Source organism: Lepus europaeus, chromosome 17 (genome assembly GCF_033115175.1).
Source record: "Lepus europaeus isolate LE1 chromosome 17, mLepTim1.pri, whole genome shotgun sequence".
In the NCBI taxonomy this organism is placed as follows: domain Eukaryota; kingdom Metazoa; phylum Chordata; class Mammalia; order Lagomorpha; family Leporidae; genus Lepus; species Lepus europaeus.
In genome coordinates this window covers 74,702,446-74,774,534 of record NC_084843.1, presented here as the reverse complement: position 1 = coordinate 74,774,534, position 72,089 = coordinate 74,702,446, and the positions used below count along the sequence as shown (strand labels likewise).

The 72,089-nt window shown below is 43.7% G+C and overlaps 1 protein-coding gene across 1 annotated transcript; it reads left to right on the top strand.

The window, feature by feature from the left end:
• The first annotated feature begins 40,096 nt into the window (after positions 1-40,096).
• Positions 40,097-66,419, top strand: LOC133775822 (probable E3 ubiquitin-protein ligase DTX2). Its single transcript, XM_062214307.1, is given in 4 exon segments — positions 40,097-40,235; positions 41,984-42,130; positions 45,208-45,359; positions 65,364-66,419. Coding segments are annotated over 4 exon segments (1,494 nt in total).
• The last annotated feature ends 5,670 nt before the right edge of the window (positions 66,420-72,089 follow it).

Below are 72,089 nucleotides of genomic sequence, written 5' to 3'. Positions count from 1 at the left end.
TTTGTTAGCACTTTGTTAAATCCATTTTTTAAAATAATGACATTTTTCTATTCCTTGCTGCTAGCATATAGAGGTAGCATTTGGGGCCTAATGCACACATTAGCCTAATGGTTAAGACACCAGTTAAGATGCCTGCATCCCTTATCAGAGTCCCTGGGCTTATGTCTGGTTCCATTCCTGATTCCAGCTTCCTGCTAATGTGACCATGAGAAGCAGCAAGTGATGGCTCAAGTAGCCGAGTCCCTGACACCCACATGGTTTCTGGCTCCTAGCTTCAGTCTGGCCCAGCCCCAGCTGTTGGGGACATTTGGTGAGCTCTCTCACTTTCTCTCTCTCTGCCTCTTTTTTTAATTATTTATTTGACAGGCAGAGTTAGACAGTGAGAGAGAGACAGAGAGAGAGGTCTTCCCTCCGTTGGTTCACCCCCCAAGTGGCCGCTATGGCCAGAGCTACACTGGTTCAAAGCCAGGAGCCAGATGCCTCCTCCTGGTCTCCCATGCAGGTGTAGGGCCTAAGCACCTGGGCCATCCTCCACTGCCTTCCCGGGCCACAGCAGAGAACTGGACTGGAAGAGGAGCAACTGGGACTAGAACCCAGTGCCCATAGGGGATGCTGGCACCACAGGCGGAAGATTAACCAAATGAGCCACAGTGCCAGCCCCTCTGTGCCTCTTAAATACTAAAAGTAAAGTACAATTTATTTTCAGATCTAGAATTTGTGTAGCAGAGTTTGAATTCATTCTTATTTATAAGTATCTGCTTATGGAATATTAGGGTAGGCTATCTAGGGGTCTCCAAAGATTTCATGGAAACATGAAAAAAAAAAAAACTACATGGATTTCAAAAATTTTTTGCACCAAAATAAACTTATGTTTTAACTCCATTTTTCCATGAACTTTTTGGAGTTTCCACATACTTGCGTTTATATCACATGTGAATAACGACAGTGTTTTTCTCCCTCCATAAATTCTGCTTGTCTTGCCTGGCTACACTGCACAGGACCTCCCCATGAAGAACACTGCTGCTTACCTGGTTTCTGAGCCTAAAGAGACTGGTTCAAGGTTTCCACCACTGAACAGGCCACATGCGGTTACTTGTTGACAGGTGCCCTTTACCAGATTCAGAAGTTTCCTGCCAGTACCAATCTTCTCAGTTTTTACTACTGACCACCTGTAAGTACCCTGGACAGAACCTCTGCATCTATGGACATGCTTTCATCCAAGTCCTCTAAACATGGTGAAACCTAGCAAGAGGCGTTCTACTGTGAATGCACCCATGTGTTCCTGGGGTAACTCCTATCAGACATGACACACGACCATTTTCATAGAATATGAACCCATTTGACAGATACCTTAAGATTTCTACATTATGTTCATGAGTGAGACTGGCCTGTAATTTTATTGCTCTTGCAGTTTTCATGTAGATTTGTTATTATTCTTATAAAATAAGGTTTTCTTCTCTGGTAGAATTTGTACACGCTTATCCTATGACAATTGTCTATTACTTGAACTTTTGATAGAATTCAAATGCAGAATTATCTTGACTTTTTGTTGATGTTTTTTTTTTCATTTTTATGTAAATGGGAGGTTTTTTTGGCCATTGGTTTAACTTTGTTGATTTTTGTTTCTTTTTGGCTCAGTTTTGATAAGCCATATTTTTGATAATCTTGAATTTCAAATTCATAGGCAAGTACCATTTATATATTATTGTATTAGTTTTTAATTTCTGTTGTATATTTATGTATGTCCTCTTTATTCTTATTATCTCTTCTCTAATCATTATTCAATCTTTCTGAATAGTTTTCAAATGATATTTTTTAAAAAAACAACTCTGCATTATATTTCTTTGCAGTTCTTTTTGTCTTTAGTTCGACATTCACTTTCAAATTACCTAAATTAGATTCTCGGTTTACAGATTTTCCCATTTTCTTTATCCTTTCCACTTAAAGTTCCCTTGAATTACCACTTCTCTGCATCCCACAAATTTGAATAGTGGTTTTATTATTTTTCCCTAAACACTTTCTAATATTCATTATGGCTTCATCTTTGACCTATAAATTATTTAGTAGTGTGTTTTTAGATTTCTGAACATGTGGGGCATTTTAAGTAAAAAGTGTTCTGTTGAAACCTAATATTGTTAGAAAATATAATCTGTGTATAAACCATTCTGTTATATTTTGGAAGCTTAATTAAATCCTACTACATGGACAATTTTGATAATTACCACTTATGTGTTCTAAAAAATGTGTATTTTCCAATTATGGAGTGTTCCATTAGACTCAGCTTGTTAATTGAATTGTCAGAATCTTTTGTATTCTTACAATCTTTGCTCATTTTTTGCCTGACCTCCTATCACCATGTTACACAAATCCAGGGGAATTATTTGTCAGCTGTAGGAATACACACAGCAGTATATCACTCATAAATTGTGTGTAAAAAATTGCAGATTCCTGTCCCACCTCCATTCTGATTCAGCATCTCTGGGGTAAGGCCCATGAATCTTGTATCTTTAAAAGGCCCATGTGATTATGATCAATCACAGTCAAATAACACTGGTTTACTATTTGTTGGATTTCATCCTACTAATGTGTTACAAAGTACATTTGCCAATACATTAAGGGGCAGCCCTCTGTGCAACGGGAAAGAGATCATGAAGAAGTCCAAGACAATTGTTCACAACTGGGATTCATGAGCCCTTGTGCAGCTTCCTAAGCATGTCAGCCAAAGAAAATCTAGTCAAGAACAACAACAGTGGACAACACCCAGGCCTGGGTCCTCCAAAGATGAGCAGATTCTCTCCACCTAGGATGCCGTATTGCTCTCGTTAGATATCTACAGGGAAACACAGGATACTGGGGCTATCAGAAAGATATCCTCCACAAGTATTTAGGAGAGGAGCTGAGCCTAAGTGACCTGAGCAAGGCATGAGGCCCAGCAGCACTGAAATCACCCGAGAGCTTACAAGATATGCAAAATCTCTGGTTCAGAAGCCTAGGGTGGGGTCTAGGTTTTTAATAAGATTCCCACATAATGTGTGTGTTTATTCAAATTTGAGATTCACTTTAGAAACACGTACAAATTTGTATTTCTTTCCTTTTTTTTTTTTTTTTTTGGCAGGCAGAGTTAGAGAGAGACAGAGAGAAAGTCTTCCTTTTCCATTGGTTCACCACCCAAATGGCTGCCACAGCCAGCACACTGCACCCATCTGAAGCCAGGAGCCAGGTGCTTCCTCCCAGTCTCTTATGCGGGTGCAGAGCCCAAGCACTTGGGCCATCCTCAACTGCCTTCCCGGGCCACAGCAGAGAACTGGACTGGAAGAGGAGCAACTGGGACAGAATCCAGTGCCCCAACCAGGACTAGAACGCTGGGTGCTAGTGCTGCAGGCAGAGGATTAGCCTAGTGAGCCACGGTGCTGGCCACAAGTTTGTATTTCTAACAAACTGCCCAATGATGCCACTACTGCTAGTACAGGAACACACCTTGTATAGTCAGGGAAAGGAAACAGAGGAAGGAAACCTTTAAAAATATTTCAGGATGCCCATTGCCTGCTACTGAAACCAAGGCTTAGGAGTTTTTGAAACAAAGAGAACACCCCTCCCTCTCCACATGCACATTTAACACGAAATGGAAGGGGACTAAAAAGTCTTTGTCACCCAATACAAGGATTCAAATACCCAAGGGAAGGCAGCTGGAGACAATCAGAACTTCTACCTTCCCTGTTTCCTCTGTGCAAGATAGTCTGCCCCTGCCAGTATGACTCAAACTTAAATTCTCTACACATTTCCATGGGCAGGCTGCAGCCTCCAGCCCCTTTCTGCTTCACATTGCTGTTGCTGGGTTGTCTCTGACCTTAGGCAACCACAGCTGGGGAAGGAACACATGGAGAAAGTATAACCTATTGAAATAAATGGTCTCTTTTCCATTTCTTTATCAAGACTGAGAAGTGGGGCCAGCACTGTAGCATAGTAGGTTAAGTATCCACATGCCCTATTTCTGATCCAGCTCCCTGTTGATGGCCTGGGAAAGCAATGGAAGATGGCCCAAGTGCTTGGGCCCCTGCACCTGACTGGGAAACCCAGAAGAAGCTCCTGGCTTTGGGTCAGCTCAGCTCAGCTCCAGCCATTGTGGCCATTTGGGGAATGAACCAGTGGATGGAAGACCTCTCTGCCTCTCCCTCTCTGTCTGTAACTCTGCCTCTGAAGTAAATAAATCTTAAAAATTAAATTAAATTAAATTAAATTAAAAAAAGGATTGAGAAGTTCACCCTCAGCCAACAATGACCTAGAAAACATTTCTGCCTGGCTGATCGTAGGTCAGCCCACTGAGGCCATGTTTCTGGACGTGAGGCTGGGATGGAGGCCAGGCAGCACTCGGCTTGGCCCTTCCTGGGGCAGGGGAAGAGCACACATGATTCATGGCAATTATCTTCCCCGGCCTTTGCCAAAGGTGCTTCACCACTCCTGATGCAGGCAAAGCTCTTGTTCTTGTTCTGCAGACTGCTGGAAAGCAATCAGACACCAACCTGACTCTCTCTTTTCTTTGCTGCCTGCATGGTCTTCTAGGCCTGTGCACCCAGATGACACTATTTTTCTCCAATTTTAACATCTAAAAGTTTCACCAGGATATATCTCAAAGTTTAAATCAAGATATTCTTTAGTATCTGCAAGTGCTTGTTTAGTAGTACTTGACTCCTGCTGGAGTGTTTGTGTTATGGCTCTTGGTTTTCACTGTAGAGAAATGTTATTAGCCTGACATTGATTCCCACTTTCTATTTACCATTTGTACTTGTTTGGGGTGAATTCTACATTTCATTGTATTTTATTTTAAAAATGTCTCCTACTGGGCCAGCTCTGTGGCATAGTAAGCCTCCACCTGCAGCACAGACATCCCACGTGAGCACTGGTTTGTGTCCTGGCTGCTCCTCTTCTGATCCAGCTCTGTGCTGTGGCCTGGGAAAGCAGTAGAAGATGGCCCATGTGCTTGGGCCCCTGCACCCACGTGGGAGACCCAGAAGAAGATCCTGGCTCCTGGTTTCAGATTGGCCCAGCTTTGGCCACTGCAGCAATTTGGGGAGTGAACCAGTGGATAGATCTTTCTGTCTGTCTCTCTGTCTGTCTGTATCTCTACCTCTCAAATAAATAAAATTAAAAAAAGTCTTCTACTTTTCCAGATGAGCCACTGATCCTCTTCTACATCTGGACAGTCCGTGAGCTTCCACAGTTCCAGAGCATCCTTGTCTCTCAATACACAGTAAGATTTCTCTCTTCTAATTCAGCCATCCTGGAGTCTGTGCAGCACTGTTAACTTCCTCCACCTGCCGCCTTCTCACCACTAACCCACCCAGAATCACCGTGCCCTTCCCTTCCACAGAAACAAGGCCTTCTCACAACAGGCTCTCCGGTCCTGACACTTTCAAATGTGTCCATTTAAATTCTTCAGTAAGCAATGTTCCAGCTTATGAGGACTCCAGACCCAATTCTGTATTTTTCCTGCAGGGTGAAACCTTGTCTCTAGAGGTCATCTTACTGGCATCCACCACTCCTGGGCCCTCAGTACCCTGCTCTCTCTCACCAGTTTCTACCCAATTGTCCAGATCGATATGGACTCCCAGAGCAAGCTCCAACCTGGGTATTTATTTGCTCATTTTCATTTAGTTCTTTCTGTAAATTGTGCTTTTTAAATGACTCATGAATCAAACAAGAAATCAAAATGGGATATTATCATTTTGAACTGAACAACAATGAAAACAAAGTATTTCAAATTATAACTATTACAGGAAACACTATGGTGGTGTCTAAAGACATTAAAAATAAAACTGCTAAAAAAAATGCTGGGTTCTAGTCCTGGTTGCTCCTCTTCCAGTCCAGCTCTCTTCTGTGGCCTGGGAGGGCAGTGGAGGATGGCCCAAGTGCTTGGGCCCCTGTACCCACAAGGGAGACCAGGAAGAAGCACTTGGCTCCTGGCTTCGAACCAGCATAGCTCCGGCCGTAGCGGCCATTTGGGGAGTAAACCATTGGAAGGAAGACCTTTCTCTCTGTCTCTCTCACTGTCTATCACTCTACCTGTCAAATAAATAAAAAAATAACTGCCCTATGACCAGTAATCCCTCCTCTTGGTATAGACTCAAAGGAACAAAAGTCACTTCATAAAGATATCTATACTCCCATGTTCAGTACTGCACTGTTCACAATAGCCAAGGTGCAAAGACAACCTATGTGTCATCAGCAGACAAAAGGACAAAGAAACACACACACACACACACATACACAAACATACCATTCAGCTACAGAAAAGAAGATACAAGATAAGTGAGTTTAAAGGACACATGCTAAGTGAAATGAGCTAGGCACAGTAAGGACCGCAGGATCTCAGTTAAAGACACATGCAATATAAATAACTACGCAAATTCAAGTATACAGAAATAGGAAGCAAAACAATGGTCAGCAAGGGGAAGGGTTACCAAGTGGAGAGATGAAGGTCAGAAGACACAAAGCAGCAAACCCAGGATGGACAATTCTAGAGAGCTAATGCACAGCACTAGGACATACCAGTCACCTTCGCATTATGACAAGGAAATACCTGACAGACCACATGATAATGAGGTGATGGAGGTGCAGGGTCGAAGGGTCATTTAGTGATGCCTTCCTGCAGTCAGCCCCAAGGCCACCTGGGGAAGCATGGGGCAAGAAACAGGGAACACGTAGCTCTGTGTCCGACCTCCTCTCCAGGTAAAGCCACTGGGACTGCATCCCGGGTGCCCTGCCCCAATGAGCTCCACTAATCCAACAATCTCCTCGAGGCCTCACCACCAGACACCACAGTCACGTTGAGTTCCCACCCTTCTAATACTGTACAGTGGGACTGAATTTCAATGCGTGAAGCCTTGGAGACACTCAAACTACATCCAAATCCTAGCCAGGACTACAGGTAACACAAATATCCTATATTGAGGATCCATGTTAAATGAATGGATTTTAACTGCTCTTGCCAGTAAAACAAAAACCACAGGTAACTACGACACAGAATGGATATTTTAATCTGCTTCATCAGAGCAACTTTTTCATTATCAACTGCATCCCATATCATGTTGTATACCTTAAAAATACACAATAGCATTGATTTTTATAAAAAAATTGTGGGTTCAGTTAAAGCAGTATTGAGGGGTAGTTTATCATTAAATGCTGACTTTTTTTAGAAATAGAAAGTTCTTAATTCAATGACAACAAATTCTGTGTTAAAAAAAAAAACCAGAAAAAGAAAAAGAAATAAATGATGAAACCTAGGGTGAAATCAATGAATATTGAAGAACAATAGAGGAAAAACCCACAAGTGTCCCTAAGAAAGTCAATAAAATTGATAATCCTCTGGTGATACTGACCTGGGAATATAAAGGGGAAGGAGACACAAATCACCAATTTCAGAATAGGAAATGGTGACATCACTCAAACCCTGCACACTCCTACATTAAAGGGATAATAACAGAATAGTTTAACATGCTAATGTCAAGGAAACCAATGACTTAGGCAGATGAGAGAAAGTCCTTGAAAGACACAACTACCAAAGCTCACAAAAGAAATATGTATTATGAAAAACCATATATTTATTAAAGAAGTTCAATGTATAGGAAAATTAAAAATCCTTCACACTCAAAAAAATTCCAAGAACTGATGATTCCATGAATTTTATCAGAACCTCAAAGAAGAAATTATAACAGTTTTACATAACCTATTCCAAAAAATTAAAGGAAATACTGCCTATCATTTTCTACAAGGTCAGCATTACTTTGACATCAAAACCACATAGAGATATTAAAAGGAAAACAAAAGCTGCAGACCAATAGCCTTAATAAATGCATATTCAAAATTATTAACAAAAATTAAAGCAAAGTACATACAATGATAGGCAAAAAGGGCTGTGCTGTGGCACAGTGGGTTAAAGCCACTGCTTGAAGTGCCAGCATTTCAATTCTATTTTGAGTCCAAGCTGCTCCATTTCCAATCCATCCTCCTACTTATGCACTTTGGAAGACATCAAAAAAGGATCCAAGAACTAGGAATCCTGCCGCTCATATGTGAGACACAGAGTTCCTAGCTCCTGGCTTCAGCGTGGCACAGCCCTGGCTATTGTGGCCACTGAGGGAGTAAACCAGTGGATGGAAGATTGTCTCTCTCTCTCTCTTCTCTCACTCTCTGGTGCATTCCTTGCCTTCCACATTAATGAATTCTTTTAAATGTCATACAAGAAAACATGTTATGACCAAATGAAGTTTATCCCAAGAATACAAGATCTAAATATATGATATCACTGCTATTCATGATATAACAGACTTTTAAAAATCACTCAATACATACAGAAAAAGCATTTGACAAGAATCAGCATTTAGGGGCCAGCACTGTGGCATAGTAGGCTAAACTTCTGTCTGCAGCACCAGCATCCTGTCCTGGCTGCTCCTCTTCTGATCTGGCTCCTGCTAATGGTCTGGGAAAGCACTAGAGGATGGCCCAAGTGCTTGGGCCCCTGCCACCCACGTGGGAGACCCAGAAGAAGCTCTTGGCTCCTGGGTTCAGATCAGCCCAACTCTGGCCCTTGCAACCATTTGGGGAGTGAACTAGCAGATGGAAGACCTTTCTTTCTATCTCTCACTCTCTCTGTAACTCTACATCTCAAATAAATTTAAATAAAATTAAAAATAAAAAAGAATCAGCATTCAACCCTAATAAAACTCTCAGCAAAGTAGAATAGAAATGTTTTCAATATGAGCAGGAAATATACTAAAACTTGCAGGAACTATCATTTTTGTTGTTGAAAGATAAAGAACTGTGTCTAAAATCAGGAGCAAAGTAAGGATGTCCACTTTCCCCATAGTGCTAAAATTTCTAGCTGATGCAATAGGCAATTAAGGAAATGAAAAGCAACCAAAGCAGAAGAGAACAACTATTTTCAGATCATGTCCCAGTATACAGGAGGCTCTAGGTAGTTCAGTAGATCAAGAAAATGACATTAACAACATCTTGAGGTAGATTCTGTCTTTATTAGCCAGAGATGTTATGGTTCATGTAGGAAATTCTACAGAATCCACACAGAAGCAACTGTAACCAATAAGTAAGTTAAATAGCACTGCAGGATAAAAAGTTAGTTTACAAAAATCAACAGCATTATTATGTCTTAGCAACAATCAACTGGAAACTGAAATTAAGATACAATATACAATACCATAAAAAATGAAATTTTTGGAGAAATTTAGCAGGATACCTATAAAATCTGTGCACTGAAAACTAAAAAAAAAAAATTAAAATCAAAGTAACTGAGAGATAATACTATGCCTTGGAATGGAATATTCCATATTCTTCAAATGTCAATTAGTGCTAAGTGAATTTATAGATTCAATATACTTCCAATCAAAATCCCAGCAAGCTATTTAAAAATAGAAATTGACAAACTGTTCTAAAATTCATATGGAAATAGAAAGGACACAGATTACCCTCCCAAAAAACTAAACTATAAGAGAACAAAATTAGACAAATAAGTCAGCTGAACATAATAATGAGTCTAGAAATAGACCTATACATATATAATTAACTGATTTTTGACAAAGATGAAGAACAATTGGAACATTTGAATGTGTGTGTGGAAAATGAGAACAAAAGAGATTAAACCCAAACCTCCCACCTTATACTAAAATTAACTCAAAATTTATCCAACCAAAATGTAGAACCAAAACTGCAAAAATTCTAAACAAAAATATGCAGAAAAAGTTTGTGACCTTGAGTTAGGCAAAGATTTCTTAGATACAAACAAAAACTACAATATAAATAAAAATATAAATAGAATATAAACATAAATAAAATATAAATAAATATAAATAAAAATGATAAATTAGGTATCTTTAAAATTAGGAATTTCTACTTTTCAAAGGACATTAATATAATTAAAAGACAAACCAAATAGGGAAAAAATAGTTGCAAAGTATATATCTGATAAAGAACTTATAAACAAAACACATAAAGAACTCTAAAATAATTAAGAGAAAATAATACAGACAATGTAAATAGGCCAGATAGTTGAACAAGTATTTTACCAAATAGATTTATGGATCATAAGTAAGTGCATATCCATTAGAGATCACCCATTAACTCAACATAAATAATCATTAGGGAATGGAAAATCAAAACCCCAGTAAGATTCCACTGTATAACCTATTAGAAGCTCTAAAAGTAAAAGATTGTTGTCAAGGAGGCAGGACAACTAGAAATATCAATGGTACAAATATTCTGTAAAATAAGTGGCCAGTTTCATAAAAAATTAACTACACACCTACCATTCCACTTTAAGGCATTCACCCAAGAGAAATAAAAGTTTATGTCCACACAAAGACTTGTGTGTTAATATGAATAGTAGCTTTGTTTGCGGTAGACAACAGCTGAAGTAACACAAATGTGCAATAGGATAAAGAAATTGCTATCTGTCCACATGATGGGATGGTACTCAAGAAATGGAGAAAATCCTACTGATCAGAGTGAGTGAATGAAACCATACCAGGGGCCGGTGCTGTGGTGCAGTAGGCTAATCCTCCGCCTGCAGTGCCCGCATCCCATATGGGTGCTGGTTCGAGTCTTGGCTGCTCCACTTCTGATCCAGCTCTCTGCTATGACCTGAGTTAGCAGTAGAATATGGCCCAAGTCCTTGGGCCCCTGCAACTGTGTGGGAGACCTGGAGGAAGCTCCTGGATCCTGGCTTCAGATCAGTGCAGCTCCAGCCATTGAGGCCATTTGGAGAGTGAACTAGCGGACAGAAGATGTTTCTGTCTCTCCTTTTCACTGTATGTAACTCTAACTTTCAAATAAATAAATAGCCGGTGCCACGCTCACTAGGCTAATCCTCTGCCTGTGGTGCCGGCACTCCGGATTCTAGTCCGAGTCAGGGTGTGGGATTCTGTCCCGGTTGCTCCTCTTCCAGTTCAGCTCTCTGCTGTGGCCCGGGAAGGCGGTGGAGGATGGCTCAAGTCCTCAGGCCCTGCACCCGCATAGGAGACCAGGAAGAAGCACCTGGCTCCTGGCTTCAGATCAGTGCAGCGCTAGCCATGACAGCCATTTGGGGGGAGTGGGGGTGATCCAACGGAAGGAAGACCTTTCTCTCTCTCTCTCTTTCACTGTCTAACTATACCTGTCAATAAATAAATAAATAATCTTAAAAAAAAAAGAAATAAAGGAAACCATACCAAAAATTGTGTAGACTTCCTGATTCCGCTGATGTTAAATTCCAAAAGCTGGAAACAAATTTACAACAACAGAAAGCAGATCCTTAGAGGGTCAGAGATGTGGTAGGCAGTTACAAGCAAGCACAAGGGAAGCTCTGGGACTGATGGACATGATTTTGACTGTGAAATGCTTCCTGGATGGCTTCCTGGGTGACACATATATGCCACATATTAACTTGTCCACTTCACAGGTGTGCAGGTGATTGAACATTGAGAATGCCTCAGTAAAGATGATAAGCTTAAAGATGTAATATGCCTCAGCAGGATGTTGTGAACATGAATAAGACATAATAGGACAACGGCACTGCAGGAGCATCTGTACCCATAGTGAGTCAGCAGGAGCATAAAAAATAAAATATGACTGGATAACACAAGGATGGACATTGGAAATTCAGCCTTATTGAACTAAGCACTCCATCCACTCCCAGTCCTTGATGTATGATTATATCTTATGAAATGGCACTGTGAGTAGCCACCACACATTCACACCCCCACTTGCCTGTAAAAAGTCCTAATTTTGTTGGCAAAGGATACAGACCTCAAAAGCAGCATGGCAGTGCCCCCAGACATAACTGTCAGAGCCTTTCTCCATGGGCTCTTCCCTTGTTCTTGGGGCCCACCCTTCCCACCCAGTCAAAGTATAAGGAAGCCAATTCTGGCTATTACCACTTTTTGGCTGATGTATTGATATCGCCAATCTGTGCAAACACACACTGAGAAAATGTTCCTTGTACCTGAACCCAATTATGCAAGGCTTTGGATGTCCAAGGCTCAACCTCATCAACAGGCAGAGAGAAGAGGGAGAGGCCCTCAGCACCGGCCTTCCTCTCCAGCCCTCACCCCACTTCTGGGATTCTCAGGGACCCAGAGTAGCCATCCTGGGCTGTAAGAAAACCTCATGGCTTAGTAGCACAGTCATCAGTGCTACAGGGTCGGGTTCTTTTTCAGAGAAGCCATAACGTCTTCTCTGGAAAAATAATAATCATTCTAGTCTTCCAAAATTAATCCATAGCCTGTAAAAAGAAAAAGAGGCATTTTGAAAAGTGTGTGCAATATGAAGGAAAAGATGATTCACTGACATACTTCAAAAGGCTAGTAAAAATTAGAAAAAAAAAGATCTTGGTGCAAAAGAATTTTTTAAATCCTTGTGTTTTTTCACAATATGAACTTTCCATAAACTTTCTGAAGACCCCTTATATTCATGGATTTCAAAATTTTGTGCACCCAAATAAACTTACCTTTTGTTTTCCACATTTTAAAGTACCCTCATATAAACAATATTGTTTGTTGATACTACTCTTGAAATCAACACAGAATTCAATGATAAATATGCCTAGAGATAATCAGAACAGACTTTTGGCAAATTTTGCACAGCAAATAACTCCCCATAATATCCCTGGCTTGTGTGACAGCAGCAATGCCTCTCACTCTGTTGGAAGAACCTGCTGGCTCACAGAGGATGAACTGGTTCTTGGCACAGCTGTGCACTATTTCTAATGGAGAAATGCTTGACAAATATTTGTGTTCTATTAAAAGAGACAGTTGTTTTAGCAAATGATTCTTTCATGAGACAAAATATGGATAGAAAATGTGTATAGAGTTTAGCACCATGGAGCTCAAAAGTACATGGCTTTTATTTCCTTAAGAAAATTACAATATATAGGCCAGTGCCATGGTTCAATAGGCTAATCCTCCCCCTGCGGTGCCAGCACACTGGGTTCTAGTCCCGGTTGGGGCACCGGATTCTGTCCCGGTTGCTCCTCTTCCAGTCCAGCTCTCTGCTGTGGCCAGGAGTGCAGTGGAGGATGTCCCAAGTCCTTGGGCCTTGCACCCACATGGGAGACCAGGAGAAGCACCTGGTTCCTGGCTTCAGATCAGCGTGGTGCACCGGCCACAGCAGCCATTGGGGGTTAACCAATGGAAAAGGAAGACCTTTCTCTCTGTCTCTCTCTCTCTCACTGTCTATTCTGCCTGTCAAAAAAAAAAAGGAAAGAAAATTACAATATATAATAATAAAATTGCCTCTCTTTGATCAAGAAATATATGAGGAAAAAATAGTGAACTTCCCTTTCAAGCAGAGAATTAGCTTCTCTAATAGGAGAAATATAGAGTCTGAAGTACTTTGTTTGCTCAGGCCCTATGTAGTAAATTGCTTTTTCTTTGCTGATAAGAAAAGCTGAGAATTTAGAATATTCATGACCCAGGAAGCTACACAAAAACCTGTCCATAAACTCATCAAGTTGAGACAAACATGATACAACAGAATCACTTTTTAGTCTTACATAACTGACAAATTCCCTAAGTTGTGTTTTTCTGTCATTCAGTATGAAGAGATAAGTATTTTCTTGTCAATTTCACTAATTAAGACTGTTCCATCTACAATACAATCTTTGTCTCCCTGTCTTGAGAGGATTGCTAGGAACCACAAAAACATTTTTATGGGAAAACCAGAGTGAGAGTACAGGAAGGGCTTGTTCTTTTATTCTTTTTATTTTATTTACATTGCAAAGCCATCAGCAATGTATTTTCCTGTCTTTCGTTACTCCCAGAAGATACAAAGAGCTAAAGCGGATCCAGTTTAGGGGATAGCTATCAAAACCGATTGTCCTCCTGTTGCCAAAGAGTTAAAAATAATTAAAGGCATCTGGACAGTGCCAAAACATGAATGAATCTGAAAGGACTTCCTGTTTCAAAGTACCCTCCCCCCCCACACACACACACATACGGAGTGCCCCCTAAGTGTGCTGCAACATGCAAGGATTTATTCACTTTGCTTTAGGCTCAGAGAGAAGAAGGGTGGGGTTCATGTTATCTCTTGATCTTGACTCACTGTTGAAGAAAACAGAGATCTGATCATTTTGGCCTCCCCCACCTCACCCCTGCCCAGTGCACACCTTTTCACTACTCTCCAGGAAGAAATGGACAAGATGCATGATTTCACGTTCCCAGGAGAGGATGCTCACACAAGTCTCCGACAGGAAAGCAGCTTTCTCGCGGCACTGATAATGCCAGGGAGATGACTGCTGTGGCATCAGGCGGCACTCAGCTGACATATCTCAGTGACAGAGTCAGCTATCTCAAACAGACTGAACCAGCACGTCAGGCTGCCACTGCTTGTTTCATGTGGACAATGAGACACCCAGGAATTCCTAAGAGGGCCAGAGTGTGGTGCAAGTTATCGGTCAAGAAGCTGGCTGTCCCCAAATTTGGAAGCACTTCTTTTTTTCTACAGTGTTGGGGGAGTTTGTGGGGGACCAGCAGAGTCATTTTTTCAATCTTATCTAAATTCTACAGAATATAACAAAACACACCCCAGAGTTTTCCGGCAAAACCAGCAAGTAGTTTATGACTCCATTGGCTACTCCTTCTCAGATTAAAGAGTCAGAATCTCCCAGTACCTGGGACCAATACACATAGAGAGAAGGTGTAGAACTGCTGGGTTCATTCATTCAACAAATGTACTGAGGGCATCCCATCTTCTAGACTCCGCTTAGATACAGATGTGTTTGGGATACAACAGGGAACAAATATAATAAAATTCCTAGTCACATGGGCGTTACATTCTAGTTGGCCACTGGTGTGTGTGGGGAGGTTATTTACTACCATAATTCTAGTAAGTAAGTGAAAAAAATAGCCACTGGAAAGGGGCATTTTCTGTGCTTAGAAAGAAAATGTTGAGCAAGATAGGAGGGAACCAGGAATGCCTGCAGAAGGAGGATGGGGGAAGGGTGCAGAGGAAATTTAAAGTACAGTGGTCTGAGCAGGCCACCTTTTGGAGGCAGCCACTGAGTGAGCACTAGCAGGAAGCAATGACACAGAGTGTACAGATAACTGGACGCAGGAAAACCATCAGGGAAAGTTATTACCAACATTTTTTTTTTTTTGGACAGGCAGAATGGACAGTAGAGGGAGCCAGAGAGAAAGATCTTCCTTTTTGCTGTTGGTTCACCCTCCAATGGCCGCTGCGGTAGGCGCGCTGAGGCAGGCGCGCTGAGGCAGGCGCACCACGCTGTTCCGATGGCAGGAGCCAGGTGCTTATCCTGGTCTCCCATGGGGTGCAGGGCCCAAGAACTTGGGCCATCCTCCACTGCACTCCCTGGCCACATCAGAGAGCTGGCCTGGAAGAGGGGCAACCGGGACAGGATCGGTGCCGACCGGGATTAGAACCCGGTGTGCCGGCGCCGCAAGGCGGAGGATTAGCCTGTTAAGCCACGGCGCCGGCCCAAATTACCAACATTTAATATTCAAGAGATTTAACATAACCGAAAAGAAGAGGAGCCGGCGCTATGGTGTAGTATGTTAAGCATCCACATTCGGTGTCAGTGTACCATGTGGGTGCCAGTTCCAGTCCCAGCTGCTCCACTTCCAATCCAGCTCCCTGCTGATGGCCTGAGAAAGCAGTAGAAGCTGGATGGCCCAAGTGTTTGGGCTCCTGTACCCTCATGGGAGACCCAGAGGAAGCACCTGACTCCTGGCTCAGCCCAGCTCTGGCCATCTGGCGAGTGAATCAGCAGGTGGAAGAGCTCTCTGAGTCTCCCTATCTCTGTCTTTAACTCTATCTCTCAAGTAAATAAATGAATCTTTAAAAATTAAAAAAAAGAGAGAGAGACCACGTGATACAGAATGCCCATATTCAAAGACAGCGGCCACATGAACTGCACAGATGCTGCCAGACTTGGGCCTGAATCACAAATTCCTTAGCATCCTCAGCCCACTATAATTCCTACCTCTCCCACCTCTACACTTTACTCACCTTGTTTCCTGCCTCTGGGCACGATGACGTCAGGTCTGAGAGGTCACCACGGCTGGACTATGTAGGTGCTCATTAGTTGAGGCCTTTTGCTGTAAATGAAATTGTGTCTTTTCATGGCTTTTAAAGAGTGGCATGATCTGGCTTAGGTATGACATAAATTATTTTGATTATAGTGTCACAAATTAAACAGGAGAAGCAGGGCAAGAAGCAGTGAGGAAGAAAGCATGAGTACTGATGTAGTCCAGGCTAGAGATGGTAATGGCACATCCCAGAGTGATATCAGGGAGGTGGCAGAAGTATTAACTTGGTATGTTTGGAAGCCAGAAACAGCATCATTCCCTGACAGAAAGGATACCTTGTGTGAAGGAAAGACTGGAAGCAACATGGCTCCAAGGGTATCTCATTTTATTTGAGAGAAAGGGAGAGCTCCCATCTGCTGGTTCACTCCCTAACTGCTTGCAATGGCCAGGGCTGAACTTGCCAGGCCAAAACCTGGAGCCAGAACTCAAGCTAGGTCTCCCATGTGGTTGACAGGGATTTGACTTGAGCCATCACCTGCACTAACTGGAGTCAGGATCCATAGGCAGGACTTGAGCCCAGACCTCCTGAAGAGAGCCATGGATATCTGTTACTGCTAGGCTAAATGCTCTTTCCACAAACTTTCTGAAGTTCCCTTTTATAAGGGAATTGTACTGGAGCAGCTTTTGTGCAGTAGAAGTCACCTGCTTAGAGAGGAAAATCCCCCAGCTGGTCATTTCCCTAGTCTCAGCCCTGACTACCTTCCCCACCCTCCAACCCTGTCACTATGTCACAGCATGTCCCTCATCAAATCCACTCAACTAAGCCAGCACATGCACAGGAACTGTCTCACCTCTATTCCTCTCACCATTCCTAGTGCTACAAACTGTCAGTGAGTGCTTTGTCAAATTAAACAGAAGAACAGGGCCTTTGATTATATGACTGCATTGGGAGAGGGAAATCTGCATTCCTTAAATAACCATGAATGGATAAAGTACAGTTTGCTAGGCTGGATAACATTACTGAGGGGCCCCACAGAAGCAAGCAATGTAGGGCACCAATGCTCCTGAAGCAGCCACTTCTCCAAGAGTTCCTTCAGCATCACCAGCTCCATGGTAGCATGGAGTGTTGATTTCACCTGAGAATCTAATGACATGCAGCCCCAGACCTGGGAATGATGACTTCCACATGCCTGAACCAAGCTTCTGCTGAGTCAATATGCAGGAGTCATGACAGAGCCATGTTGCTTCAGGCTTAAAGCCTGACTCATTCTCCACACCATCCAAAGTCTCACTTTAACTTTGATAAACACAGCCCAAAACACCAGGAGTACTGCATGGACAGTTACCTGATAACCAAGTTACCAGCCTCAATAACCAAAGAGGAGCATCACTGGTCTCCGAAGAGACAGAGAGACAGGTTGTAAAAATCATTTATATGGAGCAGAAGGAACTGCCTTTACTCCAACCCTAGTGAAATCCAATGAAAATTGTTAAGCGAATGGCTGAATTCTGATTTAGTGAAAGGTATATAATGCCTGAGTTCTAACAAAGGCAAAGAGGAGACAAGGCCACAGTAAAGAAAAATATCACTTGGGTTTCTCCCAACTAATATGATTATATAAAAATGAAATGGAGAATAAAAACACCGTGATATTGATGGATTATGATGAGAAATGAGTTGAAGAAAATAAGTGCTTTAAGTCCTCCAATTCTCTAAATAACACTGGAAGCCAGGGAGTCGCACGTGCTCAAGCTTATCTGCAACAAATCTGGGAAATGCTGGTGAGATTACTAACAGCAATTTTACAATGACATGATGGGGCCCAAAAAGCAATTCTGAAGACAGCTGGTCTCCCTGTAGAAATAGCAGACTCAGACACAATCCAGGACCCTTCAAAGTGTCCACTCGGGGTTAGAGCCACAAGGAGCTTGTCATTGTGGTAATTTCACCTTCTGCTGCAGAGGGCCTCAAATCAGATGAGGCACAGCCCAGAGAACAGCAATTTCTCTACAAAATTATAATCATTAATAGAGCTCACAGGGAAGGTGACCAAGGCTGTGTTCTTTTCAAGGTTCTAATTTTGTATAAAGTAGTATATTACAAAACATAAGAGACAAGATATTCTCATTTGCCAGATTTACAACTTTACAATCCTATAAACACCACTGAGACCACCATCAGGTCATTGTCATCTCCACTTCTCATGCAGGAAAGTGTAGGGGAGCATGCCGGTGAAGTGCACTTCCTGGGTGACCCTTGCTGTTGGCTCTAGAGAGAGATTGCTTACCTTTAAATAGTTTTCATATATTTATTAGAGAGAGAGAGAGGGATGGATCCTGTCTGCTGGTTCACTCCCCAGATGCCCACAATGAATAGGACTGGTGTTAGTGGACACAAGAGGTCTATTCACTTGCAGTGTCACCAAATAATCAGCCTCAAGTGGGAGTTGCTCAGTGGAAAGCTTTACTTACCTGTGACAAGGAGACAGTGGCAAAGTATAGCTCTCTACAGAAAAGAAGCTGCCTTCCCAAGAAGCAGTTTGCCAGGACTTTTATAGCAGGATGTAGAAAAAGGGGAACCAGAGAACTACTCCTGCTCAAACAACACACATCTTCATACACTGCATTCAAATCTCTGACACCTGGAGTGCCTGGGTGCCTGTGCCGGCTCTGCTTCCAATTCCAGATACCTGCTAATGCACGCCCTGGGAGGCAGCAGGTGGGGGCTCAAGTAGCTGGATCCCTGCCGCCCCCATGGGAGACCTGGATTGAGTGCTGGGCTCTTGGTTTCAGCCTTTCCCAGCCCTTGGCTGTAGCAGACATTCGGGCAATACATTAGTAGATGGTCAGTGTCTGTCTGTCTGTCTCTCTCCCCTCTTTTGAATAAATGAATGAGTAAAAAATAAGTTTTTAAACAACTTGACTCACGCTGGTTTCTTGAAGCTTCCTTGTCTGTGGAGGTCTGGCTCCCATGAGCAAATGTTGCAAAAGAAGCTTTTTAGGAACATCCTCTGGGAAACAGGCTCAGGAGACCATGTACTTGCAAACTACTTCAGATCCTCTGCCCTGTATCCGTGTACCCCTCTTGCCTGTATCCTGCAACACTTTTGGTTACTCTGGGCCAGGGACAAGGCCCAGAACTGGTATCTCAATCTAGGTCTCCCACATGGCAGCAGAAGTCCAGTCACTTAAACCATCACCACTTTATCCCAGAGTGCAAGAAAGCTGGAGGCAGGAGTTAGACCCAGTAGTTGAACCCAGGCACTCTGATGTGGGACACAGCATCTCAAAGGCTGTTTTAGATGTTTAGACTCTTGCTGACACTGCAAAAGTAAGGCAACTGTTCTAGTCTTCTGGAGCCCTCAGGATTGCGCTGGGAGTTGAGGGCTGGGAAGTTGTAACACAATTCTTGCTGACCAGGGAATTGTGCCTTTCCTGCCCATCAAGGAGAGAGATATTTGCACAGCCCCTACAGGCCACATAACAGACTATGTTCCTGTAGAAACAAACAGAAACCTTGTGTTCACTCAGTTTGGCTTTCTTATAACATATGAGGAGGGAAAACTGCTTCAGTGATTTTTGTCAGGAACAGTAGCAATTAGTGTAAAGCCCATGTGAAGCCTTAAATTCCGACCACTGTGCTACACTTCTTGCTTTAATACACTTGATGTGTGCAATGATTCTGCCAGCCCCCCATCTGCAGTACATGTGATATTGGAGCAAAGAGCTGTGTAGGGACAGATCTCTGACTCGGCTTGCTCTTTCCTGTTTTTATTGTGCTAATTACCACAATCCCAGTACATATACCAAGATGTTTCCTAAAATAATCTTTGTCCAGGGCCACATGTTATACATACTTAGGGATCTGTGTAATTACCGCCCCCCAATTCAATCAGGGAAGCCAAGTAATATCTGTGCCTTTCTCTATCAATACTGTTAGCTTCTCTGCCGCAAGCAGAGATATGATAATTACTAGATGCAATCAGATCCACACCATAAAATGCAATTTTCAAATATTGCTGAAAACCAAGTGTAGTAAAGTTTGCTGTATTTTCATGAACCATGCTTAACAGAAATAATGACACGCTAGTTTCTGTTGACCTACTTAGGATTTGACATTTAAAAGCAAAGTAAAAAGAATAGGCTGCCCTGAACTAAGAAGTCAAAGAGACATGGTCTTTGGTTCTCAGCTAGGGAAGCTGGATTTTCAGTTGTCATTTGGCTGTGTAAAGGGTTAGACAAAGACAAACTTGATGAAATATGCTCTTTCACCTCTTGGCACATGCCTGACCTTACCAATCCCCAGACTCCTCTAAAAAAGCCTTCCCATCTTATGGTCAGTTGTGTCCATGGTAAGAGGTCCAAGTGCTTCTTCTGCAAATTCGAACTCAAAAATGGCACGTTTGTGTAAAAACAAACAAATCCATACACATATACCTACTCCATTGTATTAGTCTGTAGTGTCTACAAATACAGAATGAATAGGATAGGTATGTGGGTATATGAAGGATGTCTGTTAGGTTCACATGGTTATGGCAACCAAGAAGTCCCATGACAGATCATCTGCAGGCTGGAGACCCTGGGATGCCAGTTGCATGGCTCATTCCAGTCCAAAGGCCTCAGTACAAGGGAAGCCCCAGGTGTGAGTCTCAGGTCACCATTGAGAGCCTGAACACCAGCAAAGGAATAGAGGCATAAGTCCTGGCATCCAGAGACTAGCAGCTGCCCTTCAAAGTGGGAGCTGAGCTTGCCCCAGCTGTTTCTGAGAGAGACCAAATCGCCTACCCATTTAGTCTCTTCAGACCCCCATGCCCACCTGCATGGAGGCTGGGTCTTCCCGCCTACTCCACTCAGACTCACGTGCTTTATTCATTTGGAAACACACTCCAAGACACACCTAAAACAACACTTCTCCAGGTTTCTACGTATTCCTTAAACCAGCCAAGTTAACACCTAAGATTAACCATCACACATACATTCAACTGAAAATGAACAATAATAACTGATCTTGAACCAGCTTCTTCATGACTGCTTTCTATGCAGACTTTTGATGTGTGTTCTCAGAGTCAGATCCTAACAGCTGGCCTCAGATAACAAATTGATCTAAGCAGGAAAGTATGATTCTTACTTCTCAACAACTGACATTTGAAGAAAGTGCTGTTTAATGAAGGTTTCTTTCCTGCACTGCTCAATTAAGACAAACGATCAGTCAACCAGGGTGGGTGCACAGTTCCAAAGCTTTCTAGGACCCAGACTGAGAATCATGATGTGAGGGGACCAGGAGGACCACAAAGCACTGCAGTGATGTAACAGCCTGAATGAACCCCCATAAGTGAATCTCCTAACTGTGTTTCCGCTCACCACTGGAAGGCTTCACTTTCTCCTTTAATGCAGAGAGGGGAAGAAATCTGCCCTGTCAAAGCCACACAAGGGAATTCTCTTAAAATAAATAGCTCAACTTAACTGTAGGCTTTTCTTTCCATAGGCATATTTTAAATACATAGAATGTTAGATGGCACCTAGAAAAATGACAAGTGTCTGTGTTCATTATGCTCCCCAAGTTTCTGGATGTAACTGACAGCCTCTGGGAGGCATGGAGGAACTTCCAGCTTCAGGGTTTCCATGGCAACATGGCCCCACTGCAAGAGCCCTGCTGCTCGAAAGCATCATTCAAGGAAGCCCACATTTTAGACACCCTGCTAAGTTATCCAGGAATTTCACTGTTCCAAAGGATAACAAATCCAATTTCCCAAGGCGGTAAAATGTCCTATTTGGGCGACTAAGCTTCCACTTCAGACCTCTAAGAATTCTTTGCTCATTTTGCATGCATTTTTCCTCCTAATCTGGCTCTGTAGCACATTCATTGTCCATTTTAAGGGCATTAATCTTAAGCTGCCTCGGTGTCTCCTTTTCTCCTCCTTCCAAAGGAAAAACATTGCACTCAAACCTATTCCCATGTCCTGGGAGGTAATGGCTTGTCAAGCTGTGGTATCTGAATGACCAAGAAACTCTAGCTCACAGGTCCCCGGGTAAGGTTGGGGGGAGGGCAGAGGCAGGGCTGCCACATCAGCACTTGGCCCACTCATCCCTTGCCCTGCCAAGCCAGGGGCTGGAATCACCCAAAACAGCCCTCTTCTTCGTTACAAACAGGAGCTATGCAGACCTGACAACAGGGAACACACTTACTGAACGTTACTTCAGTTCATCCACAAAGCCTGATGACAGACGGCTTACTAATGTTAAATTATATTGAGCAAACCAAGGTTAAATACCATGCTCAGGGCCACACAGCTCATAAGCAGAAAAACCAAGAACTCAAAGGCAGTCATGCCGGACTCCCATGCCCGAGTTCTTCCTGCCACTCTGGACAGGAGAGAAAAATATGTAGACTGTGGATGCCCTGACCTTCTCAAGGGGGTTGGCCTGCTGGACACAGAAAGGCTGGGCTCTGCTCTTAAACCATCCAATTAGAGGATTTTCTCACAAACTGCTACCCGCATAGGGCCCTTTGACATTTAAGAATCAATTGTCCCTTAAATGTGTTTGTCGCCACCTTCTGGGCTAGGGCACACAGGATTCTCATTTGTCTCCAATAAGAAGTAACAGCTACTATGGTGGATATTTATGCATAACGCCCCGTGTTTTTGGATCTGTGCTGATAGTTGTTTTTTTTTAAACATTTATTTATTTATTTGAAAGGCAGAGTTACAGAGAGAGAGGGAGAGGCAGAGAGAAAGAGAGATCTTCCATCTGCTAATTCACTCCCCAAATGGTCTCAACGGCCAGGGATGGGCCAGGCTGAAGCCAGGAGCCTGGAACTCCTTCCAGGTCTCCCATGTGGGTGGCAGGGTCCAAGTACTTGGGTCATCCTCTGCTGCTTTCCCAGGTGCATTAGCAGGGAGCTCGATCAGAAGGAGAACAGCCAGGGGATGCTGTCATTGCAGGAGGCAGATTAACCCACTGAGCAAAGATGCTGGCCCCCTGTGCTGATAGATTCTTATCAGTTAATTCTATAGGTCCCTGCCTGTTCACCTGGGTTATCCAGTAGAGTCTACAAAGAGCCCTTCACAATTAATCACTTCCCAATATCAGACTGAATGGCTTCCTTCAAATTTATTCTCAACATAAAAGGATGCCCACATCTCAAATTCCTATATGGGAAAAAGAAAACCTTGGCTGGCGCCGCAGCTCACTAGGCTAATCTGCCTGTGGCACCGGTACCCAGAGTTCTAGTCCTGGTTGGGGTGCCAGTTCTGTCCTGATTGCTCCTCTTCCAGTCCAGCTCTCTGCTGTGGCCCGGGAAGGCAGTGGAGGATGGCCCAAGTGCTTGGGCCCTGCACCCGCGTGGGAGACCAGGAGGAAGCACCTGGCTCCTGGCTTCGGGTCAGTGCAGCGTCGGCCTTAGCAGCCATTTGGGGGGTGAACCAATGGAAAAAGGAAGACCTTTCTCTCTTTCTCTCTCTCTCACTATCTAACTCGGCCTGTCCAAAGAAAGAAAGAAAGAAAGAAAGAAAAGAAAAGAGAAGAAAAGGAAAAGAAAGGAAAGAAAAGAAAAGAAAAGAAAAGAAAAGAAAAGAAAAGAAAAGAAAAGAAAAGAAAAGAAAAGAAAAGAAAAGAAAAGAAAAAAGAAAACCTTAATAACAAAGCAAGTCCAAATTCAGGACTTACTCGTTTTCACTTCTCTTAATTGAAATAAGGGCTTTGCATTCATTTGTTTTTAAGGAATGGGGATTTTGAAACTTTACAGAACATTATGTTTGCATGAATCCATGATCAAGTGAACTAACTGGTCCCTTGAAGTGAGTTTCTAATGCTATGGCCCAGCAAAGGGCTATTGATCACCATGGAAGACCATGCAGTACCTCCCCTTGTGATTCACACATGATAGTGATGAGGTTCAAGGCAAAGGGGTCATAGACACACAGATCAGTCTCCAGTGCTTTGAAATATGACAGCTCAAACAGAGCACAGAAGAATCAAGAAAAGAAGTCAGAAGATTATTTCCAACTCCCTTGTGGGAAAATGGGCATTTTCTAGGCATTCTTTCAATCTTCTATCTCCTTTTCATGTACCACCAACTGCATCAGCTAGTCAAGAATATACGAAGGTACCTCAAAATGTGCATAGGGGGTGAGTGTTTCCGCTAAGGATTAAGATGCCCACATCCCATACCATAACACTCAGGTTCTATCCTTATCTCTGGCTCTCAACTTCCAGCTTCCTGATAATGCAAGCCCTGGGAGACAGTAGCTAACAGCCTAAATAATCAGGACCCTGCCATTAACATGAGAGACCTGGATTAAATTCTTAGGTTCCCTAGGGCTGGCGCCATGGTGCACGGGTTAATCCTCCACCTGCGGCACCAGCATCCCATATGGGCACAGGTTCTAGTCTAGGCTGCTCCTCTTGAAATCCAGCTCTCTGCTGTGGCCTGGGAAAGCAATGGAGAATGGCCCGAGTCTTTGGGCCCCTGCATCCACATGGGAGACCAGGAGGAGACACCTGGCTCCTGGCTTCGGATTGGGGCAGCTCCAGCCATTGCGGCCACCTGGGGAGTGAACCAGCAGACAGACCTTTCTCTCTGTCTCTCCCTTTCACTGTCTGTAACTCTATCTCTCAAATAAATAAATAAAATCTTTTAAAAAAATTCTTAAGTCCTAGTTTCTGCCCAAGCCCAGCCGCAACTGTTGCAGGCATTTGAAGAGTAAAGTAATAGGTAGGACTCTCCTAACCCCATGTACTTGAGGTGGGGGGGGGGGGAGAGGCTGTCTCTCTGCTTCTCAAATAATGTTTAAAGTTCACAGAAAATGGAATTAAAAGGCAGGTTTATTTTTTGTCCAAAAATAAAAAAGAAATCCATGCATGGTTTCAATTTTTTTCACACCAAAACAAATTCATCTTTAAATTCTATTTTTCTGGCTGGCGCCATGGCTTACTAGGCTAACCCTCCACCTGCATCACTGGTACCCCGGGTTCTAGTCCCACTTGGGGTGCCAGATTCTGTCCCAGTTGCTCCTCTTCCAGTCCAGCTCTCTGCTGTGGCCCAGGAAGGCAGTGGAGGATGGCCCAAGTGCTTGGGCCCTGCACCCGCATGGGAGACCAGGAGGAAGCACCTGGCTCCTGGCTTCGGATCAGCACAGCGCCAGCCATAGCAGCCATCTGGGGAGTGAACCAACATAAGGAAGACCTTTCTCTCTGTCTCTCTCTCTCACTGTCTAACTCTGCCTGTCAAAAAAATCCATTTTTCAAGAACTTTGTGAAGTCCTCTGATGCTACAGAGTGTGTTCCCACTCATTGGAAATCCCAGCCATCTGGCTGCAACAAAATAGGAGAAAGCATAAGAGGAGACAGTCATTGCAGACTTAGAACAGGGAATCAAATAGAATTTACTCATTATCCAGTCCTTCAACGAATATTTATTTGGTTTCTACTCTGTACCAGACACTGGGGAAAGTAATAAACAAAATATCCCCATGGAACATACATACTGTTAGACGAAGACATAATAAACCAGAAAGTATTTATGTCAGATGGTTTTGGGAATTGTGGGAAATAAAATAAGGTCATGAGCACAGGTTTTCAATTTATGCAAGGAGGCCATGACGAGGGGGCTTTTGATCACAGACACAAAGCAAGGAAGCAGCCATGATGATATGCATGATGGCAGAAAGAACCTCCATAAAGACTCCAAGTGCTATCATGCTGAGAGCACTGCTCCAGCCACAGAAGGTGGACAGGGACTTGAGAAAGTGACCAAGTGATGCAGGTCCCTATGAGGCAGACTCTGAGAATGAGAGAATTCTGCAAGAGCTCTCTATGAGGAGTACTCTAGGGATCAACATATGTAAATAAAAAGAGAGAAGACACAGGGTTGAACCAAAGGAGGAGACCATGACCTGGTCTCCAGAGAGGACTCAGCCAACTCACTGGGGAGCTCCTGGGGGTGTCCCATCCTCATCACCCACACTGAAGTGGGGGGCTGGGGCTCTAGGCCCACTTATCCACCAGTTGTCAGATGCAGGCTGCCCAGGAAGGAGCATGAGCTTGGGAGCAGTTAATTTCTCTGTCTGTAGAATATTTTCCTACAGGGGCCTGACATCTGGAAGAAACACATTCTAGTCCTGAGGAGGGACTGGAGCAGCACATACAGCATCCACTGCACAAGTGGGAAATTACTGCAGGATGGGGAAAGAAATACACTGGACATCAGATGAACTCACGACAGGGACGGGAACTGGACTTCTCATGGGTAATCACCTTCACTGGGTCTGCATCCGTAGGTCAAAGCAACCATGAGCAAACTATTCAGAAAAAATATTGCACCTGGACTCAACATACACAGATGTATTTTCTTGGCATTATTCTCTACATAATATGGTAAGACAACCACGTGCTTGGCCTGTACCTTGTAGTGGGCATTCTATGTAATCAAGAAATGGTTTCAAGTAAGGGGGAAGATTTTTGTAGGTTACATGCAAATACTGTGCTACTTCATATGAGGGACTTGAGCATCTGTGGATTTTGGTATCCGTAGGAGATTCTGAAACCAACCCCTCAGGGATACTCAGGAATGAGTATATTTTCAGAAGATCTTTCTAGCTGCTTGTTTGAGAATAGACTGCGGGGGTGGGAGCTACAGGTGGAAGGTTACAAGTAATGATATCATTCATACAGAGCTTAGAGAGAAACAAAAATTGAAAAAAGAAAATAAATTTCAATAAGGGCAGCAAAGTCACCACAGAATGCCAGGTATCACTGGGAGCCCCTGCTATCAGCCTAAGAAGCTGGAAAAGGAGAGTGGATGTAGACCAAGAGGGTGCAAGAACAGGGCTCAGCCACTCACATGTGAAAAACCCAGAAACAAGAAAGTTCTTTGAAGCAGATGAATCAGAGATTCAAACAAACTTCTTAGTATGTTTGGGGCGAGAAAAAGAAAGAGGATTAGAATCTCTTTGAGGGTTCTCAAGAAAGCTTACAGGGAAGGGGAAATTTGCCAGAGAGCTGATAAGCAAAGCATGGAGCATGTGTAGGATTTAGGGCTGTGGTTCTCAGACCTGAGGCTCCACAGAATATCACAGCCACTGGGGACAACAACAAAGAACATAGAGGCCCAGTTACATAATGGGGTTGGGCCCAGGGCCTAAGGGTGGTTACTGAGTTTCCCAGGTGATGCTGACTCCCACCACAGAGAACCACTGGCTTGAGAGTCTTCAAGGTGTGCCAATATTGGGATGGCCTCTCTTCCCTGGGAAAGACCAAAGGGCACCATTCTCCTTCGGTTCTCATTCAAAATCAGTGTCCATTAATGCCCAGGTATTACATAGAGTGTATTGTCCTCTGGTTGAGGCTGTTCATCAGTTATTGGCAAAAGCCAAGGCACCCAAACTATTGATCTCCTTGGTGACAGCAGATGAGAGTGACTCAGGGACACAGGGATTAAACTCAGTGAGGAGGGCTGGGCAGAGTATGTTCCAAAGCTTTCAAATACTTCTTAGGGTCAAAAAATAAATAAATAAAAGTAAATGGGCCACAGGTATGCTGCCATCATGAAAGCACTTTTAAGTATCTCCTTAGTGTGTGATAGAAAAATAAAATTCAAGCAATCTTGACTTTTAAGCAGAGCTTACAGCAGATCACACAAGCTTTCCTCCCAAGTTACAATTACAAGAACTTCAAAGAAATGGTGAGTACCAACAGCAACAGCACAATATTCCCATTCCTTCCTGTGAAAAAGTATCCTATCTAGGGATGCCAAGGGTCTTAGGCTACATAAAGGTATTTTACTGAGAGGTTCCCAGTGACAGGAATTCAGGTTTATGTAAATTAATACAGATGGGGTGTATACTAGTCAGGGTTCTCCAGAGAAGGTGTAGTCAGCACCTGGTATCTACAGGTTCTGCATCTGCAAACTATGCTACTATGCTATGCTCAAAAAAATTGACAAAGTGGAAGTCTCAATAGGTTACATGTGATAGATAAATGGAAAAAGGTCTGAAGGCATTGCTCAGAGAAAGGCCTGCCTGGTGTCCTCTATTTTGCACACTGAATTCTTGTTTCACATCAGGCCCTCTTTCAACAGACAAGCAAGCATGATATACCTCTTCCATTGAGGGAATGACTGGTTACCTGCAGACTGAAAGGTTGCTGAGGGAATTTTTGCATGGCATTTTCTCTGGGCAATAAACATTCTATGAACAAGCTATACGCATAACAGAGCTAAAGAGACAGCAGCAAATAGGCAGTTGAGGAATCAGGCACCCAAAGGAATCACTCACTTATCACTAAGGGATCACTCAAGATATTGCTGCAAGGTTTCTCCTTGGCTCACAGCTGTGGTGGGCTCCAAAGACAATGGGGCTGGGACCACACCAGCCAGTGAGTTACAAAAGGAAGTGACAATGAAAAAAAAAGAAGAGAAGAATGGCTCAAAACATGAAAGGGACAAAGTTCTGGTCCTCCTAGTTCCAGGGCAACTCTGGTAACACTGGGGAGGACACCACAGCTCTAGTCCACTGGTGCCTTTCCAAGTGCACTCACTCCCCCACCAGGCAAATGTGCAGTGCAGTTTCTCAGGATTCTGGCTTACAGTCTGTGCTTCACATCATTGGCTACCTGTTCCTTAAATGGAATCCATTAGCTAAATATAACCAAGAGCCTTTGGTAGTTTGTACTAATTGTGTTGAGTTGCTTTGTTAAGGTACAGAAAAGAAACTATCAGTGTATGTGTAGAAAAGCCATGATTTGCCCCAGACAGCCAGCACTCTTGGCATTGTCTAGTAGGCTCATTTAGCTGTCCTGCTCTGAAGAGAAGCCCACAGCTGGGCAACATCCAATCATATACTCACCTGCTGCTGAGAGATGAGCTTGGATTCTTACATAAATTTCTAGTCAGGAACACAGCCATTTGCTCCTCTTGGGATGAAGCTATGCAGTAGGACACTGCTCAGATGGTCACAGCGCTACCACACATAGGGACTACCCAGATTCACAGAAAAGGAAAGGGACCTATGTCCTCATCCCTCAGCTGTTCCATGGAGGAAACAACTGAAGAACTGCCTGGCACAACCCTCTCATCCTAGATGCCCAGTGCCCAACCCCTTTTTAGCCATGGATCACAAGGTATCATGGAATCACAAAGCAAACAGTGAAACATGAAGAGACAGATTGTGCAGGTTGAGGTACCTGGGCAGACAACAGCTCTCCTCACTGCATCATTGAGTAGACCCCACAACCTCTTTAAGGACTCCATTTGTTTGTCCAATTGTCTGGATAAGAAGAGAGGAGCATAGTTTAAGCTTTTCCAAACTTTATACAGAGGTTAAAAACTAGTGATATTATGCAGCTCACCAAAAATTTTATTGGCGATTTTATTCACTAGCATCATATCTGGAACATACACGGAGTTTCAGAAAGCAATGTTACTAGCTGGTTTCTGTTTACTGAGATGTAATCAGCCTAACCTTGTATTGCTCAGTTGCACTGTGCTTGTTTAGATCAATGACTTGATGGGTCAGTCCCTGAAGAACGGTAGACTCTAGAGTTGTGAGACCAGCACCTTGTCTTCCTCAGAGCCTCCTGTGATCCAGATTATAGAATGGTCTCTTGCAATCTGGAATCTATCTTCCTTGTGGACTAAGAATATACCTCCCCAAACTGCCTGAGTTTGCCACACAATTGCTGACTAGAATACCTCCTCTTGCCAAAGCTGTGATGAATGCATGGGATACTGAGGCATCTTCAGGATTTGAAGAGTGATTTTCCATGGGCAGAAGATATGTGATAAAGTTAGTTACAATTCAAATCCCTACTGGAAGCCAACCTCGGGCTTATTCTAAAACAGCAATCACTGGGCCTTCCCAAACCCTTCATTCTTAGTAGAGAACAGCAAGTTACTGTTGCTTTGTTTACTTGATTTCTTATTTGAAAAGCAGAGACAGAGATCTCTCACCTGCTGCTTCACTCCCCAAACTCCTGCAACAGCTGAGCTGCTGAGACAGGTCAAAGCTAGGAGCCTATAATTCCATTCAGGTCTCCCATGTGAGTAGCAGGGACTCAAGTACTTGAGCCATCACCTGCTGCCCCCTCAGATGTGCATTAACAGGTAGCTGCTATGGAGAGCAGAGCCTGGACTCAAACCCAGGCTGTCTAATATGATGTGGGCATTCTAAAGAGCAGTTTAACCACTGCACCAAACACCCATCCTGTTCACTATTGATTTTTAGTAGGCTTGGTATCCATTTGTCATTGTGTTTGAAAAGCTGTATATTTTTAAAGATATACACCAAAGAAAATAGGTATAAAGTGACAGGATATCTGGCATTTACTTAAATATATCAGCCAGAAAACTCTTAAGCAGGAGGGAGGACACAGTAAACAGAGGTGGCCAAATCTTGTTAGCTGTTGGACTCCAGTAATGGGTATGTAGGAGTTCATTTACTTTTAAGTTTTTAAATATACAAGTTTTCTTTCAATGACTGCCTGTGTATGCAACAAGGCTTGGGAAGGTTCATCTCTCCTTTAGAAGTGAAGAGATCAGAAATGCACATAGGCAGAATACCACTGTGAAATGCTTGTGCAAAGTTAAACAAGCTGAATGCATGGACAAGATAGATTTCATCCCAGGCAATTAACATGTGCTGAAGGACCCCATGCACAAAAGTGAGGTTTCCATGGAGCATGTCTGCCCAACACTGGGCTAGTGACACATGCCAGGCAAGGGATCATGGTCAGGGACACTGAGGAAACCACTGCACACACACGGCTCCCACTCAGTGCATCATCACCTACACTGGCATTTCAAAGGCTCTGCTGAATCCATGGGGCTCAAAACAAAAAAACTTTTTGTGATCCAGTGTGGGAGACTAGGAAGTGCTCCAGGGTGGAGCAAGGAGAGCACACTTCTGTGCACCTGAGAGCAGAGAGCTCTGCGTACTTCCCGAGCACTGTGCCCAGTGAACTTCCTGACATCCAGGGAAGAGGCTCCCACTGTGCACTCTCATGGTCTCTGCAGGCCCCAGCTGTGATATGCACGTGGCCACCCTTCCTGTCACACGGTGAGCTCTCAGCTGGCACAGTCCTTATCATCACTTGTTCATCACTGATACCCACCACTGGCACCCTTTCCCCTCAACCTAACTCTTGCCAAGTTGTGGAGGATGAATGAGTATTTCCTCAGTAACTAGCTGTGCCATCTCATGCCATCCTCATGACAGCCATAGCTTTCACTTTTTCAGTTTTACAGAGAAAAGCATGAGGCTCGTGGACATGAGACTGATTTTCCAACTTTGTAAAACTGTGAAGTGGCACATCTGGCATTCACACCCAATTTGGGTGACTCTGAAAGATCTCATATACCTTTACCAGTAGAGACTGTGAAATAAAACTGCAGCAACTTTATGGAGAGAAGTCTGGAAATGGAGAACAGGAACTTCACAGTGGAGAAACATGCCATCACTCTCTCAGCCACTGTCACCACTGATAATAAATAGAATGTATTGATACCACATGACAGCCTCTGGTGTGATATGATGAGCAGAACACATCACTTCTGTGCTTTTCTCACCCAAACCCACACTTCACTCTAATCATGAGGAAAATAATCAAACCTAAATTGATTTATATGCCACAAACATCGGACCAGGACTCTTCAAAAGTTCCAAGCTCATAAAACCAAAAGATAGAGAAACTGTTGCAGTTCAGACCAGACTAATGAAAGTAAATGGAAGCTAAATGCAAGGCAGCATCCTGGATTGGGTGAGGGGTCAGGAAAAGAACACCAGTGGAAAATCTGGGGAAACTTGGATAAAACTGAAGTTTAGTTAACAAGATCATTCCAACGTTAATTTCCTAGTTTTAATACACAGAGCATGTTTACTAAAGATTTAACACTAAGGAAAACTAAGTGAAGGGAACTGGCCTGGTTTGCTATTGGTGCTATAACAAAGGACCACAACTTTTTGACCTAAACAGCACAAGCACATTATCATGCTACAGGGCAGAAGCATCACTAGGCTAAAATCAAGATCTTCCCTCTGGAGGCTCTAGGGCAGAATCTGTTTCCTCCCCCATCCCAATTTTTTTTTAAGACTTATTAATTTATTTGAAAGGCAGAGTTACAGAAAGGCAGAGGCACAAAGAGAGAGAGAGATTCAGTCTCCCATCAGCTGGCTCACTCCCCAAATGGCCAACACAGAAAAAACTGGGCTGATCTAAAGCTAGGAGCCAGAACTTCTTCCTGGTTTTCCACATGGGTGCAGGGGCCCAATGACTTGGGCCATCTTCCACTGCTTTCCCAGGCCACAGCAGAGAGCTGGATTGGAAATGGAGCAGCTAGGACTCGAAATGGCACCCATATGGGATGTTGGCACTGCAGGCAGTGGCTTCCCTCACTGCCACCCCTTCCTTTCCCTTTTAGAAAACTGGTGAAATGTGCATAACATAAAATTTACCAGTGGCATTCAGTACGTGTACATTATTGTGTAATGATCACCATCCACCATCTGTGTCCAGAACACTCTCATGTTCCCAGAGTAAAACTCTCAGCCTATTCAGCAAGTTGTTTCCTTGCCTCCCCAGCTTCCAGCTTGGCTCATATCCCTGTCCCCTCTTCAAAGACAGCAGCACAGCATCTCCAAATCCCTCCTGCACTCCCCAGCCTCCCCCTCCCCTTATCAGGACCCCTGTGCTTGCTGTGGGTCATCAAGTTCAACCAGAGTAGCATCCCCTTCTCTAGAATCATAATTCCATCACAGCTACAAAGTCCCTTTTGCCTTTTAAGGTGATACAGTGACAGGTTCTAGAGGTTAGGATATGGACATATGGATATGGACATATTAGATGAGGTCCTTCATCTTTCACAGCTAAACAGGAATTCTGTTATCTTTGCAACTTTCCCAGAAATCTGAAATTATTTCAAAGTAAAATATTAAAAAGATAAATATGTATGTGACAACTTTAAAAACAGATTGCATTACAATCACAGATTTGTGGGATGAGTGTTGTGATAGAGGGTAGGCTGCTGCCTAGGACACACATCCCTCATCAGAGTGCCTGAGGTCAAGTCTTGCCTCTACTTCCAATCCATCTTCCTGCTCAAGAACACTCTGGAGGCAACAGATGATGATTCACATCTTGTGCCTGTAATATCCACATGGGAAACCCAGATGGAGCTCCTAGTTCACAGCCCCAGCTCGTCCCAGCCCTGGCTGTTGCAGGCAGTTTGGAGAGAAAATTAGCAGATGAAATAAATCAATCAACCACACATTTCTCTCTCTCTCTCTCTCTCTCTCTCTCTCTCTCTCTCCAACTCTCTGTCATTCTGCCTTTCAAATAAATAACAATAAACTTAAAAAATCCCACATATTCATAGACTCTCAAGATTGAATGGGAAATTAAAGACATCCTTTTTATTGTCCAAATTTTAGACATCCTTATGAATTATAATCTGTGGAAAATTGGGTGGGGTTATCAGGAAAATGATCCCTAGATACTTCTCTGGAAAGTGCTTTGCATTGTGGTTGAGACCAAGACAAAGGACCACTCCAACACCCAGTGGTAGGTGACTGGCCCGAACCCAGTTGTCCATGGGGAGCTCTGGTCCCCTCCTAGTAGTAGAAGATCTACAGTTTCTCAGAGCCTCCCAGCATCTCCTGATACATATTCCAACACCTCCCTAAACAAACTACATCTGACCTCTTTTGTCACCACCAAGGCAGCATAGATTAAAAGGGTTAGCAAGGGAGGTGGTGACTCTGCTGAAGTCCCTCCTACAGAGCACAGACAAAACAAATCCCAAAGGCTCTGGTGCAGGGGTATCCTGGAAGGATGCCTGGAGATCAGGAACCCAGAACTCTGCCTTGCTGACCTTCATTTTACAACCCTCCCTAGTAACACATTTTGTTTAACGAAACCACATGACCTTGAAGAATTGACCCTCTTCCAATACATCCCATAAACAGCATGAGAAAGAGACAACTTAGGAGCAAAATTACATTTTGCCCATTACTTACATCATTTATTCATTTGTCAACAGTACAGAAAAATGATTTAGTAGTTATATTTCCATTTCCTATAGACTCAAGAGCTACCATTTGAAGACCACCACTCCTGGAATACTTTGAAAAGGCACTTGGTTGCCTCTGGCAGCACAGGATGAAAAAAACGCCAATGAAAGTGACTGATTCAGGAAATCCAATGTGCAACCTTTCTTGGCAAGAGGTGTTCTTTTTATAACCTGTACCTGGTCAGAAGTGAACTGAAAGTTTTCTTGGCAAAATACTGTGCCTGGATAAATGGCTCTGCAGTGAAGAATGAATAAATAGAAAAAGGAAAAAACTAGAGGGGGCAGGGAGGGATACAGAGGCCCCTGCAGACTTTGTGAATCATTAAGAGAAAAAGCGATAAAGCAACTCTCTAAAATCATACTCTATGGGGGAAAACAGAATTAAACTATCTCTTTTATGTTATCAGTAGAATCAAAAAATACAATCTGATAAAAAAGAAATAGACTGATATCAAAGAAATAACAAGCATCCATAAAGAGAAACATAAATTTACCTTTTTTCCCAAGAGATTCGTTAGTGTAATGAAACCAGAAGTAGCCTTGGAAATAAGAAATTATTTTCAATGGCCCCAAAATTATTTTTGAATTGTCAAGAATATGGAAATGAGATAAAATTGGATTGAAATAGAAGTCAGAATAGTAAGAATGATAATAAACTGCCCAAAATGACAGGGATAAACAAAATTTGTTCTAAGATAACCCAGGGGAAGCTCTGAGCTGAAGATTAAACAAACAAACAAAAAAACACATAAGCCTGAGTAGGCCAGGGCATCTTGAAAGTAACTGATTTAAAACCTGGGTCTCACATAGCTACAGAGATAATGATTCTCTCCCAACACCCCACCAAAATGAACCACAGCTTCTAGAAGCAGAGGCCTCTGACCTCAGTCCAACACCAAAGCAGTAAAGCACGTCCTAAAAATCAACGTGCAAGTCGACATTTCCCGAACAAGTGTGCTGACCTTGGAAAGAGAAGATGAGCAGAACAGAGCAACTCAGAGCTCCCTAGTAGACAACTAGAAGGGCAATAGTGAAACAAAATGCATTGGAACAGCCACATGGAAAAAACTCTTTATATTGTTTTGGTGGTGATGGGGGTCCCCAGTCTGCTAGCCTGCTCCGTCCCCATAAACCAACCCTCTAATGCTTCTCCCATCTGAACCCAAGCCACCATGAGTGCCCCCTTGAGAAACTCATTGGAAACACAGACCTCTGCTTTACTCATAAATGTGCAGTAATTTGGGTGTCTGGTGATACAATTTATGGAGGTAAGGAAGATGAGGTGAATGAAAAGTTGAGGGAGACAGTGGATACTTGGGGAGATGGATGAAGGAAATCCAGAACTTCAAGATAGACCTGTTAGTGTGGGAATGAGAAATACCAAACATCAACTCAGATAACACGCAATCACTTTAAACTTTTCTGTCAAACTCAAGATTTGTGGGGCTGCATTGATAACAAATACAAATATATACTGCTTTTATCAGAAACAAACAAAACCAAATGACACTGAAACCTTGCAATTAAAAAGTTACTCAAGGGTATAGTGGCTGTTCACAAATAATAGCTTAGGAGTACCCATTTTAGTATCAAGATAGAATCCACAGGGAAAATGCATTAAGTAGAGAATTGGTTTACTTAACATAGCTAGAAAGTGTAGCCCATAATGAAGACCTAACAATCATGAACCACTGGAAATGAATCACATAGTATCGTAGCGTAAGGCAAAAACCATTAGGAATGCAGAAAACTGACAAGCAACTATTACAGTAGAAGGCTCTTAGTGCAAAGAAATGTCAGAGACAGAGTAAGTAGGCCAGAAATAAATAAATAAGGAAGTAAATAAACACGCACATAAATAAGGACATGGAGGCTTTAAACAACGTAATGAATAGATGCAAGTGATGTTTATGGTGTGCACTTTGGATGTGAATCTCAACCCAACTCCTTCTTCTCGCTCCTTTCCCATTTGCTCCCCTCCCTCTTCCTCTGCCATTTCCCTCTTTTTTTTTTTTTAGAAAGTGAGTTCACTGGAGCACGTATGTATCTATTCAAGTTACTTCCAATCCTTTTAGGATGACAGAGGATGTAAATAAGTAATCACATAAAGGAAGGAAAACATTCTGAGGCTGTGGAAGAAGTAGCTATCGCCCGAGGTGTGAGCTGCACACCCTAAGGTGCATGTTCACCCTTGATGGAGGCAGAGCCCCAACCCCTGGGGCCTGGTTTCAGAACTTGTCCCTGCCCTGCTATTGCTGTTCTCAGTGTACAGGCTGCCTTGGCCACTGCTGGAGCAATGATTCCAGCATGAAGCTGGGGCATTCTGCTATTATGCAGACTGGTTTCACTTTTTCTCAATCTAACATATCCCCAAAAGAGACCTGGGAAGTGTACTGCCCGAGGTTTGAAGTTAGGTGTGAAGCTTCAGGGAACATTCCACAAGATGGCCCTCCATTCTGACCCCTACTGCAAGCTCAAGGGTTCCCCCAAACCACCCAGTTTTGATAATGAATCAGAAGGACTCAGAGTAAGACTCACAGTTAGGGTTTAATGCAGGGAGAGGATAGAGACTGGCTCAGCTAATGGATGAAGCACCCAGGACACAGCTTCTTGTTGTCCGCCCCCTGTGGAGCCAGGACACTGTCACTCTTTTGGCGATCATGTGTGACGATGCAGAGTACTGTCAACCAGGGAAGCTCACTCGGGCTCTGGTGTTCAGGGATTTCACCGGGGCTCTACCCACAGGCATGACTGACTGTCTAGGTGCTTGATCTCAGTCTTCAGTGCCTCTGGGGTCACCGGACACTACATGATGGACAGCCGCCATTCACATCACTGTTCTTTCTAGCATGACCAGTGCCCACTGAGAGACTGTCTCACACAGCTAGCCCCATCCCCAAATTGTATTGTAGACTCTGCGGCAGGACCCAGTGCTCCTAGGTGGACAAAGACCATCCTGTCATGGGTCATGCTCCAAGGACACAGAGATAACCTCCCAGAAGCCAAGGACACAGGCAAGACTTCCTTCTGGGTAAAGTTAAATTCTTGAGCACACAAAGGCACTGGACCTTCTGCTCGGGACATGTGTATGAGAGCTGAAAGAGGCCAGGGCCATGCAAGAACAAAGTGAATGTGAGCCACACTGGCTGGCACTCACCAGGCCCTTCTGTGTGTTCGCCATTGCTCATCTCCATGCTGAGGTGCCAGCCCCCTGTGAAGCAGGTGCAGTGGTCAGCAGCCATGTGGTCAGGGTGTGGTGCTGAAGAAGGAAAGCAGATTGGAGGTGACTAATGACGTGAGCCAGCTGCACAACTCCTCCTCTGGTAACTTCGGGCAGTTGCTACTAGGATGGAAATCCACACAGGCACGTTTTGTTCAGCACTGCACCTTCACTGAGAAGGCTGCCTAGCACAAAGTAAACACTCGGGAAATCACCACTGGATAACTGAAACCTCTAGACTAGGGCTCATTCCCTAGTGTTGGAAGTGTGGAAAATGTATCTACCTTGTAAGAAGCTGTAAAGATTAATAAGCTAATACAGCACGGCCACGGGCATGGAGTAAGTGCTCAGTAAACACAGCAATTACTGTTAGGACTGCTATCAACAGAACAGCAGGATCAGACGCTGGCAGAAGCCCATGTTCTGCTGCTGTAACAGACCACCACAGACTGGGCAGTTTATCAACAACAGACACTCATTTGGGTTCTGTAGGCTGGAATTCCCAATTAAAGGCCATCTCTGGCGGGGTGTTACACACGGTGGAGGGCCTGTGAGGAAGAGTCAGGCAACGTCACTCTTTTGTCAAGAATGTACTCTTGCAAGGACTGGGCCACTCCTGTGATACTGGGATCAGCCCCTTCAGGAGGACAGAGCCCTTCTGACCCAATCACGGCTTAAAGCCCCACCACCATCACAGAGTACTGTTACCATGGCAACCAAATTCTGACCAGAGCAAATCCTTTGTGCCCCTCAGGGCCTGCACCTGAGCTTTTAGCGGAGCTGGAGCACCAGTAGCCCAATAATGCAAGGGCAAAACCCCAGTGCAACACAGACTCCATCCCTCCACAGGCTGTGCTATGAACAGTTCCTCTTTATTTTCTATCACCTTCATTTCCTCTGACATCTACTGCTCCTCCCATTTGATTTACTCTATTGTTCTCTGAATTTTTAAGATGCATAAGTTATTTTCAGCATCCCATTTTTAAAAAATGTTTTAGATTTATTTGAGAGGTAGAGTTATAGAGGGAGAGACAGAGAAAAGATCTTCCATCTGCTGGTTCACTCCCCAAATGGCTGCAATGGCCAGAGCTGAACTGATCTGAAGCCAGGAGCTTCTTCAGGGTCTTCCATGTGGGTGTAGGGGCTCATGCCCCTGGGCCATCTCCACTGCTTTCCAGGCCATCAGCAAAGAGTTGGATAGAAAGAGGAGCAGCCAGGACAAAAACTGGCACCCATATGGGATGCCAGCACCACAGGTAGAGGCTAAGCCTACTATGCCAAAGTGAAAGGCCCCTCAGCTTCCCTTTTATAAAAAATGTAGGTGCTTGAGGCTAGAGAATGTCCTCAACATGCAGCCATAGCAGTGTGTTACAGGTCTGCCATCATGTGATATGACTGTCATTATGTTCTGGCTTATAACTGTATATATTTTATCTTCCCTTTTACTCTGTAATTGACTTTTGCTTAGGATTTGAACAAAGCATCCACATTCCTCACCAATAATGCATTGGAAAGTATTGGCTTTCCAGGCCAAAAATGTCAGCCTTATGAAATCTAAAGCCTCAGAATTCAGTTTTAAAAAATGAGCTGTGCCAGAGTCACTGTGTGCTTGATCCCCATGTAGGACCTCTGTCCTTAATGAGTTGTACTATGAGAATGAATGGTAAAACTGGTCTTCAGACAGTACTTTATACTTTGTGTGTCTGTGTGGGTGCAATCTGTTGAAATCTTTACTTAGAGGTGATCTTCTGTATATAAAGATAATTTAAAATGAATCTTAGAATGGGATGGGACAGGGAGTAGGAGGTGGTACGCGAGAGGGAGTGTGGGGGTGGGTATGGAGGGAAGAACTGCTATAATCCAAAAAGCTGTATCTATGAAATTTATACTTATTAAATAAAAGCTTTATTTTAAAAATGAGCTGTGCAACATTTGAAAGCACAGGCTCTGGGTCTGTGTCCTGGAATGCCAGGGGTAAACCTGGCCAATCAAGGTGGCAGCCTCTTCCAAGGCCCTTTATTCAGCCACACAGAAACCAGGCTCAGAGCCTCTGTCCAGAGCTTCCCAGCACTGGGTGTGACCCCAACTCTGGTGCTGCCACAGGGACCTCTCCAACTCACTGTGGTGCATCTGTTAGTATTTGCAGAGAACACAATTGGCCACTAGCTATGACAGTCCACTCTCACTACAACTAAAGAGCATCCTAAACTTACAGTTTTCCTATTCTATCTTTTTACTTTTAAAATACAAGAATGTGGGGCCAGTGTCGTGGTGCACTAGGTTAATCCCCCACCTGCAGTGCCAGCATCCCATATGGGCACCAGGTTCTAGTCCTGGTTGCTCCTCTTCCAGTCCAGCTCTCTGCTGTAGCCCGGGAAGGCAGTGGAGGGTGGCCCAAGTACTTGGGTGCCTGCACCAGCATGGGAGACCAGGAAGAAGCACCTGGTTCCTGGCTTCAGATCAGCATAGCACTGGCTGTAGCGGCCATTTGGGGAGTGAACCAATGGATGGAAGACCTTTCTGTCTGTCTCTCTCACTGTCTATAACTCTATCTGTCAAATAAATAAATAAATAAAATCTTAAAAAAAAGATACAAGAACATCACACATGGGTACTTCAAAAGTTCAAGGAAATGGAAGCAGAAGATCAATGCACTGGAGCACAGAAATGTTTTGAAATCCACACAAATGAGTATTTTGTTTCTAGGCTTAATGTGAAACAAGTGATTCCTTTCTGCATGCCTCAGCCTTGGGCCACACCCACCCCTGAGCACTGATTGACTATTAGATGAATGAGCTCGGTCATTTAAGCCCTCAAGAGCTCAGTCAGCCTGCCTATAAAATGGGTATGACAGCAAACCCTGGAACTGCTGTGCTGACCAAATCGGAGAATCCATGGAGATGTTCAACTCCGCTGCTGGCACAGCGTAAGCAAGACATTCAGCTGTCATTGTTCTTGTTAGCGTAGTGGCCATGACTAGACTCAGTGAGGTACCTAGACCCTCTTCAGTGCACTCTGAGCTACCAAGCATTTTTAACAGTCCCGAGACACAAGCAGAATGTATTAGAAAATGGAAAGCCTCAAGTGTGCCTGGAGGGAAAGGAAAGGACAGCTCTCTCATGAGCTCAGTGAGCAAGCATGCATGTGTGCTCTCTCCTTATATATGTGTGTATATGGCGTATTTATAAAATGTAAAAATATAACTTTAATTACAACATAATTAATGAATAATTTAATAGATAAAAGGTCTCTAACATGAGTATATATACACTTCTAAGTATGTTAGCATAGCGCTAATGAGATATAAATAACATATAAATAAATACAGCACTTATTTGTCTTCTAGCACAGCCTCCCTTAAGTTTAGAGTCCTGGAATTTAAGGTTGCCAAAATTGCTACTTTGGCAACTTATTTATAAGCTTTAGAGTCATGTAATTATCTGAGGATGGAACAAGGGGTAATTTCTGTTTTCTTTAAGCTGACATTTCATGTAAACTTTTGTGAGGCTGAGAACTCACATGGATGGGGTCTGTTCACCCTACCTGGTGTCCCATCTGAAGCCATGCTCTGTCTCTGATCATCAGCTCCCATGTGACTTTTCCTTTTTAGTTTAGAGACAGAGGTGGAGTGAATTCCCACCTGCTGATTCACTCCCTAAATGTCCACAATGGCTGGGGCTGGGGCAGGGTCATGCCAGGAGCAGGAACTCAATGCACATTTCCTATGTGGTTGGTAGAAACCCAATTCCTTGAGCCATCAGCACAGCCTCCCAAGGTCTACACTGGTGGGAAGCTGGAATATGGAGTTGGGCCCAGGAATTGAATTCAGAAACTCTGAAGTGGGATACAGGCATCTTAAGTGTTAAGCTAAATGCCCACTCCCTTCCAGGTATATTTTGATCTCAAATGCACTTGAAAAATATTTCAGTTATCTTCCAGCATAACAATCAGATTTCTTATAATTAGTAAACCTTGTTATTGTGGTTACAGTGGTGAGGATCATTTAATGGAACACAAAATTTAGGAAAATGGGACTGGGTTTGTCAATTTGTATGACTTTCAGGAAACTAACTTGGTTACACATACACACACCCATACATACCCTATGCATTATACTAAGAACATTAGGTGACAGTGTACAAAGTTACAGCTATGTAGGGTCAGTAAGTTTAGAGCCCAAGCTATAGCATGATGAAAGAGAGAGAGAGAGAGAGAGAGAGAGAGAGAGAGAGAGGAAGAAAACACATAAAAGAGTATTGGGTATGCTTACCTACTTTAACATAGTAATTGTGCTTCTAGCACTGCATCCTCAGGAAATATTTTTGAATTCAGAGAAAGAGTTATTTGCAGAGATATTTAGTGTACTCTCACTTATAAAAATGAGCACTGAAAAAAATCTGAACATTCAACAACTGCTAAGTAATTTATATTATTCCCATCTGTTAGAATATTATGTAGCCATTAAAGTGGTTTATAAAGAATCAGTAATAACACATAAAGTGAAATAAAATGTGAGTAAAAAAATCATAATTAGGTAAAAGTAACCAGGCAGAGTGAAAGACAGAAAGAAAATGGGCTTAAATGTGTGTTATTGCTCATCTTTGGGTGGTGAGGCTATGAATAACACTTCAGCTCTCCCCTTTGTGTTTACATTCCAAATTTTATAAAACAAAGACTTCTCTGAAACGGTAGCCTGTGCTCTAAAAAGGAAGGAGATGAAAGCCCAGGCAGTCAAGGAGAAAAGAGAAAGGGCAGAGTATGTACTTCCTCCTCTCCGTCTGGACCCTTCAAAGGTCCCCGCCAAAACTTCCCCCCGGGAAGGTGAATGTGTGTTGCTGCCCCTGAGGCCCAGTGCTCTACATGTAGCTCACTACACTCTTGCATCTGGACAGTTGGGAAAGGGTTCTACTCTTTTCTAGTCCCAGATCTCCAAACACTCAAGGAACCCTAGACTAAACAGAGTAAAACCAAATGATACTGGCCCAATCCCACTCCATTCCTTCAGTCACCACTGTACAACCCTGATGCAAAACAGGATGAAAATTTCTCTCATCAGTCTTTTTCACACAAGAAATCAAACAGTCTCACAAATGGCCTAGGATTCCAAAGCAGTAAACCTGTCCAGTCCAATGGAGCATATTTTTGAAAATACCAACTGTGATTTGAGGCGGCTGAAGACAAACTCTTGGGAACATTCAAAGAACAGCACAACTCACTGTCACAATTGACCCCAATGGCTGTCCTCAGAGGTAACTTCAAGTTCCCTTCCTATATACCTGATAGTTGTAACACATTTGCCTCTGCTCCCCAAGTCAAAGGCATCCCTGGGACAGCTAACATTTCTGCAAACCGATGTCTGTTTGTAGCAATTTGGTTTATTATCAGTGGTTCAGGGACAATTTAGAGCAGACTTTGGCAGCCTCTTACGATAACAATCTGCCCCCGTTGTGTTCCTCATGGAAGACACCTGCTTTGCCAGGAAGATATATTAGCTGTGGATGATTGAGTAAGAACAAGATTAAGATGTCAAAGTTTCCACTGGATCCCACTGGGCCTACACACACTAAATCTCAGGGTTGTCTGTCTCCTGTGTGGGCCACAGTGTCTGTCCCAAGGGGCCTAATTCCTTCTTTTTTTTTTTTTTTTTGACAGGCAGAGTGGATAGTAAGAGAGAGAGACAGAGAGAAAGGTCTTCCTTTTTTGCCTTTGGTTCACCCTCCAATGGCCACTGCGGCCAGCACATCATGCTGATCTGAAGCCAGGAGCCAGGTGCTTATCCTGGTCTCCCATGTGGGTGCAGGGCCCAAAGACTTGGGCCATCCTCCACTGCCTTCCCGGGCCATAGCAGAGAGCTGGCCTGGAAGAGGAGCAACCGGGATAGAATCCGGCACCCCAACAGGGACTAGAACCTGGTGTGCTGGCGCCGCAAGGTGGCCTGTTAAGCCATGGCGCCAGCCTAATTCCTTCTTACATTTACTGTTGGAAAATGTCAATGTCAATAATGTCACAGGTCACTAGGAAAAAAAAAAAAAAAGCTGACAGTCCCATTGACAGCTCTGAGCTAATGACTTCATCCTTGATCCTCTCCAGAAGTATTTTGTCTATTTTTTTAAGATTTATTTATGGCCGGCGCTGTGGCTCAACAGGCTAATCCTCCGCCTTGCGGCGCCGGCACACCGGGTTCTAGTCCCGGTCGGGGCACCGATCCTGTCCCAGTTGCCCCTCTTCCAGGCCAGCTCTCTGCTGTGGCCAGGGAGTGCAGTGGAGGATGGCCCAAGTGTTTGGGCTCTGCACCCCATGGGAGACCAGGATAAGCACCTGGCTCCTGCCATCGGAACAGCGCGGTGCGCCGGCCGCAGTGCACTACCGCGCGGCCATTGGAGGGTGAACCAACGGCAAAAGGAAGACCTTTCTCTCTGTCTCTCTCTCACTTTCCACTCTGCCTGTCAAAAATTAAAAAATAATAATAATAATAAATAAATTTAAAAAAAAGATTTATTTATTTACTTGAAAGGCAGAGTTATAGGGAGACAGAGGCAGAGAAAGACAGAGAAGTCTTCCATCCACAGGTTCACTCCCCAAATGGCCGCAACAACAGCCAGAGCTGCACTGATCCAAAGCCAGGAGCTTCTTCTGGGTCTTCCATGTGGTACAGGGGCCCAAGGACTTGGGCCATCTTCCACTGCTTTCCCAGGCCATAGCAGAGAGCTGGAATGGAAATGGAGCAGCCAGAACTTGAGCCAGCATCCATATGGAATGCTGGCACTGCAGACGGTGGCTTTACTTGCTACACCAAAACTCAGGCCCCATCCAGAAGAGTTCTAACCCAACATAGCCTGGAGTCAGGCTGTAGCTAAAACAGCTCCCAGAAGACTCAACACAGCTAGAACTGATCAGGGCTTCCTAAGGGCCCACACTTGCTCCAATTTGGGTTCATCTGGGACAGAAGAATTTGTCTATTGATAGGCAAGATGATAAACATAGTAAAACTCACTTAAAAAAAAAAAAAACTAAAGTTAAAATAAAAAGAATTTTAAAAATGATAAAAAGAAATGTGTCACCTGTGACAAAAAAATGACCTAAATGAAAGATCTCTGTGAGTGAGATCCCAGCAGAAAGAACGGGCCATCAAAGAAGGAGGTACCTTTCTCTGAAGGGAGGAGAGAACTTCCGCTTTGATTACGGCCTTGTCTAAATAAGGTCTGAGTTTGTGAACTCAAGAGGCTTCCATAGCCTTGGCAGCTCAAGACAAGAGCTTCGGGTGATCACTGATGTCATAAATAAGAGTGTCAATTGTTAAATTAACAATGGAAGTCACTGTGCACTTGCTCCCCATCTAGGATCTCTGTCCTTAATGTGTTGTACTATGAGAATTGACGGTAAAACTAGTACTCAAATAGTACTTTATACTTTGTGTATCTGTGTGGGTGCAAACTGTCAAAATCTTTACTTAGTACATACTAAATTGATCTTATGTATATAAAGGTAATTGAAAAATAATCTTGATGAAGAATGGGATGGGAGTGGGAGTGGGAGATGGGATGGTTTGCAGATGGGAGGGCGGTTATGGGGGGAAAAGCTGCTATAATCCAAAAGTTGTACTTTTGAAATTTATACTTATTAAATAAAAATTAAAAAAAAAAAAGAAATGTGTCACATACTTGTATCTCCTCAGTAGAGGCTGGCTTCTCTGGAGGTAGAGAAGGGTATATGTGAGATTTTCTGAGGCAGCATGTTTTGTTTCTCTATCCATTCTGCTAGCCTTGCCCACCAAGGAACATTCCAATTATAATCACAGAGAACTTCAGATGGGAAAAAAAATGGTGGGGGAAATCAGGGGAAGGGAATAATTCTTGTTCTCAGTCTCGTCCTCTCTCATCACTGCCCCAACTACCCAGGGACTGTGGCTGCTCAGCCCCAGGGCTATGAGCCCCCTTTTATACAGATCTGGTTTGGTGCAAAGGGCACAGGGGTTTCACTCATACACGCAGACCACAAATTTGGCTCTGAAGCTTATGAGCGGCAGGACCTTCATCTCTATGACCATCAGGTACAATCCTACAGCTTGAAACATACATTAATCAAATTATACCCTCCAAAAAAAATCTGGTAATGTCTCAATAGATATGAGCTCCCTCTTTCTTCACTTACAAGGTCATTCAGGTCTCAGCTCAATTGCCATCTCCTCAAAAGAGCCTTCTGTGCCCACCACCACCCTCCTCACTCAGGAGCACATCACTGCCTTACTCACCTATCTGACCACTCATCGGTTTTCTGCCTTGCCAGATGCAAAGAGCTCTACAAGGACAGGAAGCTTGTCCTTGTTGGCCACTGCACACAGGGACTGGAGCAGGTGCTGAAAACTGTGGAGTTCATACACTTTTCTTGGATGGATGAAGCCTAAGCATGGGCTCTAGCTGAGGAGACCTCACAGTGTGTAGAGAAGTGTGGATGAGGGCCTCAGGAAGGCCTCACAAGCATATTGTGGCCGGCCAGCTCAGCAGGCGGCCCACCACACATAGGGGAGAGCTCCTGAGCACAGAACTCACTTTGGTGCTGGTGCACCACCACCATGCCTCAGGCTTCTGGGACGCAGCTGAGCAAGCCAAGAAGCCACCACCCAGTGGCTTCATGCAGAGCACACTCCCGCTCTGCACCCCTCACAGGACAGCCAAGGGCTCCCTGGATAAATCCAGAGTGACAGGGAAGAGCAGGAGGAATCCTTCTTAGAAGGGAGAATTGGAAACTCCGAGAGCCAACTCCGTGTGTTCCCAGCCACAGAGACCTAGACTTGAGCATATGCCACAGACACCGTCTGTCTAGTTGGGCACCAGATCTAGCCTCAGTTATCAACTTCCTCTTAACATTTCTTTGTTGGAAAAGAAAGAAAAATCTATCTTTGATAAAAGAGTTTTTGTTCCTTAGAGAAAACTAAAATCATGATTTTTAAACCTCATTAGTAATCTAAATAAATAAAGTACCATGTCCCTCAAAAATTAGAACAATTAAAATAAGTTTCCATACTAAAGGATGGTAAAATGGCATACTCATACACTACCATTAAGAGAACTGGGTAGAGTGTTTCACCTGGAAGTTAAGATTCCTGCATCCAGGGCCTGCATCATGGGGTACCAGGTAAAACCATCATCGGTGATGCCAGCATCTCATATGGGCACCAGTTCATGCTCCAGTTCCTCTACTTCTGATTCAGCTCCCTGCTAATGGCCTGGGAAAAGCAGCTGAGGATGGCCAAAGTGCTTGGGCCCCTGCATCCAATGGGAGACCAGGAAGAAGCTCCTGGCTTCAGTCTGACCCAGCTCTGGCGGCGCAGCCATATGGAGAGTGAACCAGCAGATGGAAGATCTCTAATTCTCTCTCTCTCTCTCCCTTCCTCCCTCTCTTTGTGTGTGTGTGTGTGTTCCTCTAACTCTTCCTTTCAAATAAATAAAATAAATCTTTGGGGGTAAAACGATGCCTGTATTTCACATAGGGATACCTGAGTTCTATTCCCAGTTCTGGCTCTTGATTCCATCTTTCTGCTAATGTGCACTTTGGGACGCAGCAGCGATGGTTCAAGTAACTGCATTCCTGGCACTCATGTGGAAGGCCTGGGTTGTGTCTCAGCCCCTGGCTTCAGCCCTGGCCCAACCCCAGGTGCTGTAGACATTTTGGTAGTGAACCAGCAGATGGGAGCTCTCTGTCTCTCAAATATATAAAGAAAATATGGAAAGGAGTTTGGAATCTTATAAATATTTACATCAGGTCTGCCACTTATGGTTGTACAGGTTGAGTTTTGAACAACTCCAAGGGGCACTACTCTCCTTGCAAGAATTATAGATATAGTTATTGAGACAACTTTCCTATAGATGGCAGTCAAGTTCCCCATGGAAATGGCACCTTATTATAATTTGCACAAGTTACTTTATCAGCGGCTGGCAAGGGTAATTTACAAACATGAACACTGTAGCTCCATTTCCATGAAATTCACACTAAGAAAAAAAATTTCTTGATGTGGGAAATGATTTCTATGTAAAGATGTTCATCACAGCATTATTCAATTATTGCAAACAACCTAAATGTCCAAGAGTAAGGAAATGATTAAAGCAACTGTGTATATACAATTGATATTTATGAATAGCTTATAATAACAGGGAAAAGCTGCTATGTTACCATTATAATTTTATACTTGGGGATACAAAATTGTGTATACAGCCATGATTATTACTATGTAAAGCAAACACAAACTTTTAAAAGCTGTTCAAAATAAATTTGTAGGATAGTAATAAGCTAAAATATTAGCAGCAGTTCTTTGGGGATGTAATGTTACTAATTCTATTTTTGCCTCTCTAATTTACTATATTTTCTAAATATTTTAATGAGCATGTATTCATTTTATACTGAAATCTCCACCAATAAATTTCTAGAAGCACAGAATAGTCAGAAATTAGAGGCAGAATTCAAACCTTTCAACATTCTGTTGCTGAGACACAAAGACATTGAAACACTTGATGTGGCATTTCAGCATTTTGGGGAGACATTTCAGGATCTGGGCCAAGGTAATCCTTTTACACCACCTCCCAGAGAACAGGAAACACAGGCATGGAAACCTCCAAAAGAGGAGAGCAAGAGCCTGTGTCATCAAGAGCAAAAGATATTACTATTGCCTGTGCCTCATGTCTCAGTGCAGAGCCTCAAGGAACAGAGTAGAAAAGGCCTCCTCCCCATCAGCAGGGGGTGCAAGGTTAGGGATACACCCAAATATTCCCCACCTCACGGCCACCAGGGACAGCAATCGTGAACTGAGAACAAGTTTCTTAGAACCACTGATCATCATATGCTCACTATCTCTACATTTATACCCATGACATAGATGAAGATGTTAGACAGTTGAGACTAAAATAATCTGTTTTATTTGCCCAGGTTTCTGCTCTCAGGCAGAAGGGCACCTGTGAAAGCCTTAAAGGTTGGGAAAGTCCCCCTATGACAACCATACATCTCAGGTTTATCTCTGCCCACTCCTTCCACTGGGCCTAACCCAGCCAAACAGAACACATACAAATAGCCTACACTACTCATGGGCACCAGGAAATCCTGCCCAAATCCAGGGTCTGGCCTGCCATGGGCCAGTCAGGTTTATTTTTCCCATAATCTCTAATATACATCTTCCATCTGGCCTCTGACTTGTTTCAAACAGCTGCTTGGATCAGAGTGCTGCTGGCGATCCTACGTACTTGCTTATTATAACTGATACTGGCACCTACTCTCATGCTCCCAAGTGGCTGCTGAGGCTTGACTTCAAATGATAGAAAGCATTTCAGTCCACAACACTGGTGCCAGCCTTTAGGTTACTATCAAGAGACTGCCACTGCCATGCATCTTCCACTAAATCACTGATGCATTCTTGTAAGTATCTGTGCATCTACAAGGTGTAAGGCGTGTGCTAGTCTCTGGATTCTGTGGTGACTCTCAGCAAAGTCAAAGCCCCTGCCCTCAGGGATGCTGCATTCTAATCAGAGAAGGAGAGGATTAACACAATTATCCCCAGGGGATATGTTCCAAGACTTCCCCAGTGGATACCTGAAACTTCAGATAGTTTGATAACCTGTATAGGTTTTCATAATTGAGACTAATATGGCTATGCAGTGACTAACAGGAGGGTAGTTTATACAATGTGGATACACTAGACAAAGGGATGATTCACTTCCCAGGCAAGACAGAGGATGATGGTGTGAGATCCTATTGCACTACTCATGGCAGTGTACAATTTAAAACTTACAAATTGGTTCTTTGCACAATTCTTTCTTTAATATTTTTGGACTGCTGTTGAGTATAAGTAACTGAAACCTCAGAAAGCTAAACCACAGGTAAGGAGGGACTACAGTAAATAATAATTACAGATTTGGGCAAATACCATGAAGAAATTAAGAAGGATGATAAATACAACAGGAGAAATTCTCTGAACTGGAGGATGGGAATGAGCCAGTCATGCTAGCAGCTCTGACTTGGAGCTTTCCTAGGTGAGCTAAAATTTCTCATTCCCTATAGACAAAACTTTGAACCTTAAGGTCATATTGAGAATCCTGACCTTGGCCAACTGCTGCTCCTGGTTCCCCCATCTCAGTGAATTTAAAAGTTATTGCTGCTAAGAGAACTGTCATGAGGAAGTAACCAAAGGATTGAAATGAGTGTGAAGAGGGGTCGTCCTACAATTCCTTCAAGAACTGCTCTCACACTTTGGAAACAATCACATGAGAGGTATCATCATTACACTCTACCCACAGATTCCGACAGGATTTCTGGATAAGGCCCAGGAATCTGAATTTTTAACATGCAATCCCAAGTGATTTTGATGTAAGTGGTCCATGGGCTGTATGTTGAGAAACAGTGCTCAGAAAGCGGAAAAATTATGTTAACATTAGGTAAATCATTAGTATTACAATGATTTGGGGGAATGGCATAGAGCTTAGTTAAAAGCATAGGACCTGGAGTCCAGAAAATCCAATTCAAATCTTGGCTCTGTGTACTGTGACTTCAGTCTCAGCTTTTTTATTTGTAAAATAGAGCAAACAAAGACATCTGTCCCATTGTGAAGACAAAGGGTGATGATGTTTTATTGTGAAGATACAATGAGATTCTGTTTCAAGGCACTTAGCCAGGGTCTGGTACATGTTAAGTATTCAAGAAATGGATATTCTCGATGATGCTGGTAGTAGTGGTGGTGGGATTGCAGGAGGAACACTTAAATCTACATGTTTGATTTCAAACAAGCATTGTTCTTTCTGGATGCATTGTATTTTTCCCAGAGGAGGTACATTCATACTGAAGCTTCCAGTCTGGAAAGAAAGGGCTAAGGAATAACAGGACATAAAACAAAGCCATGAAACATTGTCCAGAGCCCAAATGTTGCAAAAAATGACAGATTACAGTTAGCCTCCCTTGATCTACAGGGGAAATGTGCAAGACCCCCAATGGATGCCTGTAAGCATGGATAATATCAAATTTACATATGCAAGACTGTTTTTTTTCACATATATATGCCTCTAATAAAGTTAAATTTATAATTTATACACAATTAAGAGATTAATAATGGCTAGTAAGAAAATATAACAATTATCACAATAAACTGCAATAAAAGTTATGTGAATATTCTCTCTCTCAAAATGCTTTAATTCTGCATTGCACTTCAGTAATATTTTCAGATTGTAGTTGCCCTAAGTAATGGAAAGCACAAAAAGCGAAGCTGAAAGTAAGGAAGACTACTGTAGCCAAAACCAGACAGAATCATCACCTGGACTGTGTTGTCTGCCAAGCACTAAGTTCCTTCTCTCTTAGTCTAAAGAGCCTTGTTTGGGGACAGCTGTTTAGCCTAATGGTTAAGAAACATCCATGTGCCTGGGTTCAGTTCTCAGCTTCGGCTCCCAACTCCAGCTTCCTGCCAAAGCAGACCTTGGGGAATAGCTCACATGATGGGGTCCTGCCACCCCTGAAAGAGACCTGGATGTAGTTCCTGGCTCCTGGCTTCAGCTTGGTCCAAGCCAGGTTATTACAGGCATTTGGAGGGAAACCATGGGAATGCAGACCCTGAATCAGGCCTGATAACCAGAGTTGGAGGTCAGGGCCGGTCAGGGAACAAGCTTTCTGATCAAGCTTCACAACTGTTGGAGTTTTTGGGACAGAACTTCTGCCGCCTGTGGGTCAGGCCAGTTAGTGCCTGGGGGACATCTGTGTCACAGTGGGAAAATGTCTTCTCAATAAAAAACGCAGAGGCAACACAGCAGAGAGGTATGAAAAGAAATGCCAGTGTCCTCATGAAGCTTTTGAGCTTTTAGTTATTTGCTGAAAATATTTTGATCTTTTGAATCTATTTCTGGCTGGTGCCATGGCTCACTAGGCTAATCCTCCGCCTGTGGCGCCGGCACCCCTGGTTCTAGTCCCAGTTGCTCCTCTTCCAGTCCAGCTCTCTTCTGTGGCCAGGGAAGTACAGTGGAGGATGGCCCAGGTCCTTGAGCCCTGCACCCACATGGGAGACCAGGGGGAAGCACCTGGCTCCTGGCTTTGGATCAGCGCAGTGCGCCGGCTGCAACACACCGGCCATAGTGGCCACTTGGGGGGTCAACCAACATAAAAAGGAAGACATTTCTCTCTGTCTCTCTCTCTCACTGTCTAACTCTGCCTGTCCAATAAAAAAAAAAAAGAATCTATTTCTATCTGAGTCAGTTCTATTCCTTGAATTCCACCTTACAGAAACCACTAAATCCCATCCCCATTTGTTTTAACCTAAACTATATCCCTGCCTAACACAGTCAGTATAGAGAATGAAGACAACAGAGAAGCAAACACACAGTTAAGCTCCTGCGTATCACAGACTTTGTACAAGCACATGTGTGTATGCACACTCACATATAGATTTACATGTCCTCCACACCTATACATAGAAATTTAAGATGTTTTTACACCAAAATACACTTACCTTTTAATTCTATTGTCCACATTTTCAAGTGTCTGTGTGTGTATGTGTGTGTAAGAAGTTGAGCAGAAAATATTTAAATTTTTAGTTAGGGGCTGACATTGTGGCATAGTGGGTTAAGCCACTGCTTGCAATACCATCATCCCATATGAGAGGACAAGTTCGAGTTCCAGCTGTTCTGCTTCTGATCCAGCTCTCTGCTAATGTGCTTGGGAAAAATCAGATGGATTCTTAGCTCTGGTCAGTCAGGCCCTGCCCTGGCTATTGCAGCCATTTGTGAATGAACCAGCAGATAGAAGCTTTTTAATAAATTTTCATTTCAGCTTCTCAACAAACTAGAGAAAAAAATCATAACTCATAGGGATGCAGACAGCTGGGGAATGAACTAGTGGATGGAAGATCTAATGAGCTCTCTCTGAAATTCTTTCAAATAAAAATAAATCTTAAAAAATGATTAGCCACAATGACAGATACTAAGTTGCATTCAATGAAGAGAAAGATTTGGTTAGTGTCTTGTGTTTTTTTTTTTTTTTTGACAGGCAGAGTTAGTGAGAGAGAGAGACACAGAGAGAAAGGTCTTCCTTCCATTGGTTCACCCCCCCCCCAAAATGGCCACTATGGCTGGTGTGCCATGCTGATTCAAAGCCAGGAACCAGGTGCTTCCTCCTGGTCTCCCATGCAGGCATAGGGCCCAAAGTGTTTGGGCCATCCTCCACTACCTTCCTGGGCCACAGCAGAGAGCTGGACTGGAAGAGGAGCAACTGGGACAGAATCCGGCACCCCAATTGGGACTAGAACCTGGGGTGCCGGCGCCACAGGTGGAGGATGAGCCTAGTGAGCTGTGGCACCAGCCTTGGTTAGTGTTCTTACTGATGGAACTCAAGCGCAGTTGACTGGACTTCAACACTAAGACTTTGACACCAGCAGGGACTGTGCCAGGCTAATGCCAGAAGCCTGGAACTCCATCCAGGTTTACCACACGGTGCAAGGACCCAATTCCTTGGGCCATCTTCTGACTGCTTTCCCAGGCACATTAGCAGAGAGTTGGATCAGAAGTGGAGCAGCCAAGACTCAAATCAGCACTCCAAATATGGGATGCCACCTTAGCCTTCTGGGAAACCAAGCTGGCCCACAGAATAAAGAACTGTAAGTGATTTTAAAGAATTGATCCCGGAAAGAAAAAATTTTTAAAGGTGACACTTGAGTTTGACTAAGGATTGCACACCCACAGACAGACATGGAAACTTCTCCTCAGCCCATGCCTGAAGGACATTAAGGATGGAGTAGGGGCAGGGCTGCTGTTGCCTGCTTCAGCTGGGTAAAGTGGAAATAAATAAAGGCCTTTGGCTTCTTGCATTTATGAATCCATGTGATCCTGTGGCAACAGATAAATAAGGAATGAGTATAGCTCCTTTGCAGTAAATATCTCAGCAGTTCAGTAATATCTGTTCAAGGTCATTACTTCCTCTACATTCTTCCCTGGCCCACCTTAACATTGGCCAACCTGCACAGCTATAAAAAATCCCATGCAGAGACTGCACGTCTCCACTAAATCCTACCCTCCACAGTCTAACTGCAGCTCTTCTCCTTAACCCTGTCCCCTAGATTCAACTAAACCACTCTTGAACCTAGCCAGAATGGCTACAGATCCCAGCGTGGCTCTCAACATGGATGAAGACAAACACACAGGCCATGAACACCTATCCTACGTGGGCTGGGAGTCCCAAACACAGGGAGCCACCAATGTAAGAGTAGTGTCAGCCACTTCTCAGAGGGAACCAGCTCAAGGTTCCCGCCCAGGTGGAGCCATCACCTGCCAGTGGCAGGGCTGTAATAAAAGGTCTTATCCTCTCTTCTAGACCAAGCAGGAAGGCATTCCCCAGAGCCTCTCACACCTGACACAAAGCCCCTGATCTTTCAGATATGAAACCACAAACAAGGACTGTTAAATCTGGAGGCAATGGTAATTTCCTCACTCCTCTTTGGATGGCATTCCAAGACTTGGGGACCAATTGTGGCCAAACACAAAGAAGGGATGACAAGGAGGGTACTTTATCTGCGTCTGAATGTCATTCTATATGGAGCAGTCCTATCCTCCTCTGTTCAAGTCAAGAGCTTGGGAGCTGGAGCCTAGGCATTGCTGTCATGGATAACAGCTACTCTGATTGGGCCTTCTCATTCTTTCTTCCACATGTCACCAACTAAAATGGCTTTGGGGCTGGCATTGTGGTATAGCAAGTTAAGCCTTCACCTGCCAAGATGGCATCCCATATGGGCACCAGTTTGAACCCCAGCTGCTCACTTCCAACCCAGCTGCTAATGCTTCTGGAAAGGCAGAAGATGGTTCAAATACTTTGATCCCTGTCACCCATGTGGGACACCTGAAAGAAGCTCCTAGCTCCTGACTTCAGCCTGGCCCAGCCCTGGCTTTTTGTGGCCAACTGGGGAGTGAAGCAGGGGATGGAAGATCTCTGTGTCTCCCTTTCTCTCTGTAACTCTGCCTTTCAAATACATAAACGAATCTTTTAAAAAAAATTTATTTAAGAATGATTTTGACTGCTTTGCTGTGGACAATGGATATGAGAACAAGTAGGTGAATATGCTTTTACAAAACTCTATAAATTGCCTATAATTCAAACTACTGATATGCCTAAGTTAGAGCCATTTGTTCCAGCTGAGGATGATAAAATCTGAGGCATGCCTTCCCACAGTTGGGAGATGGGAAGGCAGAAAAGAGAGCTGAAATATTTGTTAATCACCCTTTTGGTACCAGGCACCTGACATATGCTTTATATTAATTATTGCATATAATCCTCCCAAAGACGCCTGTTATATAGGATTAATTATTTCCATGTTCATATGAAAAAATGTGGCTCATGGAGCTACTTTTGCCTGCTCAAGATCACAGAGCTTATGAGAAGAAGCAGCAATCCTCAAATCAAGTTCTGATTTCCAAATGCCTACACTGAGATGTCTTTTACATATGAGGGGACTTCAGAAAGTTCTTGAAAAGCAGAATTAAAAGATAAGCTTATTTTGGTGCAAAAAAACTTTTAAAATTCATAGGTTTTTTTCATAATACACACTTTCCATGGACTTATTTGAAGTCCCCTTGTATGTAATGCACACACAAACACACACACCCACATTTGCATACCTGAACACATGCAGGCTCCCACTTGGATGTACACATAGAGGTAAAAGCACAAATGGATGGAGTTTTATGTATACATTGCTGGCCACATACACATCCTCTCCAGACTAACCAATGAGAACACAGAATGTTTAAGCTCTTCATTTCCCAAAGTATTCATGGAAGTGGTTCCATTTAGATTATTCAATACCAGAAAAATGAGGTAAAGTGGGCAAGGCATCCCTTCATCAGCACTGTCCTGGACTCTTGGCACTAAGCTAGGAACTGGCTCAGAGGTTTCAAGGAGCTCTGTTCCATCTACCTGCTGGAGAGTAGAGTCTAAATCTACAGCCAGTTAGAGGTTTTTCCTAGAGCTCTGCCTAGAGCTTCTTAGCCTCTCCAATGTCCTAATGCCTGACTCAGGAGGGTGCACTTGATCTGAGTGCAGGTGCTGAATTAAGGTGAGGACACTGCGGTTAAGAACAAAGAACAGCAATGCAGGCCTGAGGCTCCTTCAGCCCTGGCACGGAGTGGGAACTCAGTAGATATCTGTTAATTGACTAACAAGGAAGAACACAGCTCCAGTGGCAAATTCACTTCTGTGTGGAGATATTTTATGTATTTCAAGCCTGCTACTGCACAAAGACAACATTTGCAACCAGTCTGTCCTTAAACGCATCTTCTTCCCAAAGGAGGGGAAGACACAACTCAGTAGTATAGTTGGTCCTGTCACTTTCCAGACAGCATGGGCATCATTGAGCTAATCCACCTGCTACCTCCCACGAGCCTGCCAGGCCCCAGGGCCCAGCAGCAGACTGTAGATGCCAGCACCCACCTAGCCAAGGCTCTGTCCCATCTCCCCCCTCCTCAGACTGCTGCCTCCCTCCCAAGCTCTGTCCATCTGGCTATCCATCTCAACTCCTTGAAGCTTCAGAGGTATCACTCTCTGCTCACATCTGACTGGCTTGTCGTCATGTATAGCATCTGAAGAGAAACTTCTAATTCAGCACTGACCCCTCAACTCACTCAAAAGGCTTTCAAGCAGGTATGTGAGCACAGCAGGCTGAGCCATGGCATGGAACACTTGCATCCCATACTGAAGTGCAGGCTCACATCCTGGCTACTTGGCTTCCCATCCAGCTGCCTGCTAATGTAAATCTGGGAGGTAGCAGATGAGGGCTAAATATTTGGGCCCTTACACGCACATGGCGAGTCTGATGGAGTCTCAGGCTCCTGGTTTCAGCAGCAGCCACCGTTGGCCTTTACAGGCATTTGGAGAATGAACCAGAGAATTAAAGATCTTTCTTTCGCCATCTCCCTGTCACTCTGCCTTTCAAGCAGATGAAAATAAATTTAAAAATAAACAATAAAATGGCTCTTTCCTATTCCCAACCAGAATCTCAGACCTCCAAACATGTTATAGGCTAAGGGATGAATACGCACATGAACACACACACACACACACAGAAGGAGACAAGAGTCTTCTCCACATCCCAGTTGCAAAGGGGGCACATGCACTCCCACTCCTCAGCAGCTGTACTCCATGATAACTCTTCTAATTTAAATGTCAGTATAATTTGTCCTGATAAATATACAGCTCCCTGACCCTTCTCCATCAGTGACTGCAGCTGTAACCACGGTAACAAAATCCAGGTGCAGCAAAACAACCACTGTCTCTATGAGGATGGAGGGGAAGCAGAAGAAATGACACAGTCATGGGAGCCTGAGACTCCTGTGCAGCAGAGGCAAGGAACACTCATGTGTATTTAAGGGGCAAAATAAGCCTCTTGCCAGCAGGAGCACTCTTGTACCTATCCTCCACCTCTGCTCCATCTGGTGAATTTAGCTACAAGAAATGGTTAGCTTCAAGAACAAAATTATCAAATCTGGTGGCTGACTTGCCTAAAGCCAGAATCTCATTCTGGACAACAGATTCCAGTATGTTTGAGCTTATTTTTCCAAGTGAATAAAAGCCAATCTCAATGTCTCTCTCCCTCTCTCTCTTTCCCTCTCTCTCTCTCTCTCTCTTTCACACACACACACATACATACACACACACACGGCGGGGAGGGTGCAAAAGCTGAGGCAGAGGAATGGAAGGAGAAATGAGAGAAAATATTAAGGAACTTCCACTCTTTGATCACCAGGCCCAGTGCTGGTGCTTTACAAATACCAAACTTAATAATTACAATAGCCATGCTCTGGTGTGTGTGGTGCCAGTGTATGCATGTACGTGCAGGTGCACATGTTTGCATGGCTATGCGTGTGTACCGTGTGTACACACAGACGTTCCATAACTTGCCTCAATCATTGTAGTTTTCAGAGCTAGGCGTGCTCAGTGGTAGCTTCTTTTCATTACACCATGTTTTCTCCCCAAGGGAATCTTAAGGAGTGCCAGAGCCAGTCAATAAACACATAAATAAGTGTGGAAGTAAGCAATTTCAGTGCAATTTCAATGGTATACAAGACACAGCACAACTTCAGAGCAGCAAACAGAAAATCACATCTGTTGAGTCTCTGCTATGGGCCAGAGGCTGCACCAGACACTCTCCATGGTGCAACACTCAGCCTATCGTAGACCCTGCACAGCCTGTGTTACCAAACACAGGAGTCCTCTTCCTGGAGGCACATAAGGAGCCCACTGACCACCAGAAGTCCTGGGCACCTTTAAAGAGGTAGGAAAATCCCCTAGAGGAGCATGAATAAAAGCAGCCAGAAATAAGGCATGGAGAAGAACCCTTCCAGGCCTGGCAGACGTTCCCAGAGAGAGCACTTGCTTTGACTTGGTGGGACCCCTGATCTGCACTTTGGCACCTGCTTGCTCTCTCTCCAACACAGTGACTCCCATTCATTGTTTGTCCTCTTAGCTTTTAACTTTCAACTGCACCTGTGCTACATTAACTACGTTGACTTCAACCGGTTTTGTTTCTAACTCTATTACTGACTTATAATTGAAACTCCACTCTGCAGACTGAGACCTAATCATCCCTACCTTTGGACAATCCCTCCAAGATCAACTCGGTCATGCCCAGGCTCAGGCTCTGCCACCTGCTGTGTACTGCTGTATTCTGATTCATCTTGACACTTCAAGAACAGGATGTTAAATGCAACTTCTTTTTAGATTTACCAGCAAAGCTAAGGCTTTCAATTTGAGAGGAGTGAAGTGGGGAGAGGTCTCCAATAACTAAAGCCAAGCAAGGGACCAATAACAGAGCTCCATTACAATTAGAAGTTTGTACAGATGCTTCATTATTTAAACATTTATTTTATTTAAATGAAAGACAGAGTTATAGAGAGAAGTAGAGACAGAGATAGAGAGGTCTTCCATCCACTATTTCACTCCCCAAATGGACAGAACGGCTGGAGCTGAGCCGATCTGAAGCCAGAAGCTTCTTCTGGTTCTCTTCATGGGTGCAGGGACCCAGGTTCTTAGGCCATCCTCTGCTGCTTTCTCAGGCACATTAGCATGGAGCTGGATTGGAAGTGGGGCAGCAAGGACTCAAACCTGTGCCCATATGGGATGCTGGTGCTGTGGGCCAGGGCTTTAACCTGCTGTGCCACAGCACCAGTGCCTATACAGATGGTTTAAAAGTTAGGGGTCAGGGCTATAGCACAGTGGGCTAAGCCTCTGCCTGTGGTGCCGGCATCCACTATGGGTGCCAGTTCCTGGCCCAGCTGATCTTCTTCTGATCCAGCTCTCTGCTCCACCCTGGGAAAGCAGTAGAAAATAGCCCAAGTGCTTGCATCCCTGCACCCATGTGGGAGACCTGGAAGAAGATCCTGGCTCCTGATGTTGGATAGGCCCAGCTCCAGTCATTGTGGTGACTTGGGGAGTGAATCAGCAGTTGAAGACTTCTCTCTCTCCCCCTCTCTCTGTAAATCTGCCTCTCAAATAAATAAAATGTTTTAAAAATGAATAAACTTTTATTTTGAGATAATTATAGATTCTTAGGCAATTCTAAGTAATAATAAATATCAACAATGACTGATGAAGACAAAGACCTCCACTTTCAATACTGAAAAGAATTAGAAGAAAATTAACAAGCATATAGAAGACTTGAACAATGCTGCCCACCAGCTAGACTTAACAGACCTCTTAGAGACCTACATCAAACAATCTTAGAGAGCATGTACTTCCTGAGTGAACATGAAACAGTCTCAAGGATGGAGTGTATGTCAGGCAATAAGACAAGTCTTAGTAAACGTAGAAGGATGGAAATCATATGGAATGGAATGGAATGAGTTAAGAATGGGATGAAGTTAGGAATCAATACCTAAGAAAATGTAGGATATTCACAAATATATGGCTGCAATGATCAGGGCTGGGCCAGGAAGGAGCCAGGAGCTTCTTCCAGGTCTCCCACGTGGGTGCAGGGGCCCAAGGACTTGGGTCATCTTCTGCTGCTTTTACAAGTGTATTATCAGGGAGCTGCATCAGAAGTGGAACAGCTGGGATTCAAACCAGCACCCATATGGGATGCTGGCACAGTGTGCAAAGGCTTAACACAAGTAGTAAAAATGAAAGCTTTCCTTCCAAGAACAGGAAACATACAAATATTTTTGCTCTCAGCACTACTATTCAACATTATATTGTAGGCTTTAGCCAGGGTAATTGAAAACACAATATAAAGGAAATAAAAGGCAACTTCTTTGGAAAAGAAGTAAAATCATCTGTATTCTCACATAGCATGATCTTAAGTAGAGAAAAATCCTAGGCAATCCACAAGAAGCTAATAAACATGCTCAACAAGGCTGCAAGAGAAAATATCAATAGACCAAAATAAACTATATTTCTATATGTTAGCAGTGAACAAATAATGAAGAAAACAATTCCATTTATAATTACTATCAAAATATAAGAATACAATTTTCAAAAGGATTTCCACATAGAAACCTAAAATCTGCAAAACATAATTTTAAAAAATTAAATATCTACATAAAGGGAGAAACACATTGTGTTCCTGGGTTGGAAAACTTAATGTTGTTAATATAATGGTCCCCAAATTTTTAGAAAGATTAACATTTTAAGTCCTATAAAAATTCTTGCTGCCTCTTCTTCAGAACTTGGCATAGTGACTGTAAAATTCATATGGAAATGTAAGGGACCCAGTATAGAAAAACAATTTTGAAAATGAAGGATAATCAGCTCTCTGCTATGGCCTGGGAAAGCAGTGGAGGATGGCACAAGTCCTTGGGCTCCTGCATCCACGTGGGAAGACCCAGAGGAAGAAACTCCTGGCTCCTGGCTTTGGATCAGTGCAGCTCTGGCCATTGCACTCCCCAATTGGGGAGTGAACCAGAGGATGGAAGACCTCTCTCTCTGCCTCTTCTTCTCTCTCTGTGTAACACTGACTTCCAAATAAATAAATAAATCTTAAAAAAAAAAAGAAAATGATACACACACACACACCGGTATATATATACCAGTATATACCATATATATATATATATATATGAAATATATATATACATACACACCAGTATATACCATATATATATATGAAATGGAACTTAGAGTCCATAATAAATGCATACATTTATGGTTGGTTGATTGTCATCAACTCAAAATGGAGCAAGGATCTAAATCTACAACCTGATACCATCAAATTACTAGAGAAGAACATTGGGAAAACTTTATAAGACATTGGTATAGACAAAGACTTCTTGGAAAAGACCCCAGAAGCACAGGCAATCAAAGGCAAAATAGACAAATGGGATTATATCAAGCTAAGAAGTTTCTGAACTGCAAAGGAAACACTGAGCAAAGTGAAGATACAGCAAACAGAATGTGAGAAAATATTTGTAAACTATGAAACTGATAAAGGGTTAATATCCAAAATCTATAAAGGGCTCAAGAAACTCAACAACAACTAAATGATCCAGTTAAGAAATGTGCAAAAGACTTCAACAGACATTTTTTCAAAAGAGGAAATGCAAATGGCAAACAGACACATGAAAAAACACTCAGGATCACTAGCTATCAGGGAAACACAAATCAAAACCACAATTAGTTTGTACTTCACTCCAGTTGGAATGGCTCTCATACAGAAATCAACAAGCAATAAATGCTTGTGAGGATGTATGGGAAAAGGTACCTTAATCCACTGTTGGCAAGAATATAAACTGGTGCAGGCACTATGGAAGACAGTATGGAGATAAACCTCAAAAATCTGACTGTAGGCCTACCATACAATCCAGCCATCTCACTTCTGGGAATTTACCCATAGGAAATGAAATCAGCATTTGAGTTATCTGTACCCCCATGTTTATTGCAGCTCAGTTCACAATAGCTAAGATATGGAATGAACCCAGATGTCCATCAACTGATGACTGGATAAATTGTGGTATAGATAGATCTAGATATAGATGTAGTATGAAATACTACTCAACTACAAAAAAAGAATGAGATCCTGTCTTTAACAAAATGGATGCAACTGGAAACCATTATACTTAGTGAAACAAGCCAGTCCCAAAAAGACAAACATCCTGTTTTCTATGATCTGTAGTAACACAGTACCAAAAATGTAATGTATAGCAATGAAACTGACATTTTGAGATTCAATGACTGTTTATAGCCCTTTTCTCTACCATTGAGGAACAGTGTTTTCTTGTATTTGTTGAACACTTTACTTAGTGTAGGGTGTAGGGTTAATCTTATGAGGATAAAGTAAATTGAAAGTAGATCATTGTAGAAATCAAGGGCAGGCTGGGGCTGGCACTGTAACATAGTAGGCTAAGCCTCCACCTGTGGTGCTGGCATCCCATGTGGGCACCAGTTCTAGTCCTAACAGAAGAGCCTGCTACCCTCTGCAATTTCAGAATCATCCTTGCATTCTACTGCCTTCAGGAATCCCCCAAGAGTCTTAAATCAGTTCCCAGTTATTTGGGGCAGTATTCTAAAATCTTTTCCTCATACAACAATGATACACACACACACACACACATACTCATACACAGGGGGGAGAGAGAGAGAGAGAATTACAAAGTCAAAATAATTTAGTACCTCTCAGTAAATTCTATCAGAGTCTAATAGCAGGTTTCTGATTAGAACATGTGGCTTTGCATCCAGTTTTAAGTTCCACTGTGCCTCAGCCGTATCCCACAAAGAGTACATAAAAGTTCACAAAAATGGCTCATAAAAAGTTTGCCTGACTCAGCACTGTGGCATAGAATGTTAAGCCTTTGCACGTTGTGCCATCATCCCATATGGGTGCTGGTTTGAATCCCAGCCACTCCACTTCTGATGCAGCTCCCTGATAATACACTTGTAAAAGCAGCAGAAGATGGCCCAAGTCCTTGGGCCCCTGCACCCACGTGGGAGACCTGGAAGAAGCTCCTGGCTCCTGCCTGGTCTAGCCCTGATCATTGAAGTCACTTAGGGAGTGAATCAGTGGATAGAAGATCTTTCCCTCTCCCCTCTCCCTCCCTCTGCCTCCTTCTCTGCTTTTACCTTTCAAATAAACAATTTTTTTAAAAAAATTTTCTATGCAGATAAAGAGCAAGTAAGGGAATAGTCCAACTTAAGAAAGTAGTTATACAATTAAAATTTTATTTGTATGGCTTAATTTACCCAACTGTCCTATATCACATTATCATATGATATTATTATCTTTTCCATATTGCTGGCAAAGGAAATATCAAGTTAAAATATACCCACTATCACAGGGGCACAAAATGCAGCCCTGAATTTCCACTGCTGTCAGCCTGTCACTGGATACCCCTCCCCACATGGGGTCTCTCCCTGCTGCATCAGATGCTTCTTCTTCCTAGAGAAAAGAGCCTCAGGAGGCCAGGTCCCAACCCCTGTCTCTTGACCTTCGTGCGAAGACATTTCTAGAGTATGTTCTACTACGTAGTTTGGTTTCCCCCAGAGGAGTTCCAAGGAGCCATAGTTAGGAGCAACTCCACGAACTTTTCTCCCTTTGGTCAGGTGGCACTGTCACACCACATCTCATGTGACTTACCATGCACCAAAGCTGAGGAATCCACTGCAGGTTGGAAAACTTTCAACCCCATCACAAAATGCAGTGAGGACACAATTTTCCTGAATTTAAGTAAGACGTAAGCTAATTTTAATTAACCATAACGCCTAAAAAATTTCTTTGTAATTACTGAAACATGGTTCCAGTCACCCCAATTTAAATTTCTGAACAAGCTTAATTTGGTCACTGTATTTCACATAATAAAAGGAATTGGACATCTTGCCCAGTGAAATAAGCCAAGCACAAAAGGAAAGATACTGTATGATCTCACTCATGAGAGGGTATACTTCAAAGAGCTCACAGAAAAACAGAATTAAAAGGTAAGTCTATTTTTAGACAAAATAATTTTGAAATCCGTGTATGGTTTTTTCATAACAAGCTTTTCCCATGATCTTTTTATAGTATCCTCATATGTGAAATCTTAAAAAGCTGATCTCATAGAAACAGAGCAGGAAGGTCGTTCTCAGAGGTGAGAGGGGAGGGGTATCAGGCAAAAGGTGATACTGATGGCAGGATTCAAAGTTTCAGTGAGACTGTGGAATCAGCTTCGGTGAGCATCTGCCCTGCACAATGACCACAGTTCATAATAATACACTATGAGATTAAAAATTTCTGAAACAGTGGATTATCTTCTCACCACAAAAAGAGAATATATCAGTGAAATGATGAATATATGCATTAGCTTGATTTTTAAAACATTCTATTGTCATATATATATATATATATATATGGTACTATTTGTGAATTAAAAAGTCTATTTAAAATGCACTTTAAAAGCACTTCAAAAACAAAAAAAGAAAAGGGAGGCAGTTGACCAGGGATTTCATTGCCCTGTTCTCCCAACTGCCACACTACCCACCCATTCCCAGCCCCTCCAGGAAAGAGCCACCATCCCAAGCTGTCTGTCACGTACACTCAGGGGCCACCTCCTCTCCAGCTGACAGGACAGCCTGTACCACCACTGGAACTCATACTTGGCCGTCAGTAAATTCTCCTAGGGTGTGGTCTTGAGCTGAACTTACTTTTCCTTTTCTTGAGAGGACACCAGCTTGTCACTGTGCACAGCAAACATCCTGCAGCCCTCCCCGTGGTGGCCTTGTCCACTGTGCCTGCAGCTGGGCTTAGGAGCCTCATTTTCCCCAGTGAAGCACCCCTCCCTCTCTCATAAATCCCTGTGCTTCTGAAGTCTAAGTTCAAATTTACCCCTTGTTGCCTTCATTCTTGCGATCACCTGCCAACCTCACAGTCACTCTTCCTCATTCACTGAATACGGTAGAGTCCAGATCACTGTCTTCCTTTTCAGCAACACTCACAAGGGCACTTCAAAAAGTCTGCGGAAGATGATACCAGAAGCCGTCTATTTTGGAGGAAAAAAAAATTGCAATCTATACCTAGTGTTTTTTCACAATACTCATTTTCTACAAAGTTTTTGAAGATACCTCATTTTTCCAATTTAAAAAATTTTGGCACCAAGATAAATTTATCTTTTAATTCCATTTTCCACAAACTTTTTGAAGTATTCTTATACATCACCATTCTTGGAAAATACATTGCTGATTCAACTCAACAACTTTTCTTCATTTCATTAATCTTTCCTCCTGTGCCATTCCAATCTCCTGCCCTCCAGACCACCAGTTACTACTCTACTTCTGAGTAGTCTCTATTACATATACTTCCCTTTATCCATCCCCCACCTTCCAACTTTCAGCAAACTGATGCTAGCACTTCAATCTCTGCCATTCTCTTATCTTACAGAGACCTGGAATTCTTGACTTGGCCTCTTTACATTTTCCATCATGGCTCCCATATCCTCATTTCTCTTAACCCACTCACAGTTCATGGCACAACACATTTACGTAGATCTCTTGGAGACACGCTTGATCTTCTAGCAGCTTTTCTTATTCCATCATACTTGCTGGCAGAAGAGACTACTGACACCCCTATATTTTCTGCCTTTACCTGCACACTCAAGCAGATAAACCAGAAGAAATTAATCATCTCGCACCAAATGGATTGCCAGTTTTTTAGTAACTTGCATTGTAATACCACTGCATTCATTCACTTCTACATTATCTATGGCTACTTCTATGCAATAATGGCAGAGTCGAATATTGAGACAGAGGCTATGGCCCACAAAAAACAAAAGTAGCTTATCTGTCACCTTAAAGATACATTTGCCTAACCCTGAGAGCTAAATCATTCCATAAGAAAATCCATAATCATGCTAACCAGTCTTAATTTTGTTTTATGTCCTCAACACTCAAGTCAACATCCAACTTTAACAATCATGACTACTATCAACCTTAGTAAAATAGATTCCTTCCCACTCTTAACTAACAACCTCACTTCCAAAAAGAGAAAGAATATATAGAAATAAAATTAAAATAAATAAAAATAAAATAATTTCATCTTATATTATCTAATACACTGCCTTGGCTATGTGCCTTTGTCAGGAGGCACCTGTTTCCCCAGCACTTGGCCCCCGGCCGAGGTGTCCTCTGGGAGTGGCTGAGTGATGACAGCTCCTGGATTGCCTATGAGGCAGCATCTGTGACTACCTGGAGCAGCAGGTCTGCACCCAGGCTGAACACCACCAACCCCTGGGCTGGAGCAGCTCCTGCCATGGGGAGCCAGTCCCTCTTCTTCTGCTCCAGTCTTACCCACCTGGGACCACAGCTGCTGCCCCCAGGAGCCTCCACGTCCAGAGGAGCCAGTGCCTCGCTCCTCAGTGGCCCCTCAAACAACCCTGGGAGCATCCCTGCCACTGTGCCCGTGCAGATGCCGAAGCCAAGCCGGGTCCAGCAAGCGCTTGCAGGGGGGACTCCGAAGCCAGAGCCAGAGCAGATGATCAGAAAGTACACCGAGGAGCTGAAGTTGCCCCCTGATGAGGACTGCATCATCTGCATGGAGAAGCTGTCCGTGGCATCTGGGTACAGCAACATGACTGACAGCAAGACCATGGGGCCCATGGCCGTCAGCCGCTTCGCCAAGTGCAGCCACGCCTTCCACCTGCTGTGCCTGCTGGCCATGTACTATAACGGGAACAAAGATGGGAGCTTGCAATGCCCCTTCTGCAAGGCCATCTATAGAGAGAAGACCGGGATCCAGCCCCAGGGGAAGATAGAGGTGTTCAAGTTCCAGGTGTCGCTCCCAGGCCACAAGGACTGCGGGATGATACACATCATCTACAGCACTGCTCACGGCATCCAGGGCCCTGAGCACCCCAACCATGGAAAGCCATTGACCACCAGAGGCTTCCCCCACTAGTGCTACCTTCCAGACAATGCCCAGGGCTGCAAGGTCCTGGAGCTCCTGAAAGTGGCCTGGAAGAGGCGCCTCATCTTCACAGTCGGGACGTCCAGCACCACGGGCAAGGCCGACACAGTGGTGTGGCACAAGATCCACCACAAGACCGAGATGGACCACAACATGACTTGCCACGGCTACCCTGACCCCAACTACCTTCCCAACATGCTGGCTGAGCTGGCCGCCCAGGGTGTGACCGAGGACTGCCTGGAGCAGCAGTGATGTCATGTCCACTGCTGCCCGGGTGGGCAGGCTGGAAGGTGCCTTCCTGAGGCTGGGATGTTGGGGACACAGGGTGCTTCCCTGAAGCCAGACTGCAGCCTGGCCCTGCCTCCCCCGCTCCTCCCCTCTAGGTGGGGGTCTGTGTGGGGAACAGGCAGCCCTGAGGCTGTGCTGGTGGGCTTACACCACAGCTACCTCAGTGCGCTGGGTCCTTCTGTCCTCCGGAGGCTGTGCTGGGCCCATGGGGCCTGGGGCCTGGTGCCGCGGGGGAGTGGGGGGAGACCACCCAGCCCAGCTGGGGACGGGTGTGGGTTCCGGGTCAGTTTCTTTTCCCTCAGATTTTATTTGCAATAAATGCCCAATAGCCAATAATACATATAGCCCAATAGCCAATCGATGCAATAAATGCCCTCTTTCCCTCTCTCCTTTCTGGTCCCCCCCTTGGAAAGTCATGTATTAATATTTCCTGTTTAGGAAAAAAAAAAAAAAAAGGAAAGCTTCATTTGATCATGCATCCCCCTCCAGCTCTTCTCTATATCTTTTGTTTACTTTCCTATAAAATTTCCATAACCACTATTACCTACTTTCTATATCTCATTCTGTTCCCATCACTCCACTGAGATGGCTTTTATCAGGGTCTTCTAAGCCCAGAGTTTGTGCTCAGTTCTCACTCTGCAAGCCTTACCAGCAGCACTGGAGGGGGCTGATCAGGAAGTCGTTCTTGAAGGACTTGCTTCTCCTCGTTCCCAGAATTCCACAACTGTCTGGATTTCCTCCTATCATCACTTTTCTGCAGTTGCTAGATCTCTAAATGTCAGCAAACCACAGAGCTTGTGTAGCCTTCCCATTTTTTCATTCCTCCCCCCTCTCCCCCTAGGTGATCCTACCCATTCTCATAATTTAAATGTCATCTCTAGGCTGCTGAGTCCCAAATCTATAACTCAAAGCTTGATTTCCACTTTGAACTAGACATCTAGCAGTCAAATCAACACCTTCACTTAAGACATCTAATTACCACTCTGATCTTGGCTTAATCAAACATTAACGTCACCTTCTCCATTTTCAGAAATGGTCTGACAATTCACTCAGCTCCTTGGGCCAAACAGCTAACAGTTTTCCTTGTTTACTTCTAGTTTACACCCAAACCACATATGAATCTCACTGGTTCAGCTTTCACAACACAGCAGACATTGAATCACTGTTCACCATCTCCACTGCTACATCCTGAACTAAGCCACCGGGGCAGCCTACTGCCTCCATCTTGTTCTTCTACAGTCCATTCTTCACACTGCTAGATATTCCTAAACACTAAACCACAACCCACTAACTGCATGTGGAAACCCTCAAGTAACTCTTCACTGCTCTTACAGTGAAACCAAACTCCTTAGTGTATATAAATATATAGAGAGAGTGTGTATGATATATATATATATATATATATATATATAGCCCAGTTGCTATGTCCTTGCATTCTTGGCTCGCTCTGATGGTCTTCTGATGCCTATTTCCTTTTCAAATGCTACCTTCAGAAAGACCTTCCTGATGACCACATATATCACTTTCTATTATTTTACTAATCTTTGTTTCCCTCATAGCACTTAATTCTTCAAATTATCTGCATATAAATGCTTTCATTTATTTTGATAAATATTTTCTCACCAAATTAAGCTCATGACTTGAGAGCAAAAAGTTGGTCATTCTTTCACCACCTGCCCTGCATCTAAACCAGTACCTGAAACACTTTTATTTAAAACCCTTGTTGTCTGATTGACTGATAAATGTAATTAAATAAAACAAGGTCTGTAAATTAGCACCTACTCCTAAGGTAGTTACAATTTAGAACACTATTTTATCTTCAAATGATACTTGGATTTTGTAATGTTGGGCCATTGACAGTAATATGTGCATTCTTGGAGAAGCACAGAACCCTGCTCTCTCAGGGTATGATCCAGAAAGGAAATCACATCTTAAAAAGTGATATTTACTCCCAAACACACACACGTTTATCCCAAGCAGGTGCCAGCCTTCCCTATTCAAACACATTCAGCAGCCATGAAAGCTTACAAAGTGCACTGCGCCATGGCATCTGTTGAAAAGGTACTGGTCCCTAAATCAGGCTGGATGACCACTCATCCACTGAATGCTTATCATCCCCATGGCAGTGGGTTCTCTAGAAAGATTCCTTTCTATATCATCTTTATCTCCCACATCTAAAAGGAAAAACAGAAGTGACATTATAGAGATGACAGCTAAAGGGCTGACATATGGCCTAGCAGTTAAGCCACTTAGGACATTCACATCCTGTATCCGAGTACCAGGGTTCAAGTCCCAGCTCTACTCCTGATTCCAAATTCTTGCTAATGTGGACCTGGTAGGCAGCATGTGATGGTTTAAGCATTTGGGTCCCTGAACCCACCTGGGAGACCCAGCATGAGCTCCTAGCTCCTGGCTTCAGCCTGACCCAGCTCTAACTGTTGCTGGCATTTGAGAATCATTCAGCATTTGGGGGCTCTTATTGTGTGTTTGTACACACACATCATTCTCTCAAAATTAAAAATATTTTTCTAAAAAAAAAAAATACCAGTTAGCTATTTTAAAAGGTCTTAGCCTCACCCTGTCTCCACTGGAGACACAGCTCCCCAAGACATAGGGGAAGCAACTGTTACCTGATGCCTCTTCTGCCCATCAGGGTCAAAAGCATGGGTGAACCCTTGGATGGCTCTACCTAACACACTCTTTTTGTCTTGTGGGCTCCAGGGCCTGCATCTCTGTCCTGGAGACTAGAAAATGTCAAAAAGCCTCTCTCTTTGTTGAGTTGGTCTCCAGGGCTTAGTTTACAGTGCCTCAGCCTTTTTGCACTGCAGTTCATCTGTGTAACCACTTACCTTCTGAAAGGTACAGGTGCACACACACACATACACATGCACACAATGTTCTGTACAAATTCTTCAGGCCTTCCTCTGCTGTCTCTCCAACTAGAAGAGACTTCCACTTCCCTAGTCTACCAGAAGACAAATTCCACTCATTGCACCAAAGCTGTAACTGGGGTAAAATAAGGCAATAATGGAGCTACCTCTATCAGGAAAAGTTTCAATATTCTCAGAACAAAACACTCTCTGTGAACTTCCTCAGCACCCATCCATCACTTGTGGATGGAATTAAAAAGCCATTGGGAGAGTGAGACCACAAATCCTTAAACGAAAGCCATTTTGTCCCCTGTTCTCTTCTTTGCAGCCTTTCTGTTAGCCTCAGTGACTCCCAAAATGACCACAGGAGCCTCTTTCATCTCACCTGCCCCCCTTACAATGTGGTTCTGAACCAAGGCTCATGTTCCCTCCTCTTGAATGGGGACAGCCCTCTGCGCTGACTCCACAAACAGAATGTACAAAGTGATGCTGTCTAAGGGGAGACCATCAAAGGCCAGCAGCTCTGCCTGGTTCTCTGGAATGCTCACTCTGAGAGCCCCACCACCAGGCTGTGAGGGAACCCCACACACCTGTTGCCGGATGGGGTATGAATGTAGAGAGGCCTATATAGAAGGGAAAACCAAGGCGCCCACCCTCAGCCCAGCTGCGCTCCCAGCTACCCAGCAGCTACTGCAGATTCTCAATCTAACTGAATCCTTATTGTTTCAAACCACTGAGTTGGGCTGCTCTGATCCACAATGGATAGAAACAAAAGCAGCTGCTGCCCTAGTCTCCTTGTCATTCAGATGGGATGGTCACTCTCTCCCAACCAAGTCAAGGAATGTTTGGGCCTTCTCATCTTACCCCAGGTCATTGTTATTTGGACTTCAGTGCCTAGAGTTAGCTTAGCCACCTGCTCATCTCCACTTCTGCCCTGCACTGCTTCACACCCACCACTAGCTCCCCACTCTTCTCAGAAGCCCACACTTGCCCCTCCACAAAGATTCAAGGCACCTGTCAGGGTTGTATCAGGACTTAAAACTGGTGCCATTGTCAGCTTTCCAGTGGCTGGAAGAGAGAGATCTCCAAAATGTAAATGGCTCTGTCAGTAGCATGAACACAGTAACAAGCTGTGACACAGTCAGCCTTCAGGAGTGCACCCAGAGCCAGAGCCGGGAGCTTTACATGGAGTCCCAGTGTGTACATCTAAGCAGGGGCACAGGAGGAAGGAAGGAAATGCCTGCAAAGGGAAGGGGTCATAGCTGGCAAGAGTACAAGAGAAATGGCCCACTTCCACAACTACTAGTCCAGTCATGTTTTAGGACTTTTTATTTAAAGAGTTACAGAGAGGAAAAGACAGATTGTCCATCTGCTGGTTCACTCCCTAGATGGCCATAATGGCTAGCACTGGACCATACAAAAGCCAGGAGCTTCACCCAGGTCTCCCACATGGGCAACAGGGGCCCAAACACTTGGGCCATCTTCCATTGCTTTCCCAGGCCATTAACAGGGAGCTGCGCAAGGAGGGCAGCCAGGACCTGAACCAGTGCCCATATGGGAAGTTAGCGTCACAAGTAGGCAGCCTTACCCACTATGCCATGGTGCTGGTCCCTCAAGAAGATCATTATTAAGGTCATTCTTCACAATTTTTTATATCCAGTAACTATCAACGAAGGGAGTGAGGTTGATAAGGAAAGGTCTATTCCCTGTAAACTCAAGGATGTCTTCCTTATAATCACACTTCCTCCATAGATGCTTGTGGGCCATTGATTTCTTTTGCTGTGTGCATGTGCACATGTACATGAGTGTGTGTGTGTGTGTGTGTGTGTGAGTGTTCATAGCAAAGTAGATCCTATATTGAGATTAAGACACGTATAAGAAACACTGATCTGCCACTTGTAAATCATGGGCTGTGATATCAGATCTGGGTCCCATCATAACCAAATGTGTGACCTAGTGCTAAGCCTCTCTGAGCTTCTGTGTCTTAATGTATAAAATTGGAGTGATTAAAAGAGTAGTTATTTTCAAAGGAGTTTTTATTAAGGTAACTAACATACATAATTAACTGATCAAGAACCTGAATAGGAAACTAATAAATTTTAAATTCCTTCTTCTCCCTATGGGCAAATTGTGGTGAGTCTGCTGTGGGCTGCCAAACTAAGTCATTTCTCCCTACATATTATTTAGAGCTTAACCCAGGCATGTCCTGACTTCTACATTGGAGCCAATTAGTCACTTCTAGGCTATAGCTCTATGGGTCCTAACACCATGCTAAAAACGCACATCAGAAACTCTCTCCTTTCCTATTTTTTCCCCAATAGCTGCAATTGCATTTTATCACCAAACAAAACCACATTCTCCTTCTTGGCCATGTCTAACGTGAAGCATTTGCCACCAACCCGCTCAGAACAAATCCCTGCAAAGCAATCTGACCAGAGTCAGGGCCCGATTTGAGTCGGTGATGGGAACTCTGTAAGTGAAAGTCTGGTAGAAAGGCCTACAGGGAGTCTGTCCTAGCTGAAGCACAGCAAGAAACAGACTGGGTTAATCTTCCATGTGGCTCCTGATTTTCCAAGCTTTACAAGCACAGCAAAGCTGAAAACAGCCTATTTTCTCAATTTTTCACTTCAGCATCCCCCTTTAAACCAGCTCCATCCCATAAACACTGCATCTTTAGGGACACGCATGGGAGGCAGTGATCCTTGCCTCCCCTGATTTCCAAGACCCATAGCTGTACCCTGCAGGTGTTCGGGGTACTTTCCAA